Genomic DNA, 72089 nt, shown 5'->3' on the forward strand with positions numbered 1-72089 from the left:
TGTCTCTGCCTATCATCTGCATAGAACTTCATGACATCTTGCACCTTTCGTTTGTTTTATTTACATTGCTTCATAAGCATCTCCATTCTTTCTAACTCACCCTTTGCTTGTGGATTCAAGTCTTCATGAAACATGACTGAAGGAATTTGAACCTTATATCCATAAATATGCTTCAAAAGGAACCATCCCAATGCTCATATGATATTGTGGGAGCTTTCGCTGAACCGCCAAGACCCACGGACCGCTTATTGCTTCAAGCGTTCCAAGCTGAGCACTAATGGCTACCTCTCACATAGCTGACGCACCATCCATATCTACGGGTGTAGTGAGCTTACCTCCATGCCGATCGAGTTACCTCCTCTCCCGTGCACTCCGGTAGCTCCACGATCCAAGTGCAAGCTTCAAGCAAGCTCCATTCTCAAGCTCCACGCTCCAAGCTCCATTGCCGTGAGTAAGAGAAGAGAAGAGAAGAAAAGAGAAGAAGAGAGGAGAAGATGGAGAGCTTCTCCTCCCCAATCCCTCACCCTCACACACTCACTCCCTCACACTCTCACACTCCCTCTCTCAAGCACAAGCTCAAGCAAGCAAGAACAAGAAGAAGAAGAAGAAGAAAAGAGCCACTTTTGGCCACACACAAGAATGAGCTTCTCATTCACTTTTCAACTTTATATATAAAACCCTAAATCCCTCTTGGGTGGCCATCCCCTTATCCCCTTTTTTACATGGCCGACCGTGGCCTAGGCCCTTTTTTCCATTGTCCTTCTATCTTCCTAGCTTCCTTCCTACCACCCATCTACCTTTACAAATTGCATGGGTGAGAGCTCGACGCTCTTTAAATTAAACCATGATGCGCTTGCACTATTTTACAAAAGTATTGACTTGCGTTTTTTCTTGTGCGTCTTTTTCCTTTATTTAGGACTTTTCTGCACTTCTTGTGCTTCCATATTTTTCTTGGTGTGCCTTCGTCTTCTGTTTCACTTTTGCCTTAGCCTTTGTCTTCTACTTTAGATTTTCTAGATTTTCCACCTTGTTCGTCTGATGGTTAACATGACCCCCTCCTAGATGAGTGCCAGTCCCATGGCACTCACCGTTGTAGGTAGCAGGCTTTGGCATGTACTAAAGACATGGGTGGAAGGGACATCTGTGATTGCCATGGAGGAGTGTTGGTGGTGGTGTGGAGGAAGGTCATAGGGGGCACATTGATGGCCTAGGTGGCTGGTGGTAGGGTTGTTAGAGTGGCGGTAGGGCGGTTCTTTGTTGGGGATTACACTGATGGTCAGCACAAGTGGCAGTTTGCTGGGGATTCTGCACATGACGATTCTTGGCGGGCTTGCAGGATGATAAAGGATAATAATTCAGAGTTGAGTGTTGATGAAGAGCGAACGACACTTTCGTTAGAGTCTTCAATACCTGCAATTGAAAACCTCTCATATGTGGTCTCTCCCTACCAGTAGTGCTAGTCTTCTTGATCATGCACAAGACGTAGTTCAATTAGTTTGGGAGACAGGTCAAACTCTAAGCAAGCTGAGAGTATTGTCTTGCACTTGAGGACCCAAACTGTGTATATATTTCGGTACAAATATTATGTGAGTGCTCGTGCATACTTAGATATTACATAGTTAGAAGACCGCAGGCTGGTTTCTCGTAACAACGTGTGGATGAAGCAAAGTTGTCCATGTTGACAAGAAGTACACGTGAAGATGTATGAGACATCCTTTGCGTTGTAATTGCACGACATAGTAGAATTGAACACAGGGACACCGCACTTGCAGTAGCTAGTAGCTACTGGTATTGCTTAACGAGTACGGTGTGCTTTCCATGGCCGTTCGTGCGTTACTTACCATGATGGATTCTAACGGTATTAAGGCAGAGTGCAAAAAAGGAATCGTGCAAATGGGTCAGGGTGACAGGTCTAACCATAGGCAAGACAAGCTCCCTAGGTATGTCCTGTCCTTGATGTGCCCTAAACAATTGTGGGTGATGCTAGAGGGCTAGGGGACTAGGGACGGAGCAGCCAACCAAGGTCACTGGACGTACCTAATTTGAGGACCCCTAGGTGTTGTGCTATGATCGTGGGTGCTTCTTAGCTTTTCGTTTCTTGGCTTTTCTTTTCTTTTGCTTTTTCTTTTCCTCACTTTTTTTTTTTGGACTTGCCTGAGTACAACCATTGCAATACTTTGAGGCTATCCGCCTTTCAATGGATTGGAAAATGTTGAGATTTGAAAGCTCAGGAAATGGATATTACAGTGATGATTATGCCCTAGCCTCGTTGTTAGAGAAATAGTTGTTAAGATGGGGAGATACACTTGAGATTTTGCAACCCTCTTTGGAACGGGCGATGTTGGTGCAATTGAGGTGACAACTGCCATGAGTGCCAGGTGTAGAGTTTGACCCAAAAGGAGAGATTCGCCACTGATCACGCTGTGGGCCACGCGATGTAGACGATCGCAAGGGTGATTTTTGCTTCTGGCAGTTAGGCTTCCATCATGGCTCTTGTGAGGTTGGTGGTCTTGCGGTGACTTGGGCGTTGAATGCTTTCGCACGAAGACCTACGTTGTCTTTATCAAAATCTTATGATGCTGAGTGCGATGCATATTCCGATGCTTGTTAAAGACGTGGCATATATTAGTAGTAGGCAAGGAAAGTGTATACAGGTGGGGAGCTTGCCCCTTTAACCATTTAAAGACAAAAAGTTTTGGCGGGATGGCCTTTGTTAAACAGCTTATACATCATAAGGGCTACTCTATTTCTACGAGGAGGCGGGGCGACTCCGGGTGGTTGGGCGACTGAGACTGTGTCGGTGAGGGGCTCTTGTGAGGCTAGGCAGGGAAGATATCGGCTGGGACCTGAATGGTGTAGTCCCTAGCCGCAACTATTTCCGGAATGCTTTTGAACAATGCATCAAATTCCTACTTGTCTCAAGCTGCCCTCTCCTCTTTCGAGCACCTGGTGCCCAAGCATCTAGTAGGGGTCTACATGGCCAGTGTTGCCACACCTCGTGTGCTCCCTTGAGCCCTCATCCTCTTGGCTTGGGGAGTTTTTGGCTTGCATCCTGGGCGGTGTCGTTTGGGGCCTCTTTTTAGCGCATACCTCTTTAGAGTAGGCACGTAGCATTCTGGTGGAGGCCCAAGTGCCTTATGCTCCCTCCGACAGTGGAGAGCTTCCTTGCAGGCCAGCTGCACTATGTGGTCCATGACTACTACTGTAGGGGAACCTGCAAAATGTGAACCAAGGGTTAGGCCCTGAGACATGATAAAACTATTCGCATGGGAGGGATTACACAGTGGGTTATTAAGCGCATATGATGAGGAGGGGAGAGGTGAGGCATGCAGTGTTTGTGGTAGAGGGACGGCCCCCGTGATGATGTTCGTTTTGCCTCCAAACATTAGCATAACTTGGCTTATGCTAAGTTGCGTGGACTGGTTGTCATGGAATGGGGCAGGGCTCAAGGATAGACCAGAAAGGGGAAAGGTGTATAGAAAGGGACGGTGCCCCATCTACACCATCAGAGATGTTGGTCAGGGCTTCCTATGGCAGTAATGAGGGTTGCATGCCCTCCACTTGGAGGCGGGAATGGTCATACGACTTCTAAATGTGTGGCGAGAGGAGGGCCTGAGGAGTTCAGCCAGTCAAACCCAACTCTTCCCCCTGCGCTTGACTATCATTGCTTGTGTGTGTTGATATTATCTATACAGGGTCACAAAATTCATTGTTTATTTAGGTACATATTTACGAATCCATGTCACTTCACGAGGATAAAAACCAATTGTAGAACTCCGGATTGTACTGGAGTGTGGCATAGGCATCCAGTACTTGTGGCAGCTTACTCAATAATGATAGATATTTTGCAACATCGAGTAGCATGGCACCTTGTCCGAGTCTACTGGCAATATGTAACTCCTCCTTAGTGAGAACCTTATCAGCCAGAGAGTTCTCTTGGCTAGTTCCAGCTAAGTCCGTACCCCGAATGGCAGTCAACACTCGAAAGGAAGTTGGTGCCACATAGGTTGGGTCTCTTTGAGAACGTCATTTAGCCAATTGCTCCTCTGAGACTGTCATAATCTAGGCTCCTAGTTTGGCCATTGCAACATGGTTTTCAAACAAATTGACTTCGACCCTCTGATTGTTGCTTTAGTTGCTCTATTTCTAAGAGATTTGGTTGGCAAAGCACATCATTCAATGTTACAGTTAAGCGTAGTTTGTCAGCTTCCTCGTCAGAGGTGAGTCGCATGCGTTGATGCAGGAGCCTGTCATAGTGCTCGTCAATGTTCTTGCTCTTCCCAAGATAGGGAAAATGGCAAGTATTCTTCAAGCTGCTCCCTAGGGAATGCGCCCATGTCTACAAGGACGTAAACACATGTGAATACCTTGAGTTTAGCATCCAACTCATTTAATCATTCTGCGACACTTCTACGTTCAATGAGGGCTTGCTCGGTTGCTATCTCATGCAAGGTTCTAGGAGTTTCCCTAGGCTTTAGCATACTGGGGGCTCAAGCCTAGATGAGCAAGATTGGTCAACAATGCTAGGATTGTTTATGCTCTCAGGGTTTCCATGTTTCTCCTGAGGCTTTGTTATTGCATCATGGTTCTCTTTGGATGTGACTGGTATAAATTTGTCACCCTGTTGTGATAGTGTTCTATCCACTCTTGATTGGTTAATGTGAGTTCTGTTGTCGGTGGATTGAGTGTTGCAAGCAACCGTTGATGGTAACGGCTGCTTTGATTTTTCAGAACGGCGCTTTGGAAGTGCTGGAGTTGTCAAGGAAGTTGGTGTGACACCTCCTCCACATGTGAACTACTAAGGACACGTTCCGCAAGGGACATTGTCACGGCCAAGGGCTGTGACTGCCATGATCCTTGATTGAAAGTAGTAGTAGCTAGTTCAATAGATTGGCTACTATTGGTGGATTGCAGTGTCAAGTCCTTAGGCCAATTGAAAGTGGTCGTGTCTTTTGTTGCCCTTTGAGCATTCACTTGTGCAGATCGAGCCTCGGTTGATCTAGCCACGGTGGGTTGCACAGGCATATCCTTGGGTCGAGAGCTATGGGTGGTGTCATGTTCCACCTCTCGGACGTTTGGAAGCTTAGCTAGAGATAGAGATTGGGATTGAGCAACTGCACTTGACGACTGTTGTTGTGCTTCCTGTGTCCGTTTAGGGAAAGAGGGTGTAGGAGACTTGGGACTCCTAAGTGGCTTTGACACTGGCTGGAAGATTTGCTTGTGGCTGTTAGATGATTTTGCCATTTGCTTTGTTGAGCATTTAACCTTGCCATGAGCAATGTTGTGCCTATGATGCATGTTATCCTCTTGGGAAATCAAAGACTCCTTCGTCGCTAGTGGCTTTTTCTTACCCTCAATGATTACATCTAATATCTGTTCATCACGCACGCTAGGCTGAGGTACCCTTCAAATAGTCCCATTTGGTTTCTTGATTCCAATCGTGAGGGGCTCGGTCACTCCCATGTCTTTGACTCAAGACTTGGTTTTTCGTTTAGATCTCATCATACGCTTCTTTTCTCTTGATACGATCTGGTCTTCAATCGATAGAGGAGGTTTAGTAGGGGGTTTTGGCACCCAAATCCATCAGTTACCTACGTAATACCCTTGAGCACGTAGCAACGCTTTGGATATCCATCACGGCATTGTGTTGACCCTCCATCGATGCCTTCGTCTATAAGGCTTGGGCTTATTTTTGGGTCTTCTATGATATTTGTAAGTCCAAAGCCCGTCCTTGGCATTGTCTCCTGACCTTCTTGTTTCAAGCATGGCCTTACTCACTAGTTCTCGTTGTTCGACCTGTGCTTGTATCAACTCTTTCAACAAGTCCTTACTCTCGTTAGCAGGCTTGACTATTATGTCAGTATCTTCCTTGCCTTTCCCTTGAGGTTCGATGAGGTCACCCTTGCTAAAGGTTGTGATAATCCTCACACCTGGTAGTCTCAAGTGTATCTTCTGTGCTACATAATTGGCATCATACTTGGTCGCCCTCTTGAAGGGTCTTCCTAGGAGGGTTTCCTTTCCGCAATTAGCATTATTTGGAGGAACATGAAATAGGATAGGCAAGCTCTCAATTTCAATTGTCGCGAGGATTTTGCACTTTCCTATAAGTGCTTGTGGATGTCCCCCGTAAGGACTAAGAGTTGCATTAGTCGGTGTGAGCTTTGAATGGCCTAGTAGGGTCCATGCTTCGTACGTCAAGATATTAAAATTTGCTTCATCAATTAGAGCATTGATAGTGTGCTCTCTTTTCACGGTGAGTTTGACCCTAAGATAAGCAGGTGGTACTATGTTTTCATCTTCCGGGTCTTGGCTTGTAAATTTAAGCCTTTTGACAAATACCCTTGAGTCCCCAATTGCACGACCAAATGTGGGTTCTCCACTGATATCTTGGATCGCCTGTGTAGTGCTATTCAAGGTGCATCTATCGTCAGGACTGTCATATCTAGTCATCCTCTCAGTTGTAGCTTGATGTTGTTGTTTTCCACTTTAACTAGATGCAGTCCGAATGCAACACATATGTGTTTTTGTGGTGTGGCCTTTTTGCGCTTGTTGGCTAGATTGTCCCATTGAGGTTCTAGGGTCTCTGTTTGTCTTTTTTCGAGTATGGGCTTTTGGTTGCTCTTTTGCAAGTGAGAATCCATGCTTGTGTAGAGCCATTACTACACTAGGGTCTAATTTGGAGAAACTGTCACGACATGCGTTTTCTCTCCAACCTACTTGGGGGAGGTGTGGAGGGGACAAAGCCCCCTCTATGGGGATCCGGGGGGCAGTCCCCCCTGACCTACAAGGCCGTGATGGTAAATGCCATGCGCAATTCGTTGGACCATTTATAGCCAAGTTTTGAACTACTTGCTCTAGATTTCAGCCCAGTAATAGATCTATGATGTGGTTTAGGCTCTATATGGTCTCTCGGTCAGTTTCAGGGCCTACAGGTTAAAATTTGAAAAAATCCAAATTCAGCCCAACAGGTCCGAATTGCAGGAGCCGAATGCCCGCCGAGGGCCGAGGGCTGAATGAGAAAGGGCCGAATGTGACTGGTCCGAATGTCAAATTTGGCCAGTCCAAGTGTGGTTGTCTGAGGGCCAAGTGGCCGAGTGGATCGAGGGCCGCGTCAGGTGGGCTGAGTCAAGTGGGCCGAGTGGCCAAGTGGTGAATTCGGCCGGGCCGAATGTCAACTCATCCAAGTGGGGTTGGGCCGAGTCGGCAGGGCCGAGAGCCAAATTTCAAAGTTGGTCTGAATGCTTCACTTGAACGGGCAGAGCAAGAGGCATCCAAGTGTAGTGGGCTGAATGGCCGAATGGTCCGAGGGCCGATTGACCGAGTGGTCCAAGAGCCAATTCTGGGACTTGGCCCAAAATCACCGTCACTCAGACGGGCAAGTGCGATGCGATTTTTGCTGGACTTCAAAGAATTCTTCGTGCCCTGGGCTAGACAAATAACTCCTAGATGACCAGATCAAACCAAGTCCACGCAATGAAGCTCTCTCCCTCTCTCCTGCTCTCCTGAAACCCTGCAATGCAAAATGTGGCCTTTCTTGCCACTCCTGGCCCCTTATCACCCTCCCCAAGCTTGCACTCACCTTAATCTTGCTCCCTTCACCAACATTTTACCTAAATTTTCATTTTGTTGCCCTTCTTTTCCATGTTTCAGCCTATTATACAACAACAAAAAACCCTACTGTTTGCTCCAATGTTTTGCTCCTATCCTTCCTAAATGCAAGAAAAATTAAATAAGGAAATACCTACACTACTCCATCATGCTTTTCCAAGTCCAAAAACCAAAAACCTACTTGCTAAGGAGATCGAATACCTCTTCAAAATCCCTCGCTTCCTACCTATCTACCTCAAGCACCGGTTCGAGGAAAACCCTACTTCGATGCTCGATTCAAAGCGCGCAAGCGCTCAAGGCTTGAATCCATTGGTCCCGGCAACAGAACCAAAATGTGGGAGCTTTCGCTCAACCTCCAAGACCCATTGACTGCTTATTGCTTCAAGCATTCCAAGCCGAGCACTAATGGCTACCTCTCACATAGCTGACGCGCCATCCATATCTATGGGTGTAGTGAGCTTACCTCCATGCCGATCGAGTTACCTCCTCTCCCGCGCACTCCGATAGCTCCACGATCCAAGTGCAAGCTTCAAGCAAGCTCCATTCTCAAGCTCCACGCTCTAAGCTCCATTATTGCGAGAAAGACAAGAGAAGAGAAGAGAAGAGAAGAAGAGAGGAGAAGAGAGGAGAAGATGGGGAGCTTCTCCTCCGCAGTCCCTCACCCTCACACACTCACTCCCTCACACTCTCACACTCCCTCTCTCAAGCACAAGCTCAAGCAAGCATGAACAAGAAAAAGAAGAAGAAGAAGAAGAGAGCCACTTTTGGCCACACACAAGAATGAGCTTCCCATTCACTTTTCAACTTTATATACAAAACCTTAAATCCCTTTTGGGCGGTCATCCTCTTATCCCCTTTTTTACATGGCCGGTCGTAGGCCCTTTTTCCCATTGTCCTTCTATCTTCCTAGCTTCCTTCCTACCGCCCATCTACCTTTACAAATTGCACGGGTGAGAGCCCAGCACTCTTTAAATTAAACCATGATGCGCTTGCGCTCTTTTACAAAAGTATTGACTTGTGCTTTTTCTTGTGCACCTTTTTCCTTTATTTAGAACTTTTTTGCACTTCTTGTGCTTCCATATTTTTCTTGGTGTGCCTTCGTCTTCTATTTCACTTTTTCCTTGGCCTTTGTCTTCTGCTTTAGATTTTTCAGATTTTCCAACTTGTTCATCTGACGGTTAACAGTTATGTGTTATTGTAGCAAAATTCAGCAAGATGCAACCAATCATCCCAAGATGATTGCATGTCATGACAAAAATGCCTTAAGTGCACTTCCACCCATCAATTAACCCTTTCGGTTTGACCATCGGTTTGAGGGTGGTAAGCCATGCTAGGGGTAAGAGTAGTGCCCATGAAAGTAAATAAACCCTTCCAAAAATTTCCCATGAATCTAGTGTCTCTATCCAACACTATTCTCAAAGGCATACCATGTAACTTGAACACTCCTCCCATGAATTGACCAGCTACTTGCTTTGCTGAAAATTGTGTCTTGGTTGGAATAAAATGGGTTGATTTGGTAAGTCTATCCACCATAACAAAAATACTATTCCAACCATGCCTTATGGTAAGAAGGCTCGTAATGAAGTCCATTGAAATGTCAGTCCATTTTCCTTGTGGAATAGGCAAAGGTTGAAGGAGACCAGTTGGTAATAAAGAAGAATCTTTATTTTGTTGACATTCCAAGCAATGAGAAACATACTCCTTCACATCCTGCCATAAGCCTTTCCAATAGAAACACTTGTGCACTTTGTCAAAAGTCTTAAAGAGACCAAGATGGCTAGCCAAGGGTGAAGAATGCATCTCTTGAAGGACTTTCAGCTTAAAACTACTTTGAGGGATCAAATAGATCTTTCCTTTGTACCATAAAAGTCCATTATGCCATTTGAAGGTTGAATATTCTTCATTTACCCCTTGCTATAATTTCTGCATTATTGTGGTAGCATGCTCCTCCATCATGTATTCCTCTTGTATATCATTTATCCAATCTTTATATATAGTGGAGACAGTAGATACATTACATGCCCACATCCTAGAGAGTGCGTTTTCCACTACATTGTCTTTTCCAGCCATGTATGCTATCTCAAAATCATATGATTGAAGAGTTGCCAGCCACCTTCTTTGCTTAGGAGACAAGTTAGGCTATGAGAGGAAGTACTTCAACACCCTATGGTCACTTTTCACTTTAAAGTGACTTCCATAGAGGTAATGATGCCATTTTTTGACTGCATGTAGTATAGCTAGCATCCCTTGCTCATATACATGCATTTGTCTCTCTTTTTCATCAAATGTTCTGCTCTCATATGTAATGACACCATGTTCTTGGGCTAAAACAGCCCCCAATCCTCTTCCACTAGCATCTGCATAGATCACAAAGACCTTAGAAAAATCTGGAGACAAACCAATATGGATGCTAAATGAGGAGTTGCTTCAGCTCATTGAAGCTTTTGTCGGTTATTTCATCCCAAAAGAAGGCTTCTTTATTTAACCTATCCATTAATGGTGCAGCCACATGAGCATAATTTTTTATAAATCTTTGGTAAAGGGAAGATAAACCAAGAAAACCCCTCAATGAAGTGGTATTTGTTGGAGTAGGCCAATCTTTCACACATTGGACCTTTTTTGGGTCAACCTTGATGCCATTTTCTCCAACAATGTGTCCCAAGTATTCTACTTCTTTGGTCATGAATGTACATTTGGTTGCTTTAGCAAACAACTTGTGACTCCTCAATATGTCAAAAACTTCTCTAACATGCTGTAAATGCTCCTCTTTGTCTCTACTATATATCAATATGTCATCAAAGAACACCAAAACTGTCTTGAACAAAAGTGGCTGAAGTATCTTGTTCATTAAAGCTTGGAATGTGGCTAGAGCATTTGAAAGACCAAAGGGCATAAGCATAAAATGATACAATCCCCTCTTGGTCCTAAATGCAATCTTGTATTCATTCCCCTCCTTCATGCGTATTTGATGGTATCCCGATCGCAAATCGATCTTTGAAAAAACCTTGGCATCCTTCAATTCATCCAAAATATCATCAATCCTTGGTATTGGATACCTATTTTTGATAAAGGCCTTGTTCAAATCCCGATAATCTATGCACATGCAAAATGAACCATCCTTCTTCTTAACTAGAAGAACGGGAGAAGCAAAGGGAGATTGACTTGGTTGTATAAGACCCATTTCAAGTAGCTCCTTTACTTGGCACTCAGCTTCTTCTCTTTCCACCTTTGAAAGGCGATATGGAGGTTTATTGATAGGCTTGGTATTTGGAAGCAAGTCAATGGGGTGATCCACTTCATGCTTTGGAGAAAGAGAGGTAGGTGGCTAAAATAAATCATTATACTCTTCCAACAATTTACAAAGACAAGGATCCATCTCTTTTGAAGGAGTAGAGGGCTTATTAGAAGAGGGCTGATCCTCATTAATCTTTGACAAGAGAAGGGTAAACATACATGCATTTGCATTAATCTCTCTCTTAATCTTCTTGGTTCTGATCACCTCTAGCTTCTTCTTCTCAATCCCTTGAAGAGTAACTTGATGTCCATGCCATTGAAATTCCATTTGCAGCCTATTCAAATCCATGGTAAACCTGCCAATACTTTTCAGCCAATTGCAGCCAAGTATGACATCAATGGGACCCATCTCCAAGGCAATAAGATTCACTGAAGTGATACAAGATGATGAAAAAGTGATGGGAACATTGAAATAAATTTGATAACTGCTCTCATAAACTCCATTTGCCACTTGGATTCTTAGTGATGAAGGCATTTCTTATGTATACAACTTCAGCCCATCAAGAGATCGTGTATTAACGAAGCTATGTGTACTCCCAATATCAATAAGAATATGATAAATTTTTCCATTAATGTAGCCTTTAAGGCATAATGTATTGTCCCCTTTGGGACCATTCCAAGTATCACGGGAGATGGAACAAAGCTCTAATGAATCCAAATTTGTCAAAGTGTCATCCATAAAGTAACCACCCACGTCTAATGGAAAACTATCCATAGGGTCATAGAATTCTTCATGGCAATCATCATCATGGTCATGCCTCTCCTCAAGAGTGGATAAGCAATCAAGCTGAGATAGATTACCTTCATTTGCCTCAACATCCGATTCCTCTTCAAAGATCATGCTCACTTTCATATTCTTGGCTTTGCATTTTGTCTTGTGATTGGGAGGCCATTTCTCCCCACATTTGAAGCATAGACCTTTCGCATACATGTCCTTCAACTTGTCATTAGACACATGCTTTCCTTGCATAGGAGCTGAGTTTTGCCACTAATTTCAGTCCTCTTTCCATCTAATCTATTTTCAGCATTAAACCTAAAATTACTACCCTGTTTTGGTCCATAAATAATAGGGAATGTAGGGATCTTACTGTAGGTATTTGTTGGCTTCCCTCCTTGTTGAAATTCAGTCTTTGATTGCCCATAATTTGTAGCTGTTCTAGTGGACTGGTTTTGACTGAAAATATTGCCATGTTCTTTGCTGGAAACTCTTGTATTTTTTACCATACCTTTCAGCCAATTGTATGGCATCTTGTAAAGAGGATGGTTTCATAGCTCCCACTTCTGACGATAGAGAAGATTCAAGCCCAAATATATACTTATTCATCTTGGCATTGTCAAATACTCCATCCACATACATGGAGAGGTTAAAGAATTGGTTAGAATAATATCTAGCCAATAATCCCCTTTGCTTAAGAGCATACCACTTCTTCTCTAACTTCTCCTTTTCAATAGGAGACACAAAAACTTCGATCATTGCCCGCTTTAATGCATCCCATGTTAAGAATTCATTACCAATCCTTGACATGTACTGCCACCAAGTGTATGCATATCCTTCCAAATGTAGGGCTGCAAATTTTACCTTGGCATTCTCCGGTCTAGGATACAACGAAAAATACATCTCAAGCTTGTCAAACCATTCTTCTAATTTGGTAGGGGATGGATTTTCACCCTTGAAATTAGAAATGGTTATTTTCTCCTTGTATTCCGCTCATATTGATGAGATTGGCCATTATTGTGTTGCTCTCCATAAAAGTTTGGACCAAAAGAATTTTGTCCTTGAACATCATTATTCCATGTTCCATGAATATATGGTTGTTACTATCCATGAATATTTGCAAACCCATTTGGCTGATTAAATTGTCCTTGCGACAGAGAGAAAGAGTTTCCAACAACATGAGGCTATCCATAAACTTGATGTCCATACATTGGAGAGTGTATATTTGTTGTGACATTCATTGGTGGCTGTTGTCCATTCATTTGATGAGACCAAAATTGATTTAAATGAGGGCCTTGTTTAGAGTGCTGATTATATACATGATTATTATTGGCATGGTGTTGTCTATAAGAATTTGGAACTGAATTCACATGACCATGTCCATTGTATAGGTGCTGCCCATGATAATTATTACCTCCACTTGCTTGACCATGATAGGACCTTTGTTCTTTAGCTTTCTCTTCATGTGTAGATTTAGGGATATTAGAAGGCTGTCCATAAAAAGACTTGTAAAAAGGATGGCATCCATGTGTGTCATCATCAAGCCTTGAGTTAGCTTGGGCCTTATCTTCCAAATCCTATCCATGAGGGCTAATGTAGGTCTTGGGTTGATTTAGGGGCTGAAATTGAGACTGAACATGAGAGGGTTGAGATCTTGATGGATCTCCAACTTCAAAGTGCCCAACAACCTTGGAAGTTGTGGACTTTGACTGTTCTTGGACAATGGGAAGACTTGGAGCATTTGGAATAGCTGTAGGTAATATCCTCTCACTCAAGAGAGCCACAAGTTTTTCAATGCCCGATTTCATATCCTTAATGTCATTGGAGAGTTGTTGAAAACTGTTAGAATCAGTAGAGACATGAGTAGTGCCAACCCCATTCACTTGTTTGTTTACTACAGCATGTGTTCAACTTATCTCTAGCTCCTCATTACCATGGTTCTTAAGGTAAATAGCCTCTTGTGAAGCTTCATGCTCTTTATCGAGTTGATAGTCCCATAATCCTTCACTGATGATATCCATAATGGGTTCCTTTCTTTTATTTTTAGCCATAGGTGATGTCCTGTCCTAAGTGTATAGCAGATGAAAAACTCAAATATCTTGAGCTCTAATGATCCAAATGACACCAACTTCTTGGCTCTATATAAAGCTTAGGATGCCCCCTTTCAAATGAGCTATCAAAGGTTGAAAACGGTTAAGTACAGAAAATTTTGTAAGCAATTTACTGTAGCTGTCTGGGATTTCCTGCAACCTGTAAATGCTCTATTCTGGTCATTAAATGACTTGTACCATCAATTTCATGCATGTATCAACTATGTAGACCTGCAAATGAACTCCATACAATAGTCAATACTGAAAATAACCTTTGCAATTAACCAAGGATTGAACAATCCCACTGTATGTTGCAAAAGAAGGATCCAATCAATGGAATTTTTCTTGAAAACCATGTTCCAACTCTTTATTGCTAACCCAAATAACAAATGCCACCAATAGCATTCATAATGCTCCTATCCCCATTTGCCAATTGCATTACATTATGTTGCCATACATTTGCCTTTGCATCATGTAACCCATGCCAAATATATCATGCTGAAAGTTGAATTCTTGTGCCCCTTGAGTGGTACCTGCACCTGAACTTCAAATGCGTGGGATCTGAGACTTGAGGGTGTGCAAATTTCCCTCTCAAGCCGATTTGTGCTCCCCTTTAGGGTCCTTGTCAGTAGGGGAGGGTCACCTCTCTTTTGTCCTACCAACTCGCCTGGAATCCACTTTTTCCTCGTGGGTAGATACATGGCAGGTCAATGCTAGATTAAGAAAACAGCTTGAAATGCATGTATTGGAAAGGATTTGATTGTCATTTCATGATATGCATGAGAATGGAAGAAGTTGAACTAAAAATGAAGTAGGATTAGGTAAGGAATACCTGCAGTAGTGACTCACTGATTTACAATTGTATTTCACTTACCATTGGGCAACATTTTTTATTCAAGGTAATGAGACAAAAGAAAAACAGTTCAATGCCAAGTTAGAGAGGAATGGGTGAGACTTTGAAGCATTGGAAGTGGTTATTTTCAATGAATGTAAGTGATCAATCAGAAATTAATCAATAGGGTTGCTAAATGGATTATTCATGAAGTGTTTTTAAGAGAATAATTGGAAATTCTGAATCATTTTAATCCCTCATTCATCAATTGGATCCGCTCAGCAATTGGATTCATAAGGGAGAGATTAAAGATGATTTAAAATACCTCATATGCTTGTGATTGATGAATGTAGTTGATGTAGAGTCCTCACACAAAAATATAAGCTCCCACCTTCATATGGACTCCATTGTCGCCACATACTTCAATGATGGTTGATGGAGTAATCTTCTTCTATTTGATGAAGAACTTGGAAGATGGTAGAGAATAACTCCAATATAAGCTGAATACTCCAATTATTGGCAAGAGAACTAAGAATTTTATTGACATTGAATATACAAGCTATCCAAAGCTTCCATAGATCAGAATAAACCCAAAGATGCTTCAATGTTGACAATGGATTGAAGCCACGTGCATAAGCAAGCTCCAGGAGTGATTTTCCACCCATACTCCCTTCATTTGCTTTAAGAAATCAGAGATTTTTAGTTGCTATCCAAAACTATCAATAATAAGGTTCCATGGGAGAGAGGAAAGTCCACAATAGAGAGAAATCTTGCCAAAGCTTGAAGGAATGCACTTGGTCAATGCTTTAGAGCCTTAATCGTAAGTAACTTGAGCTCCATAGCTCACTTTTGGCAAGTAATAGGCATGAATATGCAGCAGACACAATTCACGCTATTGCCTACTGATGTGTTCCTGGATAGAAATGAAGCATATTGTGCCATTCCACCATTCCATTGAAAGCTTGAGAGATGGAGAACAAGGTTATGAAGTCCTTTTTTGCATGATAGAGATCACGGGCAATAGATCTTGTTCAGCCTTTGGCCATGGATTCTTGAGAGAAGCTTGAAAGGAAAGGGAAGAAACCCCTGTTCTTGAAAAGTAACTCAAGTTTGAACCAAACTAAGTCCTGTAACCTTCATTTTGTCCAACTTACCCCAATTTTTGGTCCAAAACTTGGTCATGAGTTGCCAAATTGGTTGGATCCCGCCATTATCCACTGGTTCATGCCAAGAACCTCCATCTTAGTCACAGTTTGTGAGAGATCTCCATGTCAGACCATGGTTATAGAAGAACTAACTCCTATGACTAAATTTTAAGTGCAGTTTTCACTCCCTAGTCACTGCAACTAAATCTATTGCATGAAAATGACTTCTGACAAGATCTAAACTAATGCTCTGATACCAATGTAAAGAAGGACTAATCTAACAATTGAAATGAACAGGAAAATCAAAAATACTCTAAGATACAAATGACAAGAAATGAACTAAACTGAGATTCCAACATGGCCATGCCATGGAACAACTTCCATTACCATAGCACAATGTAGCCATGGACTATCATCCAAGTACAAGAAAATGTGAAAGACAAGAAGAATGAATTTTTTGATAATGCCAAAGAATAATCCTACATTAGCACTTCTTGCCTTTTATACTAAAACCTAAGTCCTCTTTCTCTAGGCTCAAGTATTTACAAAGTTTTATACTTGGAATAGGCTTTAACTCTTATGTTGATAATTTGCTTCATTACATACACCATGCTGCACATTTGCAATGAATACATGTGCAGTGAATACATCTATGTACACCACATTGTCCTTTTTAATCTTATCCTTGCCTCTATGTACACCTAATTAACTTAATAGCTCTGTGACTTTCTCAATAGCCAATTCACATCTGGAGGGAGACTTCATTGTGTATATATAATTAATATGTAACTTCAATAACTCCTCAAATATATGCATGAGGCAATGTAAAGTGAAAAAATTGTCATTTTCAATGTTAATTAAAAATATGGCTTTTCAATTCTCATCAAGGGGTGACCTATTTAGCAGCACCTTTCTATTGCATCCTAGTACTCCTCCCTTCCATACAATATTATCCATAGCCTTAAAAGAATTATTTTTTTCATATAAAATAAATAAGGCAATGAAGTTTATGCCTTAATATCATAATTGAACATATACTTTAAAGTCTTGAGATTGCCGCCCAAGTGTCAATTAATATTGAATTATCTAAGATTCTTGCCACTTATTTGCTTAGAAATTATATTCAAATTTGGAGTACATTGGACGATTCGAGAGAGAGCATTATGGACCTCCTTGGGCACTTTGACTACTTCTAGTTACCAAATTTTCTTTTTTAACTGTACATTAAATGGTTAGATAAGAATGCTATCTTTTGTATAGGCCATGGTATAATTCATCAATGTAACATCCACCCTCTCCAACTTACATCCTTTACAATTTGACATCCATCAAGGTTGATAACAAACTCCAAGGTTGAAACAAAACCTAGTAATTATAGTTGGTACAAACTTAGTAGAAACAAGTATATGATATTGAATTTATAATGTTATATTAGAACAAGTCAATATTTTTTAATAGCGTCGCACCTTATAGAAATGAGCCATGGCACATTGCAACTTAACCAGTGCAAAAATATATATATTAAAGTTATCATAGTCATAAGAAATATTTCTAGCTTTAGTTCCCTCTAATTTCGTTTTTCTAGTGATTTTATTAAAAAATATTGTATTAAATTAGCAATGTATATATTTCGTACTCATCTTATAGCTCTAAGCCAAAATGATCGAGGCAAAATCATGTGCTTTAGCTATGAGCAATGCATTTGCTATCTTATTGTATATGACCTCATAGCCTTGTCGACTACCTTCAACTATATCACATACTATTTGAACTTTTTCCATATAAGAACCTCATTTAAAGTAGCAAGCTGGGGGGCACATGTCAAGGGTCTCTCAAAATTTCAATCAAATGCTTATGTTTTAAGAACGCCTTTAGAAGCTCCATCTACTGACCCTCACCTTAGCATTTAGCATCATTAAAAAGGTTTCTTTTTTAAAAAGAGACATTTTCAAAGAGTGTAGTAAATTTAGATTGTCTTTCAATAAAAAATAACAAGCCTACTGCTTAGACACGTCTTTTTTGTGCTCCACCATTCAAGGATTATGATAGCATTGGTAGTAATTGACATTTCCTTTCCTTATAACTTTAATGAAGCATTTGCTTCTATAATGTTCTTTTTATTTTTCATTTGCTCCAAAAATGATTTTAGTGAAGCATCCTCTTTTTCCAAGGTTAAATTTTTTTGTGTGTCCTCTATCATCTCTTGTCCCTTGTCTTTACAATACTTCAATTCTTCTTCAAGCTTCTACACTTTGATTTCTTGATCTTGTGGCTTTTTGCAACACACTTAAAGAACCTTCGATTGTAACAAAGATTGATGAGTGATAAATAACATTGATTAATATTATTGATATATATGAATATTTCTATCTAGGCATTTGCAATAACCTAATAGACCATTTTTACCATCCCCAATAAAAGTGAGCAACAAAGAAGTGAAATTAAAAGGTGGATTTAGCCTAGTAGTAAGGTCATTAGGATATAAGAAACCATCTATCCAAATATCAATATTTTCATTTCTCTCTAAATGATATTGACAAATAATTATTACACCTAAGCCATACTTGCTATAAGGGGACTTTGCAATAGCATACTCTTCATTTACACGAACATGCAAATCCACCTTCCTCTTACAATTTCTTATGTCTCTAAGTGGTTGCATTAGAAAGTACAAGATAGAAGAGAAAATAGAGTAGATTAAGTTTTTAGTATAATATTGATTTAGAAGGATAAGAGGACAAAAGAGAGTATGAAAAATGCTTAAATACATGTATAATATTATTAGACACCACTAGAGATGGAAAAGACCATGTTTTGAGAGATGAAAAAAAATGTCACTTTTTAGGGTCATAATAAGTTTGCCCTGCTAATATTGCACTTAAGAGGAGTAGTGGAACATAAACTAGATATATAACTACCTCTACAAGCTCCCATATACCACATGTGTGGGTATTAAAAAATGTAAATTGATTTCAAGGGCCTCTAATGCAAAAAAGTACATTGAAAATGGATATTTAGACTCGCAATACAATTGGATACCTTTTGCAAGAAAGAAATCTATTTTAGGGTAAAAAATAAAATTTATTTTTAAGAAAAAATATAAATGATGAGTTGTTGATGTGATACTTTTGGAAGAGTGGTGGTCCCATCTTGGATGATGAACTAATTTGGAGTGTATTTAATGCAAAAAAGTATATAGAAATGGAGTGTTTCAACTTGAAATGTGATTGGATATCTTTTGAGAGAAAAAACACATTTTTAAAAAACTTTAAAATGTCATTTTGGAGACAAAAATAAATTCAAGTTGCTTATATGGCACTTTTGAAAGAGTGATGGTGCAATCTTAAAGGATGAAAAAGGCTAGTTACTAGGGTGAACATAAAGGGAGATCGCTCTCCTTTCTAGATAGGGTCCACCATAAAAATTAAGTGGGGCCAAGGAATGCAGGGGGCTAGGGAACAGAAAGGCATGCAATGATGGCCATTAAAGAGGGACTAGTCTAAGATTATTCCTAATCAATTTCTTATGATGTCCTTTTTGAGTTCGTATTCCCTCTAATGTGCATAGAGGGCTCATAACAATTAGGAGGACATGAGCCTCTAGTAGAGCATCTCAAGACTAGTTGGGGGGCTTATACATCTTGTCCTCTCTAACCAACATCATGGGCCTCTCATAACAATTAGGAGGACATGAGCCTCTAGTAGAGCATCTCAAGACTAGTTGAGGGGCTTATACATCTTGTCCTCTCTAACCAACATCATGATCCTGCATTTACAAGCCCCTTAAGCCAAATACTATTTTTACCTTTTTATTCGGTCCATGCATCAAGAGAAATGGTGCACAATATCGAAGAACCAAAATCTTCCCATCTAAAGTCAGATTTTGATGTTTTTCTCCATAAATTATAGAATAAGTTGGGACTTTGTTGTAGGTATTTTGAAGTTTCCTTTTTTGCCTAAATTCCTCTCTTTGTTAAGCTAAAATTCTACCCCAACCTTGAGGATTGCTTTGATGCAATATTTTCCATAGTTTTGGGTTGAAATGTTGTCATCCTTCTTAATCATCCATCAAAAATCCTAACCCTTCTCAAGCAAATGGTCTAGGCTAAGTCTACTAATAAGATCTTAGTGAACATCCCTAACCAAAGTGGTCTCTACCTCGCGCAGTGATGACTGGGACATCAAGCTTATGGAAACCAAAGTGGTCTCTGACTCGCGCAGTGACTGGGGCATCAAGATGATGGAAACCTTATGGACCTATCGAACAGCCTATAAAACAACGATAGGACAAACTCCTAGCCATATTTTTCTCATATTTTTGGTTGTACCATTTAGCAAGATGGATTGCCTTATGCATGGTATTGGGCTACACATCACCAACCTCTGATGAAAGATGGAGATCAAGTCCATACACATACTTGTTTAGTTTTTCCAAATTTGAAATCCTCTCAACATACATTTATAAATTCAAAACATATTGGAGTAATCTCTCCTATTTTGGAACCAACTTTTCAAACCTGTCTAGAATAGGATATACCTTTTTTTTACTCTGTTTCAACATATTAACCCCCTGTAACTTACAAATATCTTGTGATAACCTAAGATACTTCTGGAGGAGGGCTATAAGGGCTTGTGGGGATGGATTAATAACCTACAAGTACCAAATCACTGTTATAATACCCCTACAAGGTTCCTATAATACCTATTATTGATCTAAACATGTAATATCCTACTTTTGTGCCATGTTTATGATTGTAATCCCTATGGGAAAATGACTTACTCCTAAAATCTTGACTAGATTGGCCCCAACTTCCAACCAAATGATATCCCTACACCTACAATTATTTTTGTGGGTTACAGATCACCAAGGATGTGTAAAGTTCCTCTCGAGCTAGGATTCTACACCCCTTCAAGGTCATAATAATCAACAAGGGAGATTCACCTCTATTTTGTCTTATTAACTCACATAGCATCCACTTTTCCTTGTGGGAATATGCATGGCAAGTTCATGCTAATGCTAGGAAAACATTAACGACATGCCAACTGAAAGGTGATTATTTCCAATATTTTCAACAATATGCAATAGGGCTAAACTTGAAGAGATTAAATGATTGGGTGTAAGAGGGATTTACTCTGATAATTAGTAATTCACTAATTTATCTCATACCTCTTTTGCAATCGATAACATCTCTTTCAATTTTTCAAGCAAACCAATGATTTTTAGAAGCAAAGAAAACATGATCAATGATGAGGATTTTCAAATTTGCAATCATTCAATAAGAGGCTAAGAAAAGTCCTTTTGGCTACTATATGAATCAAGCATTCAAATGTAGATGTTTCCTTTCAAACATGAAAAGTTTAAATTATTAAAGCTCCAAGCATATGGGCTATGGTTCAACAATTGGATAGGGAGGAGGAATCAAGAATTTGAAAGTTACCTCAGCCAATATTTGTCGATGACTTGAAGCTTTAATTTCATTGGAATCCTTGCACAATGAGTGATCAACACTAATGAAGACTTCGTTTCTAGCAAAATTCTCAGTATTCCAAGATGCTTAGAATCAAGAGATTAAGCTTCAGAGAGCAAAATCCCCAAATCAAGGTAGCATTTGAAGAAGAAAATTCACCCCATAATGATCCCAAGCTTTAATCTTGCTTGGTGCTTATAAATGATTGCTGTCAAAGGTTTCATGTGACAAGATTGTATGCCTTTCTTCAAAACTCTTCAAGATTCAAGCAAGGCTTGAGAGTACCCTACTGACCAAAGTGTATAGATGAAGATGAGGACTCCAAATAAGAGGGGAAATGGTCAATCCATGACTAATGACTAGTCTTGAGTATAGAGCACGGGGGGTTCACTCATAGTAAAGAAGACATGTCATCTGTGTGCAAGGACTTCTAAAAAAACCCCTATTTATAAAGCTTGTAAGACTAATATATCCCCCTATTTAAGCTTATAAGATATATACATGTATGAATTTTGATGTATCCCCTTTCTTAAATGTAAGTCTTCATAGAACATATACTAACTTTCTTTTTAAAAGTTGGAATTATCCTAAGAAATTAAAAGTATCAAAATGGTCATATCACAAAGTGATTTATGTAGTGGCACTTGGATACCATCGAAGTATGTGTCACAATGTTTTTGAGTGCCCGTGCCCCCTTACCACATCAGGAGAGAGAGTAGGGGAATTGAACCCCTTTATACTTAAAGTGACTACACCCAGTGGACACCAAGCTCTCTTTGGAAGAAGGGGAGTTGAATCTCTCTACCAAAACCAGGGAGAGTGCCAACTCCCCCCCCCTCCCACACTATGATTAATACAAATCAAGAAAAAAATTCAAACAAAAATTAAAGATTTAATTTTTTGCTCTAAGAAAAACTTGGGTTTAACCCCTTATCAAGCACCTTGAAACTCCTGATACTAACATCTAGTTAGTAGTCACAAATTACAGTACACATGAATGAGTGAACTTAGCAAAGAGTAGCAACAACACAAGCATCACATGTACGTGTTTAAAAGTGCTTCCCTTCATAGATATCCTTGAATGAAATACATGTTGAAGATACCTTCAAAATTGTAATGTTGCAATGTACTTTGCTTTATTACCATAAGATTATCAATACATATACTTTTCTTCACCACCATCAAAGGATTTCCAATGCAGGCATACGCCTTTTTTATTGCATATTGGTGGTTGAGATGGACCCAAAACTATTGGCTATTGCCAAGTGCATGCACATGAGTGATGGAGAGATTTTATGACCTTAAAACTCAAATTACACCCAAAATGGTCATAAATGTTTATGAGTCTAAAACTCAAATTACACAATAACTAGATGACGACAAAAGTTATTTGATATTTCTTGGTAGCATGTATGATGTATACATAACAGCTTTCAACCTGCAAAGAAAAACAAGATTATTAATTTAATTCTAATGCATAAGGACAACACATTAAAACTATTATAGATTTGTATTTTACTCTATGCGCTTCAAATTACCTTATGTATCTTTTACATAGTCGTTGAAGATCTTATAGTCATTGGGATCAAGTTGATATTTCTTTGATATTGGATCATAGCTCAAATTTGCCAGAGCAATTATAGATTCCAAGGACACTGATTGATTATCAACAAGATCATATGTGTAGCATCTACTTCCTTTGGTTTTTTGATACCATGCTAGATGAATCTCCACATTTGGAGGACGATCTAGAAGATCAAAAGGGCCCCTTGTCTCTTTCATACCATTTCGTAGCTTCATTCTCATACTCATTACTCTTCCGAGGTACCATATGCCTTTCTTGACCCCTTGATTAGTATTTGCAACCTTGCCTTTTCTTTTGAGCTTTGTATTATCTCTAAGTATAATATCTTCAAATAGAACCACACAATCATATCTTATTCCAAGGCAAGTATTGGTTTGAGGTTTTGACTTCATCTCAAATGAGAAATATACTCCACTTCTTACCCTTGTTAATCTATCCTTTGATAACGTTGGGTTTCCATTCAATTGGCTCACAAGTGTGCTCTTGCACAAAGTGTTCCCATCAACTTCCACAAAATGTGATATTTAGCTCACCACATTCTCCTCATTGTCAACTATAGAATCCATGACATGGCGAAGCTCACTTTGTGCAATTGTATCCTCTTCATCAACATCCAATATTCCACGATTACATCTCCAACAAAATCATCCAATGAAACTTCTTCTTCTTCTTCAAGATTGTCATGTGCATTGTTTTCAAGATGCTCTAAGATATATTTTTCTTCCCATGAGGCACCCCATGAAGCTTCACCTTCCATACCAAGCTCGCAACACATGACCTTTGCTTCTGCTAAGCCCTCCTTTAATGCATGTACAATCTGCTCATCAATACTCACAACCATGTAGTCATTTAAATTTGCCAAAGGAATGCCAGGCATATGATTCATATCAACCCATATGTTTTCTTGCTTTGAGTGAGCTGTCGAAAAACTTAGATTTGAACCTGCTTGAAACTCTGAAATTCTATTCAATGCTCCTACACTACTCAACAAGTCACAACCATCATAACACCTCTCGTTGCTAACCATTCCACCTACTTTACTAAAGAAATTCTCACAAGCATCAGATCCCGTAGAAAATAAAGGAACTGCCAAGTGACTATATCTGTCTCTCAAGATCTTTATGAGAAGAACCACAAAGTGACATGACAATTGGATGTCCATGAAAGTTTCTCTAATAATGAAGTTTTGCTTGAGCGTATATACATCATACTTGGTGATCCACATGCGCCAAATCCTAATAAAACATCATAAATCAACTTATTAATAAGACATAATGGTGCTACCATAGCAACAACATGAACATACAATATCAGTTAATTATTTAAATATGTTCAATAGATAACATGAATTTTGTACCTAAAAAAGAAGGTACCATTCCAGCAGCTTTCACATGCTCATACAAGTTGAGCGTAGGAGATAGGAAAATATCAATGTATGCTACCACAATTGAGAGATACACCTTTGTACCAAGTGTTCGCTCTTGACGATGATTGAATCCCATCTGCAAGAGCTCTAAACAATTTTGAACTTTACGTCCGGCTATCCTCTGTGCTGATCTCCACTTTTGTCTATCTTTTCTCTCTATATCTCCTTCTTGCAAACCATGATCATCAACCTTGAAACTTTGATATACCAAGGATACATGATTCAAGGTGACAAGACCATTACCAAGCACTAATCTTTTAGATGCATTATCTAGAGGATTAATCATCTTCTTTCCATTATGTATATAATCTTGGTCATGTAATCCAATGATGCTTCCATCATCTTCCATAGAAGCTGTGGATGGCCAACTTTTCCAAGAAATTGAGTATCGAACACCTGTAAGAGAGCTATAATCTTCAACCGTAAGCTTTCTTCGCTCTAAATCTCCATCAGAAGCATGACCAAGTATTGGTCCAATCACATCCTTCACATACATATTCCAATGCAAATTGACTTCTTTCCATTGCTCCTTGATGGGCATAGAGTCAAACCTATTACAAGTTAGTTGTATAAGAAGAACTAACTTTGGCAAGCATTCAACAAGAGGATTTGCAATCAATACTCTTTCATAGTGGGCGATCACATTATGCTCAAATGCATCAACAATTCTATGATAACCATTTTCACCATCTCCAACAAGTACTACGAAATTTGAAATGCATGTGTGATCTATCTTCTTTCCACAAAAACCAACAAGTTGGTCATCTCTTGCTATCCACCTCACCATCCTCTTGATCATAGTCTCATCTTCAGCAACAATGATAGGTACACTTCCCATGCAAAGCCCATTTTTCAACATATGATGCTTATATGTTTCTGCCACATGCTTGAATACATCCTCTCTCAATCCGATCCTATAACAAAGAGCTTTTCTCATAGGCCTAGATGTAGTTGAAAGATGTGGACCTTGAAGATTCATGGACAGAAAGTTATGCAATCTTGTACCTCCCCAAATCTTGACAACTTCAAAGAGATTTTTTGTTGTATCAGAATATCGCTTTCCTTGACCCACTCTTCCTATGTTTTGAGAGATGTCGATGAAAAAGTCCCACAAAGCTTTCTTCCCCTCAAATAAGCCATGCTTATGTGCATTCACAATATCAGTGCAAAACTTCTTTACATCTCCTCGTACCAAGGCTTTAGAAATGCTTTCTTGAAGATTCCTCACCTTTACACTCAAAGTAGCAACCTTTGTCCTTGTGAACCATATTTCTTTTTTGAGTCGTCGAACCATTATGTTTTTAGTCCTAGCAATTCTCAATATCTCAGAACGAGTCAAGTAATCCAATCTTCTACTACCTCTAGTGTCTCTTAATCCTCTTTCCCCTCTAGAGTGCATGTCTCGATACACACACATGCAAAAGTCTCTCTCCTTGGGAATGGATGCACATGATGAGCACTGGAGATTGGAGAAGGGAACTCCCTCCAAACTTACCCGCTTGCAATCATTGTGACGAAATGTGCCATTGATCTCAACAAGCTCTATTCCCAATAAAATCATTGCCTTTGTGCTTGGCTCACAAGTCCAATGCACACCTCCTCTACTATCATCCAATTGCATTGATCATGTGGTTTCTAAACTTATATAATCCTTGCCAAAATCCCCAACAAAGAGTAGCAAGCAAACTCTCCTCTGCACAGTACATAAATTCTATTGTTCTCTTCATAGAATAATGATTATTACAAGAAAGAAAAAAACAAATCCATAATGCCAAAAAATACCAAGACTTGCTAAAGCTGTATACCTGAAGGTCTTTGTGGCAACTTAGAACCTGATGCACTGGAAAATATCAAACATAGTGAAAACTATTAGTTAGAGTAAAAATTTCATTGTAAAAAAAAACAAACACCCTTTTCTTGAATTAAATACCTGTGGATTGGATTGGTTTAAAAAAACCAATCAGATTTCTTTGATTCTTGTCCAAGACAATTACGTTACTTGGGCGGCCTACTTTCTTAAGCTCATCACCATCTCCTTTAGTAGCGGCTTTCACATGAAGCTTTGACTTCATGTGCTCTATCATGCACAATCTCAAAGAATCTGTCTTTGGGAACAATGGTAGCCACTTATCATCCAGTGGACACATTATGAAAACCTTTGACAAGGTAGTGTAGTCTCCGATAGTTTCAGGAACAAGTTGAAATTCTAGATCATTCTCACTTCCAAAAGAAGAAACCTCAAACATTGCTTCATCTATTTTTTGTTTATTTTGTGTCTTTATCTCCTCCAATGATGGTGTGACTCCAAGCATGTCATGCCTTTGCTTCCCTTTCTTATCCAAGCCAATAGCTCGTAAATGAGATAATGACTTGATATGCGAGTGTGTGAAATTGTACAGAGTATCATGCCCTCCTTGACCATAAGAGCATTCACACTCCTCACACCAAATTTGAAACAAAGCTTTCCCTTCCTTATCCTTAGACATAAGCTCAAACCTATCATGTCAACCCATGGATTTTAGCTTTTCCTTAGTGTTCTTGATATCCCTCTCCCACCTCTTTATCTCAGATGATATGCCAAGAAGAATTTTGAGTCTATTTTTTGGAACATCTTGGAAAACGCTCACATCATCCCTTGTCGACTCCATCCCATTGCTAGATACATGAAGATCACTAGCTCTAGCTTCCATGGATGGCTCCGGCTCATTGCTAGCCCCAACTAAATTCTCTCTTTGACACTTGCATGGTGACTCACTCTCCTCTCTCAATTGAGTGGTGACCTCTTCTACATCAATTGTCCATCTCTCCTCTTGCTTTGCTCCAACAGGAAGCATTCTAGAACCTCCCAAAAAGACAAATTTATTTGAGATCAGACTATCAAGGACAATATCCTCTCATAAATCTTTATAAGTTCCTCCTTCTTTGAGAAATAAAAATCCCAAAACATGGCTTTGATCTGTACCCTCATTTAGACGAATCAATATTTCCTTTCTTGCCATACTTATCCAAGATCAGTAAACTACAAAGCAAGAGATTCCCACTTTAAATGCTGCAAAATCAATGTAGACAAACCAAGAAAGAAACTATCCACTCAGGATACAACATTGGCATAGTGCTAGGGGGTTGTTCCTACCCATAATAAGCTTGAAACATAAGCACATAAGTTGAAAATGCCTACCCAACAAAAAAAGGATCAATGACTCAATTTTCTTCTCTCTGTCTCTGTCCCCCCTCTCTCCTCTTTTTTCCTTTTTTCTTTTCCTCTCCCTCTCTCTCTCTCTTAAATTTTATATTTTCTCTCTCTATAATTCTCTTTCTCTTTGTTCCCTCCCTCTCCTCTTCTTTCTTTTCTGCTCTCTCTCTCTCTCTCTCTCTCTCTCTCTCTCTCTCTCTCTCTCCTTATTTTAATTAAACAAAATATTTACATTAAAAAGTTTAATCTGGAGAGAGAGAGAAAACCTAGGCCCTACGCATGAGAGAGAGGGGGGAAGGGGGAGAAGAAAAATGTTTAATTAAAAAAATACTATTCTCTTTCCTATTTCTCCCCCTTCTCTCTCCGTCTTCTTCTTTTTATCCTTCTTCTTCTTCTTCTTCTTCTTCTTCTTCTCTCTCTCTCTCATTTATTCTATCTCATTCTCAAAGTATGTGAAAAACTATATTCGAAAAAATTTAAATTAAAAAAAGCTTTCAAAATGTTTAATTAAAAAAAATTTAAATTAAAAAGTTTAATCTAACAGAGAAAGAGAGAGAGAGAGAGAGAAACTTTTGATTTAAAAAGAAGTTTGATCATTTAATTAAGGAGAGAGAGAGAGAGAGAGAGAGAGAGAGAGAGAGAGAGAGAGAGAGAGAGAGAGAGAGAACCTAGGCCCTACACATGAGAGAGAGGGAGGGAGGGGAAAGGAATTTAATTAAAAAGAGAATGGGATTTTAATTTAAAAAAGGGAGGTAAGGAAAGGAGGTTTTAATGAAAAAAGCGAAGAGAAAGAGAAAATAAGATATTACACGTGAGAAAGAGAGGAGGGGAGGGGATTTTGATTAAAGAAAAGAGGTTTGGAAAAGGGGGTAGGTTCAGAAAGCCCTCTGGAGGTTCGAGGCTTTCCAAACCTATAGCTAAAATAGTATAATAGAGAGAAAGAGAAAGAGAGAGAGAGAGAGAGAGAGAGAGAGAGAGAGAGAGAGAGAGAGAGAACCTAGACCCTACGCATGAGAGAGAGGGGGAGTGGGAGAAGAAAAATGTTTAATTAAAAAAAGACTATTCTCTTTCCTTTCCTATTTCTCCCCCTTCTCTCTCCATCTTCTTCTTTTTATCCTTCTTCTTCTTCTTCTCTCTCTCTCTCTTTATTCTATCTCCTTCTCAAAGTATGTGAAAAACTATATTGAAAATTTTTAAATTAAAAAAAGCTTTTAAATGTTTAATTAACAAAAGTTTAAATTAAAAAGTTTAATCTAACAGAGAGAGAGAGAGAGAGAAACTTTTGATTTAAAAAGAATTTTGATTTAATTAAAGGAGAGAGAGAGAGAGAGAGAGAGAGAACCTAGGCCCTACACATGAGAGGGGGGGGAGGGGGGAGGAATTTAATTAAAAAGAGAAGGGGGTTTTAATTTAAAAAAGGGAGGTGAGGAAAGGAAATTTTAATGAAAAAAGGGAAGAGGAAGAGAAAATGAGATATTACACGTGAGAAAGAGAGAAGGGGAGGGGGTTTTGATTAAAGAAAAGAGGTTTGGAAAAGGAGGTAGGTTCGGGAAGCCTTCTGGAGGTTCGAGGCTTTCCAAACCTATAGCTAAAATAATATAGTAGTATTCCCTCCCTCTCCTCTTCTTTCTTTTTTGCTATATATATATATATATATATATATATATATATATATCTCCTTATTTTAATTAAACAAAAAATTTACATTAAAAAGTTTAATCTGAGAGAGAGAGAGAGAGAAAACCTAGGCCCTACGCATGAGAGAGAGGGGGGGAAGGGGGAGAAGAAAAATTTTTAATTAAAAAAAGACTATTCTCTTTCCTATTTCTCCCCCTTCTCTCTCCGTCTTCTTCTTTTTATCATTCTTCTTCTTCTTCTTCTTCTCTCTCTCTCTTTTATTCTATCTCCTTCTCAAAGTATGTGAAAAACTATATTCAAAAACTTTTAAATTTAAAAAACTTTTAAAATATTTAATTAAAAATTTTAATCTAACTGAGAGAGAGAGAGAGAGACTTTTGATTTAAAAAGAAGTTTGATTTAATTAAAGGAGAGAGAGAGAGAGAGAGAGAGAGAACCTAGGCCCTACGCATGAGAGAGAGGAGGGAGGGGGAGAAGAAAAATGTTTAATTAAAAAAAGACTATTCTCTTTCCTATTTCTCCCCCTTCTCTCTCCATCTTCTTCTTTTTATCCATCTTCTTCTTCTTCTTCTTATTCTCTCTCTCTCTCTTTTATTCTATCTCCTTCTCAAAGTATGTGAAAAACTATATTCGAAAAATTTGAAATTAAAAAAAAGCTTTTAAAATATTTAATTAAAATTTTTTTAATTAAAAAGTTTAATCTAATTGTGAGAGAGAGAGAGAGAGAGAAACTTTTGATTTAAAAAGAAGTTTGATTTAATTAAAGGAGAGAGAGAGAGAGAAAGAGAGAGAGAGAACCTAGGCCCTACACATGAGAGAGAGGGGGAGGGGGGAGGAATTTAATTAAAAAGAGAAGGGGGTTTTAATTTTAAAAAGGGAGGTGAGAAAATGAGGTTTAATGAAAAAAGGGAGGAGGAAGAGAAATTGAGATATTACACATGAGAAAGAGAGGAGGGGAGGGGGTTTTGATTAAAGAAAAGAGGTTTGGAAAAGGAGGTAGGTTCGGGAAGCCCTCTGGAGGTTCGAGGCTTTCCGAACCTATAGCTAAAATAATATAGTAGAGAGAGAGAGAGAAAACCTAGGCCCTACGCATGAGAGAGAGGGAGGGAGGGGGAGAAGAAAAATGTTTAATTAAAAAAAGACTATTCTCTTTCCTATTTCTCCCCCTTCTCTCTCCGTCTTCTTCTTTTTATCCTTCTTCTTCTTCTCTCTCTCTCTCTCTTTTATTCTATCGCCTTCTCAAAGTATGTGAAAAATTATATTCAAAAAAATTTAAATTAAAAAAAGCTTTTAAAATGTTTATATAAAAAAGTTTAATCTAACTGAGAGAGAGAGAGAGAGAGAAACTTTTGATTTAAAAAGAAGTTTGATTTAATTAAAGGAGAGAGAGAAAGAGTGAGAGAGAGATATATATATAACCTAGACCCTACACATCAGAGAGAGGGGGGGGAGAGGGGAGGAATTTAACTAAAAAGAGAAGGGGGTTTTAATTTAAAAAAGGGAGGTGAGGAAAGGAGGTTTTAATGAAAAAAGGGAAGAGGAAGAGAAAAATAAAATATTACATGTGAGAAAGAGAAGAGGGAAGGGGGTTTTGATTAAAGAAAAGAGGTTTGGAAAAGGAGGTAGGTTCGGGAAGCCCTCTTGGAGGTTCGAGGCTTTCCGAACCTATAGCTAAAATAATATAGTAAAGAGAAAGAGAGAGAGAGAGAGAGAGAGAGAGAGAGAGAGAGAGAGAGAGAGAGAGAACCTAGGCCCTACGCATGAGAGAGAGGAGGGAAGGGGGAGAAGAAAAATGTTTAAGACTATTCTCTTTCCTATTTCTGCTCCTTCTCTCTTCGTCTTCTTCTTTTTATCCTTCTTCTTCTTCTTCTTCTTCTCTCTCTCTTTTAATCTATCTCCTTCTCAAAGTATGTGAAAAACTATATTCAAAAAATTTAAAATTAAAGAATCTTTTAAAATATTTAATTAAAAATTTTAATCTAACTGACAGAGAGAGAGAAAGAGAAACTTTTAATATAAAAAGAAGTTTGATTTAATTAAAGGAGAAAGAGAGAGAGAGAGAGAGAGAGAGAGAGAGAGAGAACCTAGGCCCTACACATGAGAGAGAAGGGGGAGAGGGCGGAGGAATTTAATTAAAAAGAGAAGGGGGTTTTAATTTAAAAAAGGGAGATGAGGAAAGGAGGTTCTAATGAAAAAAGGGAGGAGGAAGAGAAAATGAGATATTACACGTGAGAAAGAGAGGAGTGGAGGTGGTTTTGATTAAAGAAAAGAGGTTTGGAAAAGGGGGTAGGTTCAGGAAGTCCTCTAGAGGTTTGAGGCTTTCCGAACCCATAGCTAAAATAATATAGTAGTATTCTCTCCCTCTCCTCTTCTTTCTTTTTGCTCTTTGTATGTTTCTCTCTCTCTCTCTCTCCCTCATTTTAATTAAACAAAAAGTTTACATTAAAAAGTTTAATCTGAGAGAGAGAGAGAGAGAGAAAACCTAGGCCCTACGCATGAGAGAGAGGGGGGAAGGGGGAGAAGAAAAAATTTTAATTAAAAAAAGACTATTCTCTTTCCTATTTCTCCTCCTTCTTTCTCCATCTTCTTTTTTTTATCCTTCTTTCTTCTTCTTCTGCTCTCTCTCTCTCTCTCTCTTTTATTCTATCTCCTTCTCAAAGTATATGAAAAACTATATTCAAAAAATTTTGAATTAAAAAAAGCTTTTAAAATGTTTAATTTAAAAAAATAAATTAAAAAGTTTAATCTAACAGAGAGAGAGAGAGAGAGAGAAAGAGAGAAAACCTAGGCCCTACACATGAGAGAGAGGGAGGGAAGGGGGGAGGAATTTAATTAAAAAGAGAAAGGGGTTTTAATTTAAAAAAGGGAGGTGAGAAAAGGAGGTTTTAATGAAAAAAGGGAAGAGGAAGAGAAAATGAGATATTACACGTAAGAAAGAGAGGAGGGGAGGGGGTTTTTATTAAAGAAAAGAGGTTTGGAAAAGGGGATAGGTTCGAGAAGCCCTCTGGAGGTTTGAGGCTTTCCGAACCTATAGCTAAAATAATATAGTAGAGAGAGAGAGAAAACCTAGGCCTTACGCATGAGAGAGAGGGGGGAAGGGGGAGAAGAAAAATGTTTAATTAAAAAAAGACCATTCTCTTTCCTATTTCTCCCCCTTCTCTCTCCGTCTTCTTCTTTTTAACCTTCTTTTTCTTCTTCTTCTTCTTCTTCTCTCTCTCTCTCTCTCTTTTATTCTATCTCCTTCTCAAAGTATGTGAAAAACTATATTCGAAAAATTTTAAATTAAAAAAAGCTTTTAAAATGTTTAATTAAAAAAGTTTAATCTAACAGAGAGAGAGAGAGAGAGAGATAAACTTTTGATTTAAAAAGAAGTTTGATTTAATTAAATGAGAGAGAGAGAGAGAGAGAGAGAAAGAGAGAGAGAGAGAGAGAGAAAGAGAGAGAGAGAGAGAGAGAGAGAACCTAGGCTGTACACATAAGAGAGAGGGGGGGAGGGGGGAGGAATTTTATTAAAAAGAGAAAGGGGTTTTAATTTAAAAAAGGGAGGTGAGGAAAGGAGGTTTTAATGAAAAAAGGAAAGAGGAGGAGGGGAGGGGGTTTTGATTAAAGAAAAGATGTTTGGAAAAGGGGGTAGGTTCGGAAAGCCCTCTGGAGGTTCGAGGGTTTCCGAACCTATAGCTAAAGTAATAGAGTAGTAAGATATGAAAAAATCAATTATGCAAACTCTTCCTTTCATATATACCTAAACAATAAAAAACTCATCATAATATTAAGGATACCTTATTTTGTAAGATATGTGCTTATATATGTCACCTAACCTCCTTGAAACTTCGCAAAGCTTCTTGCATTATTGATGTGTTGGTGTAAAACAAAAGTAGACACATGTAGATCTACAAAAAATGTGATACTTTTCTTAACTTCTTATTGTGTTTATTAATACACACATCTACTTGGTTAAGAAGCATCATTGTTTAAGTCCCCTTTTTACCAACTACAGAAAGGCACATTAAGGCTATCCAATGATGTGGTGAGATTAGCTAGGGAGCTGCTTCGATCAATGGCCAACCTGGCAAGAGCCAAGAAGCTAGCTAAGATGTTGAGTAACCAGTCCACATGGCAAAATTAGGGGCAAAGGCCTAGCTCAATAAACAATAGTGGTACATTGGCATCACACAAGTTGCACACAGAGCTCTGAGCTAGCCCAATAGCTACATGTGTAGATTGATAAGCATGAAGGCCATGCCATTTTTGTTAAATTGTGTGTTGGTGGGTGTGATGGTGGTGGGGATGGGTGGATGCATGTGAGAGAGTAGGCATATGTGACATAAGAAGACATGGTGATTGGGATGTTGATCATGGTGTGGGAGATGAGATCCACTACTCGACACACCTACCATTGCTGGACAAGATGGCACAAGAGAAGAGGGAGATGACATTTGTGGGTGCAGCCCCATTAGTGGGTGGTCGTGCAAAAGGACGTGGCCCAAGTGGTCAATCAACACGTCTTCCACCTTCCTTGAAACTCTTCATTATACAAGCCCTTGTGATTAGTATTGCCTGTTTATGAATGTGGATTTGTCCCTTTGTGATTTGGGCGTGGATGCATGGTTCAATGCTTGAATTTGTCTGCCGTGCATCCAGTCATATTAGACATGCAATACAACAGTCTTGGTTTTTGGTCATTGTCACATCCGTTTGAGGCAGTGTGCAACAAGCCTAGCGATGGGGACAAAAAGGAGCTTGTGCAGAAGAAGTGGAGTGAGGAGGCCCTAGGTAGAGCTGGTTGTGGGTGTAAGAAAGACCATTCAAATTTGAGAGAGAGAGAGAGAGAGAGAGAGAGAGAGAGACGTTGCAATTTTGAACACACACTGGCTCTATCCATCGGAAAGAAAGAAAGAACCCAAGAAAGAAAGAGCTTCCTTGCCTGAATGAACGCTAAAAACCAGTAATACAACCCATACATACACACAGCTCAGGAAGATACCTCCGCCATCGCCCCACCATGCTTCACCCTCGCGTGCACACGCCCGCCGGAAAGTCCCGCTTCGCTCCTCCTCCTCCTCCTCCTCCTTCTCGCCCCCCCATCCCGCCTTCTAACCCCTCTTTCTGTGGCAACAAAGTTCGCGTGGTCGCTAGGATCCGGCCCTTCCTGCCCGCCGAGATCGCAGGACTCTTTCCTGACAAGAAACCTGTTGCCTGCATCGCTGTCTGCAAAGGCCATGGCTCGGAAGAGGACACCCTCCATATCCAAGATCCAATGTCCAGGTCCGCTGCAATTTCGTCGTTTTAGCCTGGATACTACTAGAAAACTGTAAAATGCGTTCCATGTAACTGCGCGATTTTTCATGTATGCAAATTGGTGACGAGAATTCTGCAGAAGTGGCATTCATCGTGCTTTGAAGGCACGGTGAACTTCAGTTTCGCAATCACAGCAACTGGAAGGGCTGCAATGATAAATTTCTCTTCCTGTGTCTGTAATTAGGAGATGCACTTTCTTGTAACTGCATAATTTCATGTATGCAACATGTGATGCGATTTCTGTCCAGTTGTCACTCATCGTGTTTTGAAAGCATAGCGAGCCTGAATTTCACAATCACGGTGACTGCATGGGCTGCAATGATACATTTCTCCTGTCTGTGTCTGTAATATGGAGATCTATGCAGCCTTCCAGCTGTTAGATGTCCTTATATCTCTGTATGCATCACAGTTTCAGAGTTGTACGTTTCAAATGAATGTGTTCTTCTCTTCCTGTCAAGAAGAATCATGCTTCACACATACCACACTTTTAAAGACAGACGGATGACAAGTTTCCACTTCCTCCATGCTGGCAGCCGCGAAGGTTCTTTCAAGGTTGATTCTTGCTACGGTGAAGGAGAAGAAATCAGTGCCATTTTTGCCAAAGAGGTGGAGCCGCTTTTGCCTGCTTTATTTCAGGGCTATAATGCAACTGTGTTTGCATATGGAGCAACAGGCAGTGGCAAGACATACACAATGCAGGTCAGATTTCATCTACTGGTAGACATAATGTGAGACAATACCACTTTATGTGCTGGGCTTGATTGGACCCTCTCACTAGCTGTAATGCATGTTAACTGTAAAGCTATGCATATCACTGGTTGAGTGTAATAAATTCTCCATGTGAAGTGTTTTGGTGCAATTGGATGCAGGGCCTTGAGGATCACCCTGGTTTGATGCCTCTGGCTTTGACAAGCATCCTTGCGATGTCTGAACATTACAATTCTCGGGTGGAGGTCTCATACTATGAGGTTTACATGGATCGATGCTATGATTTGTTAGAGCCAGGAGCTGCAGAAATATCTGTTCTAGAAGGGAGTGATGGAAGAGTACAACTGCGTGGGCTTTCTCAGGCAAGGTTCAGTAACTTTGTGGTGACATTTTGCATTGCTCGCATTGTCTCTTTTTCAGTAAAATAGCTTGCATTGTCTCTTATCAGGTGCATGTCAAAAGTTTAGCAGAATTCAGGGAAGTTTTCCTGAATGGATGCTTGCGTCGAAAAGTTGGGCAGACTGGATTGAATGATGCTTCTAGCAGGAGCCATGGTGTCTTGATGGTAACTGTGACAAAGGATGATAATATCTCAGGCTTTCAAACTATTGGAAAATTGAATCTTATTGACCTGGCAGGTAACCTTATGCAAGGACTACATCCTTACCTATTTTTGACGACTCCTCAGTGTTTAATGTAAACTGTCATATCACTACAGGAAATGAAGATAATCGCAAAACTGGCAATGAGGGTGTCCGTCTTGCAGAAAGTGCACGCATTAACCAGTCTCTTTTTGCACTATCTAATGTCATCAATGCATTGAACTCCAATGAATCAAGGGTGCCATATAGAGATAGCAAGCTCACACGCATACTACAAGACTCTTTGGGTGGCACAAGTGGGGCTATCATGATAGCATGCTTGGTAAGTCAGCAGCTGTCTTCATGTCTACCAAGATATTGAATGTCATTTTGTTCATCTGTGGGCCAACATTGAGCCTGTCTAATGCAGAATCCAAGGTCATACCAAGAGGCTGCTCATACCTTGAGTCTTGCAGCTCGCTCTCGTCAGATAATGAATCTAAATGTGGAGAAGAAGAGTGGGCCAGACATAAAAGTGGATATGGAAGCAAAACTTCAGGCATGGCTTGCAGCTAAGGGTAGAACATCTTCAGTTAAACCTAGTCCTTGGAAAGTTAAACCTCTTTTCTACACTCCTTCTCGACAGCATATCAACCACATTAGACGGTTGGAAAGAAATGCATCTAAAGAGTCTTCTACGTCATTGAAGCCCAGGTAATTTAGATCTCATATTCCAAAATGACATTTTCTGTTGTGCCTCGCCTTACTCTTCCCTTTGCACTTCTGCCAGGAGAATTCATGTACCCAGTCAACCTGACAGTTTTGCTCAGGAGGTAAACTCAAAGATCCTGGTTGTTCACTTCTGTAGTTCTTCCCACGCTCAAGCGCTCCAAACGTGTAAACTAACAAGGAATATCCCACCCTGCCTAACAGAAGCATTCTGTCTGTCATGTTTCATTACTTCATGTGACTTAAATTTAAATTATGCTCGTGTGAAGATGCTTCCACCAGAAGCAAAAAGAGATTGTCAGCTTTATAGGGTTTTGAGCACACACGTGACATGAAACATAAATTATTAAAGTGTGGCATCATATGGCAAATTGATGTCCATCAGCACCTTGCCCTTGTTCATTACTATTAAACATAGATGCTTTGCATCTGACTATCCTGTTATTACCATTTCTATTTTATTGAGCATTCACATGTATCATCTATGCATATTTTGACTGTATTTATTCTTCTGTGAAATGCTAAAATCAATTATTGTGACTTATGGGCAATAAGCAGGCAAAGGGAAGGGAGCAAACAGTACTGAGATCCTCATTACCATCTACAAATTCAAGGGACACAGGGCAGACATTAACTGAAAGGAATGACGCCCTAAGAGATGATCAGAGCAGCATGGAACAATGTAGCAGTACAGACATCAACTCACTTGAAATAAGTGGCATATACTCGGAAGAAGAGTCTTCTCATATTGGTGAGATGGTGCAAATTCCAGCTCATTTTGCAGTTTCCATTACACCCCCACCACAAGGCTTTTGCACCCTTGTTAATCTCTCTTTGTAACAAATAGAAAATTTGTGCTTTTGCATGCAGGCACGGTGATTGAGAGAGAAAAGGAGAATTTTCCCCTTGACCTGCCCCCATTTACACCACATCCAAATATTATGAAGAAATCTTCTTCACCACCATTGAGTGAGAGGTTGAATAATTTACGGTCAGCCATGAAAGATATTCTCCAGCCTAGGAGTGTTAATATGCCAAATGAGGAGTCTCTCAAGCCCACATCAAATGAGTATTGGTCTCCCAAATTCAAACAGCTCAACCTGTCTCCTTTTGCATCACCTGACAAGTCAGTATCAGTTGCGGCATTCAAACTTGAACAAAGTACTGGGACACCACTGGAAAAGTTCAATAAGAATGGCTCTGGCATCAAGGTCATATCATTTACTTGAATCCTGGTCTTCCCAATTGGTCCTAAGCTTGTTTTGTGCTTTCATCTTCTGTCTTTTATTCTTACAGAACACTATGGTAAAGGAGTACCTTAGTTTTCTCAATACTGCTAGCAGGTGAGACATTGCAATTTAATGAACTTGGTCAAGTATACACTTAAAATGATCTTGCATATCTAGACCAAATATTAAGGACTAATGCCTAACTGTGCTGTGTACAGGGAGGAGCTTCTGGAGTTAAAAGTGAGACTGTCCTAAACGTGAATTTTGTTTATTAAGTTGAAAGAAAACTCGACAGTATTGTTACAATTGTGCTCCTCAAATTGCAGGGCATTGGAGATAGACGAGCTGCCTACATTCTTGAGTTGCGGAACATGTCTCCCGAACCCTTCAAAGAGGTCTCCCTGCAGTTTTAGATGTTTAGATTTTGATTGAGTTTTTGGTAAATGTAAGATCATCTGATGGATGTTGTTTGCAACAGCTGGAAGACCTTGAAAGGATAGGTATTAGTAAGAAACAGGTGAGTACACAGATGACAGATCTACCTCCAAGAAGACAAGCTCACTGCTAACATTCTTGCTGCTAACGCTCTCTTTGCTGCACTTTGCAGGCATTATCTCTCTTCACAGATACAGCTCGTCAGATCTTTTTTACAGACTGAGGATGCGAGGCTTCTGCTGCTCCTTATGCGCACACACCTACCCTAAGCACATTACGTCTAATGATATTCAACCTCTGAGAGTTGAATCGACAGTTGCATACAGCCGTGCTATTGCTATCACATGATGTCTTCATACATGATGAAGGCAGTACATAACCGTTTGGTAGTGACTTGGTGTTCCTTTATCTTAATTGAATTCAAGGTTTAGCCACGCAGAATGAAAATGCCATTTGGCTTTGTAAACTATAACTAGTGTTTCCCAATGTGATGTCAAGAAAACAATAATTACAAATTTCATCTATGAAGCAGCTGAACCAAATTTCACCACACTTTCCTATTTTCTTGATTAGAATACAAGGGCATACATCAAGCTTGGAGTCTCTCGGTGATGATGACACATTGCTAGATAAATTAATTGCTACAAATCAAACTGTGCGCAGTACAATCCTTCGACATCCATCACTCGCAATTTCTAGCAGAAGAAAAAACACACTGACTGCCCTTTTTGTTGCTACTGCAACCCAATCAAGAAATGGCTGATCTGCATATGAGAAATATGTTTTGTGGGGCAACTGCCATGACGCTAATAAGCAATAACGTGCAGGGCTGTGCAGAGGAGGTTGCCCGAGGTTGTGGAGCTGCAGAATATGCCCATGCCGAGAAGCATCTTGCTCTTTGAACAGAAGTCAGTGATCAATGCATGTCAAAATTGGGCCCTGGGTTGAATCATCACCCCTGCTGCTGCGAAGCCATTGGAGAGAGAGAGTCCTTTCCATGAGGCTATCTTATTTCCATGAGGAGGAGCTTCGAGCCGTGAGCTTACTACAATAAATCGATCCAATCTGCGTGCGCCTGACGCCACGTTACAAGCAAACAGTGGCTAGAAGCATTGATACTGCTCTGCCGTGCGCTCAATAGGATGTCTGAAAGGCTGCGTGAGTATCCTTTCTAGCCACTACGGAAAGCAGTGTTCTTCGCTCGCAGCTTCACTCGCGCATGTAGGATTTTTGCACAACCTCTCGTGCTCTCAAAGTCATAGATTTTTCGTCTCATAACACAACGTGACTGAAAGGGGCTACATCAACATGTCAAATAGGATGCCAGCAATTGGCGTGGCTAGTTTCACTTGCATGCACCACATCAAGGCACGTTACACATCTCAACATGGACTCAGGCATTAGGTGGTTATCCTATACATAACACAACTTGATTGAAAGGGGCTATAACATGTCAAGTAGGATGCAAACAACTAGGGTGGCTAGTTCCACTTGCATGCACTACATCAAAGCATGTTAAACATCTCGATATGGACTCGTGCAATAGAAGGCATGGTAAACATCTTGACATAAACTCATGCATTAGGTTTCTGTCCTACATACACATAACACAACTTGATTGAAAGGGGCCATAATAGCATGCCAACAAGTGGTGTGGCTAGTTCCACTTGCATGCTCCACATCAATGCATGTTAAACATCTTGACATGGACTTCTGCATTAGGTTGCTATCACATGCATTTGACCATTTAGGGTAGGAGTAGACTACACGAGCTTGTAACAACCTTTATTCACACATTACCAAATTAACTACACTTCCACCACATGCACATGGATATAGCAATCATGAAGTGGCCTCATCAGAAAAGCAAAGTAGCCATGCTACATTAGAACTTCGCTTTCTGTACTACTTCCCCACATTGTATTTCACTTTATCTTTCTCTCTCCACACTTTATTCTCTCTCTTTATTTATATAAATTTAATATTCTATGTGTCTCTAAATTCTCTTGCTCACTCTCACTCTCTCTTTCTCCCCTTTCACCCCTCCAAATCCTCTCTTTGCCTCTCAAAAATTTTCCTCTTTCTATCTCTCTCTCTCTCTCAAAAGTGCTTAATAAGAAATGATTTAATTAAAATACACTTAAATTTAATTATATTTAATTGAAAGTGTTCAATTGAAAATTTTTACGTTGAAAATGTTTCATTTAAAAAGAATTAATTAAAAAGAAAAAGAGAGGGGAATTGGCATTTTTAAAAGTTTAATTAAGAAATGGTTGATTTAAAAATAATTACAAAGAGAAAGAAAGAGAAAGGGGGAAGGGCATGAAATTTTAATATAAAAAGGTTTAATCGGAGAGAGAGAGAGAGAGAGAGAGAGAGAGAGAGAGAGAGAGAGAGAGAGAGAGAGAGAGAGAGAGAGAGGGGATGCATGTCAGAGCCACACATGAGAGAGAGAGAGAGGGGGAGGGGGCAAGGCATGTAAACTTTATCTAGGTTTGGAATATTATCTAGGTTCGAGAGGGCCTCTAAAGGTTCAGGGCCTAAGCCATAATCAAAATACTATTGTAGTGTAGATGAACTTTCAACAATATCATCACAAAACATGTACTATTGCATGCATTAGAACATACTTTTAAAAAATTGGTGCCATTATCAAAACATTTGAAGCTTTTGAATTTTGCATATTAAACTATGAGTTGGCTATTGTAGCCATATGAACTATTCTTGGTAATGTAGCATAGGATTAAGTTCACTCCTTGAATCTAGACGAAGAGTGTTCCTCCTTGGGTAGACGGTTATAATGTGTGCATGTATGTGTGTAAAGCCTTAATATTGTGTGCATGTCAAGGAATACTCCTACTAGTTAGAAATCATCCTAACAAGAAAGAAAGTGATATTAATGTCCTTTGAGACACCTCAAAGGCACATAGGATAGAATGACAAACTCAAGATTCATATACTTTCCACTTAAGAGTGCCACTGGCACGAATGAACACAAAGTACTAGGGCTACAAGAGTTACTACATGAGCTAATGACTCTAAAGTAGCCTAATACTTAGGCTTTTTGAACTCTTCTATAATGGCTTTGCCACCTCAATAAACTATCTATTTGCCCTACCTTCATCTTGTTGTTCTCACTTGGTCGTGCTTTGAGTTGTGCTGGAGCAAGAGTCTGTAGGTAAAGAATTGTTCGAAAAGATGTAGTCTAAGATAGGAAGTGTTGTGCAAGGTTAGAAAAATATCAAGGCTAGTGAGTCCATTGTAGCATTTGGATTTAGTGGATTGTAAGAGACACCTGAATAGTGATGACTCAAAAGTAGTCCTTGATGATCCATATTATGAAGTCACAAACCACAAGAATTGATCAAACAAGTCACCCCCAAGACAAGGACCTAAATGTTAACAACTTGAAAGCAAAGACTATATCAAGTGCTCAAAGAGACCCCAATTCCAATTCAGGACAAGTCTATGCAAAACCCGCTTGAGAATTAACAAAGAAGACTTCACAATGTATTAATAGGAGGAGCAACATTGCTTGTAATTTCAATTAAAAGGCAATAAATTTTGATCCCTTACCATTGTAAGATGAAGAAAAAGAAGAAGCCAAAGCTAATCTCAAAAGGAAATATGGCACAACTAGCTTATCCAAAAGTACATGTTTAAAGTTTTCAAGAAAAAAGAAACATGATCCAAATTATCATGTTGCACATGCAACTATGTGGGAAGCTAGTGGATTTACTCAATTGTATGATCATGAAGTCAAAAAGATACGTTTTGTAGCCACTCTTTAAAGCAGAGCAATAAGCTAGTTTAGTTCTTATGGGTTAGATTTTTTTGACACTTAATAGGAGAATTGAATAATGCCTTCTTGAGTTGTTTTTCTCATGATAAGGCCCTTGACCAGTTCCTTTGTAAGTTTGAAAAAATTGATTACACAAAAGTTCAAAAATTTAATGAAGGAATGAACGAAGGTATTAGAGAATTAGATGATGAGAGTGAAAGCGAGTACACACAATGTTGGTAGAATGCTCATGACTACAACATCCCTTATTGACCACTACCCAAATAATAAAAGAATGATACATATGTCTATGTGTATCCCACTAATGGGTGAGTCCTATAAATGAATAGTCACTTGGTCTTTACTAGAAAACCTCTCACTTAAAGGGAAATGTGCCTTTAAGAGAGAACAAGACATGAGAGCAATCTCATCCAATGCCCATCACATATGCAATAATGTGCAAATCGCTTGGAGATTAAACTCTCTATAAAAAAGCGACAAGGTTCTCATCCATGTACATTGACAACTATATTCACTTGTCCTCAAGCATCTCACTGATAAAATGAGTCTTTTACATCCACATGCTTTGTTTGCATGGAAGATCCTTGTTACTTGGATAGCACCAAATTGTCACTATGCAAAATAGGAACCTCTCTAATAAAATCTCCCACTAATTGTCATCACTATTCCATACTAACTACATAGCAATTGCTTTGTCTTCATGTGGAAGCCTTGATTTCTTGCTAACTAGATAGCTCTCTAAATATCATTATGCCAAATAGAAACCTCTCCTATAAGATCAAAATCTCCCACTAGACAAGTACAATATAGCTTCCTTTCATGCTTTTGAGCTACAACATAACTTCCTTGGTAGATAAGGTCATGGATTGTTGTAGATATGAGACCCAAAGAAACTACACCTCAAGAAATAGTGAACAAATCTTCTACTATAGACCTCTTGGTGTCTACATTCATTACAAAGTCTATATCTAAGTTTACACATCATGTAGGTCACAAAGACATGATTGTCAAATCTAGATGGAGGCAAGCATATCATTTATGCTGTTTGGAATGCTCACCACTTTTTCTCATGGCCTCTCACACCATGAAAGATTCCCCATCATGCTAAGTTTGCTGGCCTAGATTAACTAAGAATCTAACTAAGCTCGAGGATGACACTCGAATTAGACAAACGAGGATGAGACTCACTAATATGTAGTCTAGAGATATGTAGATGAGCTTTGAAGCTCCCACTAACTTTGATAGTTGTGCTCCTTTCACACTCTACAGTTAGCTCGTCCAAGCTTTGAAGACACACACACACACACACACACACACACACTCTCTCTCTCTCTCTCTCTCTCTCTCTCTCTCTCTCTCTCTCTCTCTCTCTCTCTCTCTCTCTCTCTCTCTCTCTCTCTCTCTCTCTCTCTCTCTCTCTCTCTCTCTCTCTCTCTCTCTCTCTCTCTCTCTCTCTCTCTCTCTCTCTCTCTCTCTCTCTCTCTCTTTGTGTGTGTAAAAATTCTATTTCTACTTTACACACATAGGTAATGATGGGTAAAATGAAGCATCTCTACTTGTTTTCTTATTAGGTGCGTCTAGATTTTATTTTACCAACTCACATGTGCATAGTGTCTTTATGTGAATGTAAATTTGAATTACAACTTGCAAGGGAGTAAACCCAAAGCTCTAAAATAATATTACAATGATTGATCATGAGTCATAAATATTAAATTTAATCTCCCAAATTATCCTGGAGCACTTGACACCTTCATGCTATTTTTGGATTTGTACAACCTGAAGTGCTTTTTCACTTTCAACTTCAATTTTTATCACTTGGATGCGATCAATGGCTCCATGTCGTATTTTGACATTTTCTTCAATTTTTATCACTTGGATGCGATCAATGGCTCCATGTCGTATTTTGACCTTTTCTTCTTCCCACCAATATCTTTTCTTGAAAAGGTAATAATACCTCCCCAATTATTAAGTACCAATCCCTTGGCACTCACTCTCAAAGAGTAGCTTATTGCAGTGGGCTTCTAGACATGGAATGCTTGGGATAATTACGAGGTGGTCCTTTGGAGGAGTGATAGCTATCATTGTTGGTGAGGACAAAGAATAGTAGTATGTGGTAGGTGGTGGTTAAAGTTGTTGTTGGTGAGAGGATAAGTCTTGAAGTTATTGGCAATGACTAGTCTTGTAGTGTGAATGGCATAGATGATACTAGTACATTTGATGGATGGTTCCTTGTTGTTGAATAGAACTTAAATGGGCACGGAGAATCGATTGGAGGTTGTAGAAGATGGGAGATTTGTTGTTGGAGTAGAGGTAATGGTTGAATTTTCTTCGTGAACTTCTATACTTGCAAAGTAAAACATTGCATGCATTCTTCTTTAGGAGAGTGCTAGCCTTGTTTTTTGTGTGCACAATACATACTAGTTGGATTAGGAGATGGGTCAAACTCCAAGCAAGCCTAGAGTGTTGTCCCATAATTGAGGATCCAAACCTTATATAGGTTGTAGTGCAATTATTAGGTGAGTGCACGCACTTACATAGGCTATTACTTTGTTAGAAAATAGTTCCATGGGATTCTTCTTGTCAATGAGATCAATGAAGCAAGGAATCTAGGATTGATAAGGATGGAAAATTTTACTATTTCTAAGAGAAAGGAATACAAGAAGAAGATCATAAAGAGACTAAAAGGATAGGAGAGACAAACTTTGAGTTAATCTAAATAGAACTTGAAGAGCAAGGTTCTCCAAAGGATCAACAACTAGTATTAATTGAAGTAATTGGTCTCTTCCTATTGAAGTGCATTTTCTATCTTCTTGCATTCACAACTAATCTGTTGGCATTGGAGTAGGGAATGGAAAAGAGAAAAGTGTGTTACATAGGGAGACATATTTAGTTAGGCTCACTTTTCTTACCTATCAAATGTATCTAGCTTGAGAACCCCTAGGTGCTATGCAGTATCCATGGTTGGGTGCTTTTTTTTTTTTTTTTGGGAATAATTATAGTGTCATACAAGTAGGCTAGTATAATGTACCCAGTTTTCATGCAATAAAATACCCTACATTTTTCTACACTAGCTTTGATTGTGTCTCAATAATGAAGATTAAAGTCACTTTTTGTATGCCAATTCATAAGTGGAAGGTACTTGAAAGCTCTTCCAAAACAAGTTTATAGAAACTCTCTTTATAGTATAGAATAGCAACAAGGAATAGGTTGATGGATAGTCACTTTTGGCAATTAAGCATGCTCGAGTGACGACACTATTGAGACACATGACCTCCTAGAAATTTTTTCCTATAAGCAAATGGTTGCACCTCACATGTAGCCAATGCTGCCAATGAAGCCTTCATAGCCTTATTGCCAAGTATACCAAGGCTAAGATGCCAAGGTCTATGGCTTGGTTGTTGCCTTGGTCATGAGTAGCAATAGGGACACTTCCCATCTCATCGTGTCTGTCTTTGCATACACCTACCCACAATGTGGCCATTTTGATTGGGTGAGTAGCAATAGGGACACTTCCTGTCTCATCATGTCCATCTTTGCGCACGCCTACCCATTGGGTGAGTCCAACATCTTTTTTTTAAATAGAATAAGGCATCTCCATGATTATCAATTTGGTATACTGAAAATAGACCCCTCTTGACTATTGAGAAATAGACAAATGATGTATGCTCCAAGAAGAGATGTCATAAATCCCATATACACAATGAGGAGAGTGGTTCAACCCAACTTCTATAAAGCATTGTACTTGACTATCACTTTCACAATGGAATGAATACAATATCATGATGCTTGGTACTTTCACTTAGTATCTTTGTCATTGTTAGTGTCCTACACAAGATTGTGTTTATGAGTCCAAGCTAATCTATCTTGGAACCTAATTCACTTGTGTAACAATTGCTCTACATTGTTTATGTCAACATGAATCTAGCCTTCATCTTCCATCCTCCATAACTCCTGCCACTCTCTAGATCCGCACTTTCCACATGTTATCGGAGCATGTCTTAGCTCCTCTCCATCTCTTCTCAGCTCAATTTGAGTGCTGGACCCCATCTCCAACCTCATTTGCATCTCTACCTTCAATGAAGCTTCCATGGCAGCCATAATCAGTAGCACCATGTCAGCTTGAAGCTTTCATGTCTCTCTCCACAGGCCAAATCTCTCTGAATTTCCTTATGGAAAAGTGGTTGTTTGCTTCCAGAGCTCCTCCTTAGCACCTCAATCATTGACATTGGGCAACTATAGCTCCAACATTGCATAAACTATTGCTTGTTGTCCTAATTGTGCCTGCAAACTATCATACCTACTGACCTTGGAGGAGGTAGTGTGAGAAAAATAAGGCATCTTAGCCCTTGCTCTCTTCAAGAGAGTTGTTTCCTAGCTTGAGGTACTTCTCCTCATCATGTCAAAGGTCAACATTGTGCCCTACAAGACCCGGCATTACAAGAATGCTTGAAACTGGTGCAAAATTCGCAGGCACAGATTCAATCTGATCCAACATCTACCACGACATGCAATTATCCAGATCTTTGTGGGGCATTTGAAGGCCCCCAAGTGGACAATCTCAGGCTGAAAGGGCTCCCCAAAATTCTCTCTCTATCTGTCATAATCTGTGAAACCCTAACTATCATCTTTGTGGGTAGCCATAGCCAAAGCTTCAAAGTTTGACATTTTTCACAATTTCTTCTCATTGAAGCTATCAATAGTGATTTTAATCATTGAGCAACTCTCTGAAGTTCATTACAATTCTGGAAGTGCCCGAGGAAGCTCAGAAGTCATCCACAAAGTTCGTGAGAGAAAGCAGATCAAGCACCGACTAGTATTCCCATTAATACTCACCTAGTGTCAATTTGACACTGATCTTCTTGTGTCTCTTGACACATTGAAATACAACTCTTTTGCTGGTTAATTGAGGCTTATCAACATGACAGAGCTTGATCAAATAGCTAAATTCAATGGTGAAGGCTTTCATGCCTAGAATGAGAAGACCATGTACCATCTTATGCGAAAGGACTTGTGGGACCTGTTTGAAGATGATATAGAGAGCAAGAGATGAAGAAGGCCAGCTCAAGACAAAGGAGTGGAAAAAGATGAACAACAAGGCTCTAGGCATCATTGCCTAGGGACTAAGTGATGATGTGCTACATCATATCTCTGGCATTAGAGATGCTAGAACTGCTTGGGAGGAACTTGACAGGATGTTTGGTACCCAGGCAAAGAATTCAAAGGTAAAATTACTCATGTAGTTTTATAAACTGGATATAAAAGATAGTGCTTCCATGACCATACACATTAACAAGTTCAAGTGCCTAAAAACCCAGCTTGCAACTCTTAAGAAGAATATTGATGAAGATGAAGCAATAGCCGTACTGCTTGCAAGTGTAAATAAGGATCCATATGAGAATCTTATGTCCACCCTAAGTAATGTTCCAAGTCTCTCACTTAAAGATATTAAGCACTCTCTTCTTGATGAAGAGAACAAATAGAAGAATAAGAATGTAAAAGATGGTATCCCATCATCTAGGGAAAATCTCTTATACACCAAAGGAGCTGCTGGACCCAAAGGAAGAGGTCGAGGATTCAACACTAACAACAAAAATTGGATGCCATGTCATTATTGTGGTAAGACTGACCATATAGCCAGTGAATGTTTTCACAAGAAAAGAGCACAACAAATGCAGAATGATCGCCATCAGAACCAATTCATGAATGAAGAAGAAGAAGAAGATGCTTCCGCTTAGTGGATTTTCTTTGTAAAAACTCCTACCGAAAATGTAAAGTTTCAAGCTTTAGCTTGACTAGGCTACCTATGAGCTAGTCTCCTGGGCCATGTCATCATGAAGGGGGGGGGGGGGGGGGGGGGGGGGCAAAAGCCAGCAAGTGTAGAAACTCATCATTTGAGGGGGGGTGTTGGAAAATAGAAAAATGATGTATGCTCCAAGAAAAGATGTCTTGAATCCCATATGCACAGTGAGGAGAGTGGAACAACCCAACTTCTATAAAGCATTGTACTTGACTATCACTTTCACAATGGAATGAATACAATATCATGATGCTTGGTACTTTCACTTAGTATCTTTGTCATTGTTACTATCCTACACAAGATTGTGTTTATGAGTCTAAGCTAATCTACCTTGGAACCTAATTCGCTTGTGTAATAGTTGCTCTACATTGTTTATGTCAACATGAATCTAGCCTTCATCTTCCATCCTCCATAACTCCTGCCATGATCTAGATCCACACTTTCCACACTGACATCATCAATTATGTAACTTGCAAATGCTAAACAAAAACCCCCTCTTTTCCCCCCAAGAAACTACATAAGAAGGTGCAAGGGGCACTCCAAGGATCCCCCCTCAAGTCAATTTCTGTTACACTCTTGCTACCCTTTTCCATACTCCTTCTCTTCATCCCCTCAACCCTCTCTCTATTACTCCTGCACTGCGGAACCATAGCCCAAATAAAAAACTATTGCTTCCCTTTTCAAGCATGTTGCAACAATGAGTGTGGAACCTCATGATTCAACCCACCCACTCACAAATAGTGTGACATCCATGGCACCCCAACCCTTGGTGGAGAGTATGACTATATAGCCAGGCTACCTTGTGACTCAAACTTTGTTGACCTTCCTTGACCCTCAAAATGGAGAGAGTGTGTGTGTGAGTGAGTGAGTGAGTGAAGGCAAAAAATGAATTGTATTGCATGTGAAATCGTAGAACGTACATAGCTTAATGTAGAGACCTTCACACCCTTGGGCACCATAATAAGGTGATTTTACATTGTGGAACGTAGTGGGCTCTTTTAGCCCTTAATGTAGAGAATAGGATGAGAAAAGACATCATTTCATCCAATGACAATCAAGTTTCTAAGGAAGGTAAAATGCTCCGCTGAGAGACTTTTGATGACCAGATCTACAAGAGTTTGGTTAATTGATCTTGACATGCTCAATGGACTTATCCTCAATAATGTCTCGAATAAAGTGATAACGCACCTCAATGTGCTTTATCTTCGCATGGAAGATCAGATTCTTGGCCAACTGAATAGTACTCATAGAATTCGAATGCAGTATAGGGACCACATCAGCAATACCAAGGTTTACAACCTAACTAGAGAGCCACCTTGCAAGCCTCAATGGTGGTTGCAACATACTCTACCTTTGTAATGGAGAGGGTCATGCATTTCTGCACCTTGGACATCCAAGAAACAGTACCTCTAGTAAAGGTGAAGTCATATCCAGAGATAGACTTCCTATTGTCCTGCATATCTTGCATAATCAAAGTTAGTGTACACCATGACTCTTGTATCTTGGCCACCATAACATATGCACATATCTGTTGTGTCCTTCAAGTACCTCATGATATCCTTCATGGCATTCCAATGCCGCCTGTTAGAGGCATATCCATATAGCATACCACGACTCCCACTACAAATGCTATGTCAAGATGAGTGGCCATCATGTCATATATCAAACTACACATTATGGATACATTAGGGATCTTGGCCATCTCGGCCCTCTACTCCTCTAACTACGGACAATCAGCTTGACTAACCTTCACATGAGAAGGTAGAGGACAGCCAATAGGCTTACCATCCTACATATGAAATCGCTCAAGGACTTTTTGGATATATTCCTTCTATGATAGATAAAAGAGCCCCTTAGCAATTGCACATGATGCACATCATAAGCGAGGCATGTCCCATGTAAGAAGTTAAACTCTAACTGGATAGCCCTATCCCATGAGTGACTATCATCTATTTGCATGGCGTCACCATAAGAGAGAGCCTCACATGCATCTATCACCATAACATATTCCGTGGAGGGTTTAAATCACTCACGCTAACATCTAGCTCTAACGAGCTAGAGGCTCTTCCTGAAAGATTACCCTAGGGACCTCAACTACCTGCTCAGGCTACTTATGCATCTTTTCCTTGTGGAAAATGACATCATGGCTATGCATAACCTTGAAAGCCTGTAGATCCCATAAGTGATAGTCCATCTCACCTGTATCCCCATAACCAAGAAAGATACATTTCACAAACTTAGGATCTAGCTTATTGCTCTTATCCTTGGGAACATGGTAGAATGCCTCACAACCAAAGATGCACAAATGAGCATAGGATGGAGGTTTCCCAATCCATACCTCCTCTACAACCTGGCAATCAATAGTAATGCAAGGGGAGCTATTAATCAAGTGTACGGCAATAGTAACTGTCTTAGCCCAAAAGTGTTGTGGTAAGCCTACCTAGCTAAGAATAGTATGGACTCTCTCCTGAATTGTTATGTTCATGTGTTTGGAAATACCATTCTAGGAGGGATGTAAGGGGTGGTCAACTGATGCTTAATACCTCGCTCATTGTAAAACTACTCCAAAGCTTTCGAGACACACTCACCCCCATTATTGAACCTTAGGCATTTCCGTCTATACCCACACTAGTTCTCAACAAGAGCAAGCCAATGCTAAAAGGTAGACAGGACATTTGATTTTTGCTTAATAGGATAAGCCCGAATGACCTTATGTGAGTAATCATTGATGAAGGTAACAAAGTACTTTGCACACCTAGCAACTAACAAGCATGGGACCACATGCATCCAAATGAACAAGAGCCAAAGGCTTATCCATGTGCTTCATACTAGACTTCTTGTGCATACTACATGTCTACTTGACTTATAAAAAATGATTATAAGACTCAAAACACTTATAGTCTAGGGGTAGAAGATATTGCAAGCTGGTAAGCATTTTCACCCCAAAGACATGTCCAAGGCGACCATGCGCAAGAGATACATGTGGAACTGTCACGACCAAATGGTGGGATGTGCTTCAATACTGGACATCGCATTAAAGAATCTGATGCCACTACCACATTGTCCAAGGCCGACGATCAAAGCTTTCATAGATCATTGTAGCAAGATCACTAGGTGTATACCTATGCAGTCCAGCCTTCATGGACCTTCCTCGACCCTCAAAATAGAGAGAGAGAGAGAGAGAGAGAGAGAGAGAGAGAGAGAGAGAGAGAGAGAGAGAGAGATGAATGTGAGAGAGAGCAATGGAAAAAAATAAACTATATTGCACGTGAAATCACAGGACATACATAGCTTAATATAGAGACCTTCACACACTGTGGCACCACAATAAGGTGATTTTACTTTGTGGAATTTAATGTGCCCTTTTTAGCCCTTAACAATGACCCCTTCACTCTTATTAGTACACCAGGTGCACCACAGTAAATCTCTAGACTCTTAAACTACTTAGGCCATCTCCTTCTCATCATAAGTTATACATTTAATATTGCACTCCTCTTTCATTTTCCATCTTGTTCTTGCATCACTTTCTTGAAGTTGTTTGTTGCTTGCTAATGTTCATAAATCAGGGAGTTATTGCCTAAATTGTGAAGGGTTCTAACTATATAAGTAGATTATACTATTCGATTGAATAGATTAGAAAAGAGTAGCCAATCTTTGTATTCACATAAAAACAATTGTGTCAAGGAGAATTTGTAGTTTATACAATGATTTTTAAAAGGATTGTTTGCATTAGCTTAGCCATTGTTGTTATGGCTATGATTTTGTACATACAACTGTTATATACAACTATTGATGGTATTTTTTGTAGAGATGGTACATGGTTTTGCAAGGATGGCTATCCCCAAGCATCCCATGGGGTTCCCTCACTAGGAGCTAGTTTCTAGCATGGGTACTAGGACCAAGCCCACTACTAAGAGGTCTCTCCATAAGAGTATTTGCTTAGTTGAGGGTTATAATGACTAGTAGGGCTCTGGTTAGTAACTACAATAATGCCAACAAAGGAAGTGGCATCCTACAATCCTAGTGGACTCCGAAAGACCCCATACTAGTTGTGGGGTGGTTTGGTGACTATCAATATAGGATGGCAGGATTGTACTACCCCATCAAGAATCAGTAAGGTTTTGCAATCATGAACCAAATGTTTTGTACTTCTTAGTTGAAATAAAGATTACTTATGTTGGAAAATATTATGTAGTAATGTTTTTGTGTTACTCCTTCAATTACATGAAGGAACATGTGCTAACATGTAGAGTGAAGCAATAGGACATTCTCCCAATGAGAATGTCCTACTCATGTGGTTTCCCACAACTTAAATAGGATAGATCCAAATACAATGACTTCCTAGTGTTCAGACATGACATTATCTCTCACTCTTTGAACCAAGTGTTGTGCATGCCTTGCTTCGAGAGTCGATTGTATACATAAGTATACTCTCTTGCTTGACACTAGAATGTTGTCTAGATTTTAGTTATGGATTGATGCTCTACGAATAATCTTGCTCTAATACCATGTTGGAAACTTAGAGATTTATCAAAACAATGCTAACTTAGTTGTGGTGGAAAGAAATGAAACATTGTCATGATAAGATCACATCCATACACATATAGGATCCCTATATTTTACACCCACATACCCTAATAGTTGCACCAACTTAGGGGGGAGTCTTAAGTTATCTTCTATCATATACTTATGATTAATTTCCCCCTCTTACATTAATCTTACTCTAGTTGGTTTTAATGCCTTGGGGGGGGCTTTAAGAGGAAGCAAAAATTACTTTTTTATACCAATGCATATAAGTACATCTTCTCAACCCATAAAAAGGTCTCATTAAGCTCTCTTAGGGAAAGAAGTTATTACTTTCTTATGACTAGATTGCAATGCATAACCTAATCCTTTTTAGCTAAGTCTTTGTTACACTCAAGATACCTAAGAGTTCAATCATTTTATACTCTACACCTTAAGATTTCTTAGGTCCATGGCCTTTTAGAGAGAAGAGAGGACCATAGTTGTGAAATTACCTCGATATATGGTCTCTTGTGGTCATAAGTGTTAGATGGAGTAGCCTATGGAGTGGAAATTGGATTCAAGACATACTTTGTTGGAGCCATTGTCATGTTTCATGTCTCCTTCTCCCCAATTCTTAGAAGCCTAAATGACTTCAATACTCCTATCGTGTGAGTAAGCAATGCCATGAAGATTGAGGGTGCTGGTGAATATGGGAATTTGCTTCACTCTTACTCTCTATCTTTTGTCATATTCCTCTCTCTCTCTCTCTCTCTCTCTCTCTCTCTCTCTCTCTCTCTCTCTCCATTTCTCTTTCTCTCTATCTCTATCTCTATATCTTCTACTCACCCTTAGTCTCCATGGCCCTCACCACTCTTCTATCTCACATATTGCATTGTGTGTTAGGGGATGTATTTATAAGTAGTATGGGGGGATGGGGGAGATGGCCGCTCTTGAGCCTAAGAGGGGCCAAGAAGAAGATGAAGGGATGGCAATGACATGAGATGGCTACAAGGAAGGAACAAGAACATGAAGACAATGGAGGGGAGGAGGCCATGGTTGTTGCAAAGAGGCTCATTAGGCAAGAAGATGTGGAGCAGGGGGTGAGGCTAGTGGGTCCCTTCCCCACATGGAGTCAATGAGGGAGTGTGAGAAAACATGGATCTTGTACATGGCTATGGAGACTAAAACACAAAGAACAACCTCATGGAGACATAGACTAGAGCAATGACAAGCACACAAGTGAATGAAGTTCCAAGATTATGGCAAGCACTCAAGTGAATGAAGTTCCAAGTTTAAGTGCTTGGACTCATAACCACAGTCTTGTGTGTATAGATACTGACATTGACTCTTGACTGAAGAACAAAAGTACAATTGCATTGCATTGAAATGTGAACCAAGTACATGCTTTTATAGCTTTCCAACTTCTCCACTCTCCTCATTGTGCTTATGGGATACAAGTCTCCTCATCCTACAACATACATCATTTGACCTATTTTCCAACACCCCCCCTCAAATGATGAATTCCTACACTTGCTAGCTTTTGCCCCCCCTACATGATGACATGGCACGGGAGACTAGCTCATGGGCAACCTAGTCAAGTCAAGCTTGAAATTTTACATTTTTGGTAAGGGATTTTTCAATTCAAATCCTCTAAGGGAAAGAATGGGAAAAACGTGATCCACTATGGAAAAGATACAATGAAAATTTATTTAGAATAGTCTGTCAGAGGTTTTGATGGTGGCGAAAGCATCTTTTTCTTCTTCTTCTTCTTCTTCTTCTTCTTCTTCTTCATTCATAAACTGACCTTGATGGTGATCATCTTGCACCCGTTGTGCTCTCTTCTTGTGGAAACATTCACTAGCTACATGGCCAGTCTTGCCACAGTAATGACAAATAATTCGATCCTCTCCTGTTGGTGGTGAATCCTCGACTACGTCCTTTTACTGTATAAGTACCCTTGGTGTATAAGAGGTTATCCCTTGAGCTGATTTCTTTTACATCCTTGCTTTAAAATTTGCTTTCTCCATCAAGTAGTGAGTGCTCAATGTCTTTGAGTGAGAGAGTAGGAACATTACTTAGTGTTGAAACAAGGTTCTCATATGGTTCATGATTAACACTAGCAAGTAGAACTGCTATTGCCTCATCCTCATCAATGTTCTTTTTAAGAGTTGCTAGCTAAGTTTTAAGGCTCTTGAACTTATTCATGTGTACAGTCATAGATGAACTATCTTTTACATCCAACTTATAAAACTGCATAAGTAATTTTACCTTTGAGTTATTTGCTTGTGTACCAAAGATCCTGTCAAGTTCTTCCCATGCCTTCTTTGCATCCCTGATGCTAGAGATGTGGAGTAATACATCATCTGGTAGACCCCATGCAATAATACCTAGAGCTTTGTTTTTCATCTTCTTCCATGCCTTTGTTTTAGGCTGGTCTTCTGCAACATCTTCCTCTTTAGCATCTTCTTTCTTGTCATCTGCATCATCTTCCTCAAAGAGATCCCAGAGGTCTTTCCTCATGAAATGGTACATGGTTTTCTCCTTCTAGGCGTGAAAGCCTTCACCATTAAACTTTTCTATCTACTCTAGTTAACCATCTTAGAAGGAGGTCTTACCACGAGGAAACTCGAGCAGTGTCTATCCTTTTACAATGAGATTGAGACTTACAAGGAATTGGATCAATAAAATTTCAAATCATTACAAACTAAGAATAGGCTTTGAAGCAGCTGAAATGAAATCATAAGATGAGTTACTCTTGAGAAAGCTAGAAACCCTAAGTGCCAAGAAGCACTAGTTGAGTATCAATAGATACTATGACCTGAAGAACTTGATATTGGGCTTGATGTTGTTGGGTAATTTTTTAGATTCCTTGGGCACTTCCAGATTTGCAATAGACTTCAGAGGTAATGTCAGAGTGATCAAAATCACTATTGATGATGGCAGTGAGAAAAGAACAAGGTTGCCAAGCTTTCAAGTTTCTGGCTATGGCTTCCTCTGTTAGGGCTTCAAACAGCCCTGGCTTTTTTGTCACCGCACAAGAGATAGACGTAGCCATTTGGGCCATGACTTGGGTGGAAGATAGCCTGTAGTATAGGCTTTGAATGCCCCATATACGCAGGATAAATCGTAGCCTCCACATGTAGCGCAGACTATACGATTGTCATCAGGTGCAAATCTGACAAAGATGATGAATTTGCACAATGTTGCTTCGAGGAAGGGCCAATCTCAGGGTTTATTGTGCCATGATGAAGTGCCTTGAACTAAGGATGATGTCTCTAGAAGAAAAGTTGCAGGATATGGTCTCTATTGAGAGATCCAGCTCCTCCACTAGAGTAGGGTGTTGTTGGCTATGGTAGACCAAACAGGGAACTAGTGATCTGAGTGGAAGGTGGAGTCACATAGTGGTCTTGCGTTCACCAGAGGTTGTGAGAGATTGAGAGAGCAATGAGGAAGGTTAGACCATGCCCACTATGGCTCTGATACCATGTGAGAAAACATGGAACTTGGACATGGCTATGGAGGCTAAAACACAAAGAACAACCTCATGGAGACATAGACTAGAGCAATGACAAGCACACATGTGAATGAAGTTCCAAGATTAAGTGCTTGGACTCATAACCACAGTCTTGTGTGTATAGATACTGACATTGACTCTTGACTGAAGAAAAAAAGTATAATTGCATTGCATTGAAAAGTGAACCAAGTACATGCTTTTATAGCTTTCCAGCTTCTCCACTCTCCTCACTGTGCTTATGGAATACAAGTCTCCTCATCCTCCAACATACATCATTTGACATGTTTTCCAACAGGGAGGTGGTGGAGGGCCTCCCATAAGGTGGTTGATTGGCCTAGGGGCCCTCTACCCCACTACTATTATCATTTTTTAAATTCAATTTTTAAAATAATGATAATATCTTATAACTAACTTACAAGCATGTAACCTCTCTACCTACCAATCACCACTTAAATATGTTACTAACTACTAACTAAGTTACTAGCTAATAACTTAAGTGTCATTCATGCATGGGGAGAGGAAAATTTTCCATGTGGATTTGTACGTATAGAGAGAGGTACTTTGTGTGCATTCATATGTGGGATAATGAGTGAGCTCTCATGTGTAGGGGAATAAAATGTAACATGTATGTTATACATGCTTAGTGACTATGAACTCATACTCCGCTTAAGAAGATGGAAGAGTTTTAACTACTTCAATTGTCTTACTATCTACAAGACTTACATCTATTCAATTGTAGAAACAAGCAATGAAAGTGAAAGTATTTCCAAGTTGTTTGAGGTACATGATAATAGCCTCACTTGTATTGATAGCCATGTTGGTAGCTAGTTCTAGGATCTATGGTAGCAAGTATGTTATACATGCTTAGTGACAATGAACTCATACTCTCCTAAGAACATGGAAGATTTTTAACTACTTGAATTGTCTTACTATCTACTACAAGACTTACATCTATCCAAACAAGCAATAAAAGTGAAATTAAAGTTATTTGAGGTACATGATAATAGCCTCACTTGTATTGAAAGTCATGTTGGTAGCTAGTTCTAGGATCTATGGTCTTGTATATGATGAGTGTGTACTTGGAGGTGGTTCTAATTTTGTAACACATACTTGATGGTTATAGATACTCAATACGTGTGGAGATGTTGATAGTGGATTCTTCAATGACCCCACCTTTTTGTTGGTGGTTGTTTTCTTCTCCAATATTAGTTGGTGGTTATCATTAGGAGTCTTGTTGGTCATGGAGTAGCCACTAACAGTTGTTGTTTTGGTGATCTTTGACTTCCACAAGGAGTGCTTGTTGAAGAGTTAGAAGAGAAAGGGGAACTAGTAGTAGTTATTGATTCCTTGTAGGTCTTCCTTTTGTTCTTTGAGTTTGTACTTGGCATCATAGCAATGGCAATTGGAGATAATGGTGCCCTTTTCTTCGCAGTCAAGGCTTTGATAACAACTAGAGGTTATTATGGAATTGCTTTCTTTGTGGTTGGTGCTTGTTTTTGGAGTACTTGCTTTTGTTTAGGACTTGAGACAATACGAGGCTACAACAAGGCATTTGTTGTTTTGGCATTGCTGATTCCTTTTTTCTATAAACAATTGCAAATTAATTTATTTATATATCACTGGCTTACAAGTTTTCATCACCCAAGTCTATGTGTCTTGTTGGAGTGGTTACTAATAGCATGGAACTCTTTGAGTCATTGTTTTGCTCTAGGTGTTCACTCTATGCTCGCTATCCACTCCAATCTTGGACCACCATTGCAAGAGGAGAAGAAGAAGATGGGGATAGATAGTGGAGTCAATGATTGCTTCATCCTTGTCCCTCGTACTCTCAACCTCACTCACACACACACACACACGCACGCACGCACGCACGCACGCGCTATGTAGCTCATCACTATGCATACATGGCTAAGGTTGTGCATGATATAGAGCCCATTAGTTTTGAGGATATAGTAGATAATGAGCATTGGGATAATGCTATGGATGGAGAAATGGTTGCCCTTGAGACAAATGACACATGGAATTTGGTGCTTCTTCGAGAAAGTAAGAAACCTATTGGCTACAAATGAGTTTGCAAGGTGAAGCATAAGTTTAATAGATTAATCAAGCACTATAAGACAAAATTGGTTGCCAAAAGGATATGCTCAATCTCATGGTATTAATTATGAGGAGATTTTTGCTCCACTAGCTAGAATGGCTACTATGAGGGCTATCATAGCAATGTCTATATCAAAGGGTTGGATCATGTCTACTTGAGTCTAAGTCTACAATACTTGGACTTGACCCCCACTGTATTGGGTCTAAGGCAACCATGCTTGGACTTCATCTATCATACTTGGACCTAATCCATCATACTTGGACTAGAGACTACTCGCACTAGAAATTGAAGTGGAAAACTTAAGACTACCTTAAGTCCACCCCACTGGACTACAAGTATGTGCACCTTAGACTTGAGATTTAAGTTTACGAATGCATCTAATCTTAGCCTAAGTGGACGCAACTTGACTACCTAATCTTGCCTAGCTAAGAGTGTCTTACTAATCTTGCCTAGCTTAACCTTTCCTACCTACTCTAGTCTTGGGCTAAATAAGCTTGCCTACCCCACTCACCTAGGCTAAGCTTTTTGACTTTACCTTGCCTCACCTAGTATCAAGCATACCATACAAGCCCCAACCTAGTAAGCAACCTTCCACGATCATCCTTGCAATTCTATGCCCAAGATCATTGCAATGCCCCCAACCCACAAAACATAAAGTGCTACCTTGAACACACAATTGATTGTTTATCAACTTGTAAGTGCTTTGATCATGGCTCAAAAAGGAAGAGAAAATAAGTAATTGGTGATGTACTACTAGCACCACTAGCTTATGAATAGTTTTGCGTCATGATTGCTTTTCCCGCCAACTTACACTAAACCCATACCCCATAAAGAAAATGATTGCTTTTGTCTAATATTATGCAACTAATCCAACATGTAATTACTCTTTCCTTTTAGCTTATGATACCAAGAAAAGCACTAGATGATTTCCATATAAGGAAGGCCTATGCATACTAGCCATGCACTGATGAATAGCTACCATTAGGCTTAGTGTTAACCCTCAAACGAACAAGCTGGAAAATTCGGAAAATCTAAAGCGGAGGAAAAGGCCAAGGCAAAAGTGGAACGGAACACGAAGGCGCACCAAGAAAAATATGGAAACACAAGAGGTGCAGAAAAGTCCTAAATCAAGGAAAAAGGTGCACAAGAAAAGTGCAAGTCAATACTAAGAGCGTCGAGTTCTCACCCGTGCAATTTGTAAAGGTAGATGAGTGGTAGGAAGGATCTAGGAAGATAGGAGGACAATGGGCCATGTAAAAAAAGGGGATAAGGGGATGATCGCCCAAAAGGGATTTAGGGTTTTGTATATAAAGTTGAAAAGTGAATGAGAAGCTCATTCTTGTGTGTGGCCAAAAGTGGCTCTCTTTTTCTTCTTATTCTTCTTGTTATTACTTGCTTGAGCTTGTTCTTGAGAGAGAGTGTGTGAGAGTGTGAGGCAGTGAGTGTGTGAGGATGAGGGACCATGGAGGAGAAACTCTCCATCTTCTCCTCTCCTCTCCTCTCCTCTCCTCTTCTCTTCTCTTCTCTTCTCTTCTCTTCTCTTCTCTTCTCTTCTCTTCTCTTGATCGCGGCAATGGAGCTTGGAGCGTGGAGCTTGAGGATGGAACTCGCTTGAAGCTTGCACTTGGATTGTGGAGCTACCGGAGTGCTCAGGAGAGGAGGTAACTCAATCGGGCATGAAGGTAAGCTCACTACACCTGTAAAGATGGATAGTGCATTGGCTACGTGAGAGGTAGCCATTAGTGCTCGGCTTGGAACGCTTGAAGCAATAAGTGATCCGTGGGTCTTGGCGGTTGATCGCGTCTACATTTTGGTTCCGTTGCCGTGACCAACGAATTCAAGCCTTGAGCGCTTGCGCACTTCAAATCGAGCATTGAAGTAGGGTTTTTCCCGAGCCTGTGCTTGAGGTAGATAGGTAGGAAGCGAGGGAGTTTGAAGAGGTATTTGATCTCCTAAGTGAGTAGGTTTTTGGTTTTTTGGATCTGGAAAAGTAGGTTGGAGTAGTGTAGGTATTTCCTTTATGACTTTTGCTTGTTCATGGAGCATTATTAAAAAATGATTATTTTTTAATACAATAAATTTTATGATTTCTAGGTGGATCTCATGAAAGTATAGATTTATAAAACATAAGTACAATTTGTGAAACATGAGTACAGTCGATATATCCACAAGTATAGTCCAAGAGCATTGTTCTCAGAAGCACTACCACTCCTTGATCATCTACTATATCCAATGATGAAAATTTCTATATGTAACAAAAATCTAGATGTAATGGGCAAACATGACTCTATATCTTTTGGTTTTTATCACTTTTAAGTATACTCAATCTGTACAATAAATTATTGTGTCAAAAATATTTTATTTTTTAAAAACATACTAAATGATTTGGGAAATTTGTGGGAATTTTTTTAGAATTTTTGGAGTATTTTTCTTATTTTTTAAAAAAAATTGTGGTTTTGACGTTTTTAAAAATGTTAAAAACCATTAATTCATGTATGTTAAAGTCTCACTTCACCCTTATCATAAGTAAATAGAGTTGCCTTAAGCTATGGAATACATGCATCCAAGGTGAGAGTTTTCCTATATCTTTTGCCTTTAGCAATATGTTTTTAGCCATTATCATTCTCTTGAATCAAGCATCCATGCTTATTAAACCTCAAATGCAAGTTTAGCTTTGCGATTTTTCCCACTCATAATTACTTATTTGTGATGTTTCCATATCTATATAACATAATGCCCAAAGCAATCATATTTATGCTCAAATCAAAGAGCATTAGGAGAAATCCATGTACATCCTAATTCATGATGGAAATGAAAAAACTTATAAATCAAATGAAATGCTAATGAGTACCATTACATCATTAAGTATGTTTCTAATAGTAGTGCCAAGTACATCCAACACAATGTTGAATATAAGAGCTAATTGATCAAAAATATAAAAACGATGAAATAATGTGATATGGTATTATTGTCGCTTGACTGCGCCCTCATATCATGTTGTTTCATCGTTTATCTTTTTTTTAATGATTATATAGGACAATCTACCTCTTTTGAGAAGTTGTTATGAAATAGAAGAAAAATATATCCATCAATCTTAGATAAGTAATATCCAAGACCATTGTCCTTGGAAACATTACCACTCCTTGATCATTTACTATCTCTAATTGGAAAAAATTTGCTACATTACAAAATTACAAATGTAATGGTAGCCATGACTTTGTAGTTTCAATTAATCTAATATTACCTCTTAGTTTTCATCACCTTCAAGTGTACTTAATGTATATGATAAATTATTGTACCCTTTGATATCATTGAGTTATATATGACCACTTATTCTCTTCCAAAGTTGGAAATTCCAAATCTCTCAAAGAAAAAGGATTTACTTCTTCTTGTAAATGTTGTCTTGTCAATAGGGAGCTTCTAATTGATATATGAATAAAATCCTTGGATTTTACTTGCACAAGAAGTCCTACCAAGTTCTCAAACTCTACAAATTGTAAGATAAAAAATACAAATGAGGGTCATACATAGATCAACTAGAATAGAGATCAAGGAATTAAAGCTTAATTTATATTCCATATTTAGGAGAGAAGTTATCATCATGAATTCTCTTTCTAGAACACATGGCCACACCAAAATGTATAGTTTCAATTTTGACTAAAACAAGGAAACAACCCACTACAAAGAAACCTCTTATCTTTGATGAAATAATAAAAGAAGTCATTGATCCAAATAAGGCCTAGAGAGAGCCTAGAAAGGCGAAGTTGAAGAGAAAAAGAAAGATAAAAAGTAGCATTATTTTGACATTTTACTAACTACTATAGTAGAACATCTACTATATCATTTTGTATATTTGTCTCGATAGGTTACCCTCTGTAAATTGTCACTTGGTACTTCTATACATATATATTGACATTTTGTAGCTCATATGATGGAATAAAATCCTTTTGGAAATGTGATTCAAATACCTTTTTGTTTGTGAAATCATATTGAAAAGTGTAGAAATTTCTGGCTATGTTAGGTCTACAATGGTAAGAATATCAAAGATAATACTATTAGTTGCTTCAATCTAGCTATTACTTTCAAGGTGGAAATTTGCATCTTAGAACTTATATTTTTAAAACATGCTACCCAAAAATTATTACAAAATCGACCATCATAATAAGACACTATTACCTTAGGAAATGGGATGACTCATATAGTGGAGGGCGGTTGCTCTACTGCATCGAACACACACAATGCACAAGAGGAAGCTTAAGAAGATAATAAAGAAGATGGAGGCTAAAATGTTTTTTTGCTAGTTTTTCTTCCTTTTTCCTCACATAATGTAATGTACACAAAGTATAGATAAGATACAATATAAAGAAAAGTGACCTACTAAGTCAAACACTGCATAATTGACTATATTAATTGATTGGTGCTATAAGCATGCCAGGTAGTAGATGTAACAAACCAAATATAATAAGTGATGAGTTAGTGGCCTTGTAAGAATCATAATGACCACCAATGTGCTAAGTGTAGATGTGTAGACCCATCTGACCAAGTGGTCCATTATCAATATCCGCGCTATTGAGCTTGCCACCTCAATACTCCCCCTCAAGCTCAACTACATCTACACAACTCCAAGTAAGCTTCATAACTTTTGAAGCTTCTCTGCACCCAATGCCTTTGTGAAAATGTCAACTATCTAATCCTACGTGTTGATATATACCATGTTGATCTCTCCTATAAGTACATTCTCTCTCAAAAAATGGTAATGCACCTTAAAGTGTTTTGTCCTAGCATGAAACACTAGGTTCTTAGCCAATTGTATATTACTCACGTTGTCACAATGAATGATAACTAAACCATCACCCTGCTCATCCAAATCACTGAATAGCTTTTACAACCATACCACCTCACATGTTCCTATAGTAGTATCTCTATGCTCAATCTTTGTACTCAATAAATCAACCATTGTTTGCTTTTTGTTGCTCCAAGTAACTACTGCACTACCAAGGGAGAATATGAATCTGTTGGTAGATCTTCTATTAGACTTACTACCAACCCAATCTACATTTGTGTACCCAAACACCTATACATTCTTACCTATCTCATTAAAAGGTCCATAATGCAAGGTGGACTTCACATATCTCAATATGTGTGACTACATCCAAATGAGGCTTCCTAGATACTTGCATAAATGGGCTCACAAGTCCAACATCATAGGTTGGCCTTGTGATTGTCATATAGATCAAACTCTCTACTATCTTCCTGAACATAGTAGGTCTTCTATCTCATCCCCAACATCAGTACTCAACTTTACATATTGCTCTAATTGGCACTAAAAGAACCTTAGATGCTGTCATATCATACTTGGACAACATATCCAAGACATATTACCTTTGGGATAGCCATATACTATCAGCACATCTAATCACCTCAATACCAAGAAAGTACCTTAGCTCACCCAAATCCTTCATCTCAAACTTTTGCTTAAAAATCCCTTGATATTGGCAATCCCATTGTCACTATCACCTATAATAATCAAGTCATCCACATGGATGAGTATGATAATCAAACTTGCATCACCCTTCCTCACATAAAGTGAGTGATTTGTATCTGAAACATAAAAGCCAATGTTGACAAGATACTCTCTAATCTTGTCAGACCACCATGCTATAGATGCATGTTTCAATCCATAGAGCACCTTCATTAACCTACATATATATCTAGAATGATCTACATCCTCATAGCTTGCTGACTATTCCATATACACCTCTTCTTACAAATCAGCATGCAAGAAGGCATTCTTCACATCCATTTTCTATAAGCTCCAACCTTTAGCTATTGCTAAAGATATCACACATCTAGCAATTGCCATCCTAGCAAGTGGACAGAATGTGTCTTCATAATATATGTCATATGTCTGTGTATAGCCTTTTGCACAACCAACCTAGCCTTATATGCTAATATAACGATCTACATTATACTTTATTTTATAGACCCACTTACAACCAATAACTTTCTTGTCCTTAGGCGATGGTAGTAGATTCCACCAATATTCCTAAAAGATGCAACAACACATAACTTTATATAAAAATCTATTCATATAAGTGTAATTATTAAAAAAAGTGGTGTTGGTTTTCTAAAATATATGCCAAATGATAAAAAAATAAAAATCTATACATAAGTAAGAATCACAGTATCAAAAGTTTAAAATTCAATAATAGCAATATGATGCAAATATACACTTTTAATTTTATCAAAACCAAGCAAATGATGAGATGCAATATTTGATGTAGATCTATGACTCAATGTATCTACAAGCCACATTAACATGATCAGGTTGGTAATGAATCATTGGATAAAAGTTGTGAATGGAAAAAGTTCATTTGATATGACAATTAAAGATTAGCGATTGGTTTAGTAAATGCTTGATGGCTTGTTAATCTATTTTGACAAGGGACTTAGATCCCATAAGATAATACTTTTACATGTCTAATATATGCATTATATCTCGTGATTCTTTATTATAGATATTGTAGATGTGTTCAGAGGGTTTGAGTTTTGACTTTCATAGGCAATAGGGTGATCACTCTATGTCAAAACTGCAACTATGCTTAAACCATTTGCATCAATAACGATAAGAAAGAAAGGCTAAGAAAAATCCGACGTACTGAAAGATAGCTATATGGGTCAAAAGTTATTTCAAGGTTTCAAAATATTTCTATTAACTAGGACTTCGTCAGAAAATAATGTTTTTGTGCAACAACATGATTAAAGACAAAGTGATCAATGAAAAATTTCAAACAAACTTTTGGTAGAAACCCACTTATACAATAAAAGATCTAACTTCATGCGCACTCTTAAGGTTCAACCAATCTTTGATTTGAATTTTCTTAGGGTCTACGATTAATCTTCAACAAAAACTACATGTCCCAAGTACTCAATTTGACTTTGAAATAATAAACTCTTATCAAAAGTCACATAGAAGTGATTTTTATGCAGTCAATCAAACACAATTCTTCTCTTTATGTGAGTTTAGTAATGAAGCACATAGAATAGCAATCTCTGAACATACACAAGATGAGGTATTTGTTAGCCATCTAAAATCCAATCTATGAAACTTGAAATTGGCGATAAGAAATGGAAGAGAAGGGGAAATTGAACGGATTTCAAGATTAGGATATGATTTGAGTTCTTATATTAAGATATTAATGTCTACATGAAGAAGGGTTGTGGGGGAAAATCTAGCCCATTAACCTTATTTTTAGCAAGTATTTGATAAAAACTTCTTACACATGAATGATGGGTTGTTTGGTGCCTTATCCAAACCAAATATGAAAAAATGTTTTGAGAGAGAGAAAGAGAGAGATCTTTATAAGATACAAAAATAGAGAGAGAGAGAGAGAGAGAGAGAGAGAGAGAGGCTTGGATAAGAAGGATTTGGAAAAAAGGCGTGTACACGTGAAGAGAGTGGCAATGAGCTAGATAGCCTCCATCTAGGTAAGTTAGGTATACATGGAGAGAGAGAGAGAGAGAGAGAGAGAGAGAGAGAGAGAGAGAGAGAGAGAGAGAGAGAGAGAGAGAGAGAGAGAGAGAGAGAGAGAGAGAGAGGCAAATGGGGAGAGTTGGTATGGGGGAGTAAGAGGAGGAGTTCAGGGAGTAAAAGGCTGGGGGACACACACACACACACAATTGGTATGGGAGAGAGAAGAAGGAGTTTGAAGAAGAGAGGATTTGAGAGAGAGAAAAAGAGATAGGAAATAAAGGGCAAAATGAGGATAAGGAGAAGAAATAGGGAGGGGAGAACAAAAATGAGATGGTGATGGCACCCAAGAACAAATGGACTATATGGAAAAAATAAGGGGTGCCAAAAAAAGCTTTCTGAAGGTCTCTCTTTGCATGCACTCTTTCACAAGTTATATACACTAGTTCAAATTGTAAACTTTGTTTCTATAAAATTACATAATTGACTATACTATTTTAACTTTTTCTTGATTAAATGTTTATAATTTATATTTTAATTTCTACAAATTTATGTAATTGATTATACTACTTTACTTTTTTCTTATTTAATTTTTTACATTTTATCTTTACTAATGTTGTTATACAAAATCTCCATGGTGGGAATCTTACTTTACATAATCAAACAACAAAAGATAAGCATTGGACTATATGGATGTGTATGAAAACACAAAGTTTGTGCATATATAAGTGTCCTTTTTCTTTTTGGTGCTACAAAACTTATAAAAGAGAAATCTAGAAGTGGTGTGGGGAAGAAATCAAGCATGAAACATGGACAAACATAAGGGTGTGGTGAGATTCTCATTCTCTACCTCCCCTTTATGATGGGGCAAGGTGCATTTCCACATTTGATAAGATTTTTTAAGGATAATGGGCATTATTAGCATGGTCGTATAGGTGAAGCAACATGTGCTACTTCCCACATTAGAGAGGTTAGAGAGGCAAAGTAACAAGTGTTGTTTTCATGCATTAGAGAGGTTAGTGAACTATGTACAACATTCATAAAATTTAGAGGTTTTACTATTTAGAAAATTGAAAAAGTTAGTGAAAATCCTCTAAAATCTTCAATGAAAAACTTTGGACTTTCTTGATGTATTGGTGTTTCATTTGAATACGGCATTGGAATTGCAATTCCTCATCTACTACTTGGAAGTCACTATCTTCATCTAGTTTTTTACAATGTTTCTTTAGCATAGTCTCAAGTACAATCTCTCATTTTCTCTTCCCCCTCCCTTTTTTATTTAAAAACCTCTCCCCCCCATTCTCTCTCTCTCTCTCTCTCTTTCTGTGTGTGTGTGTGTGTGTGTGTGTGTGTGTGTGTGTGATTAAACTTTTTAATTCAAACTTTACTTTTAATTAAACATTTTTAAAAGTTTTTTTAATTTAAAGTTTTGTTGACATAGTTTTTCACACACTTGAGAGGGAGATAGAAGAAGAAGAAGAAGAAGAAGAAGGATTTTTTTTTAAAGAAGAAGAAAGAGAAAAATATGGAGAGAGGGGGAAAATAGGAAAGAGAATAGTATTTTTTAATTAAACTTTTTTTATATATTTTTTTACTTAGAGAGAGACAAGGAGGAAATATATAATTTGAAAGAGTGAGAAAAATAGGGGGAGAGAAAGGAGAAGAGAGAACGAAGAAAAATAGAGAGAAGAAAAAATATATAGAGAGAAAAGAGAACAAGAGAAAAAAACTTGAAAGAGAAAGAGAGAGGAAAAGTGTAACAAGCGAGATACACACCGACTAGGGTTTAGACACCTAGTCACACTAATCGGGGTATATAAGGTGTAAGAGTCCTAGATTAGGGCAACCAATTATTATCAAGAACATACTCTTCACCTTCATCTCCAACTTCCATGGCTTCCTCCCTCCTTCTCTCCTCTTTTCTATCTTTCTCTCCCCTCTTCTAGTCTTCTTCTTTTTGCTCTCTTTCTCTCTCTTCAACTCTTCTCCTCTCTCCTCTCAGCTTCATTCATTACAAGTTGTATCAGAGCTTCAAGCTTTGGTTCTTTTCTCCTTTCCCCTTTCTTCCTTTTCAAATCCCAAAAACCCTAATTACTCAGCTTCTTACAGACACATGTATAGCAAGAAGAACTGCAGTTAACTTCAGCTTTTTGGAGCAAGCAGGAGCTATGGCTAGAGATTCAAACATATATGGAGGTAAAACGGTTAAAATAGCAAGTCATCACTTCTTTTCATGCAAATTTTAGGGGTCCCAGACCAAGTTTAGAGTTCCAGGAGTTTGAAGAGGGCAAAAACCTCAGTTACTTTTTGCTCCAACCCTCCTTCTCTCTCTTCTCTAGCAAGCTGCCATGCCTGCTAGCCCAAAAATACCCCAAGATCTGGCATGAGATTTCTCCCCAACATCAACTAGCCCTGGAACATTATCCCTAACCCCACAAGCTACTGATCAAGTAGTGGATTGGGGGAGTTGCTGCCCAGCAAGCCTATAGGGCAACCCCCGCAATTTGCGGTGCATTTTGCGTTGGCTGCCCTGCCTCCCCCAGCCCTCTTGCCCTTCTCCTCCCGCTACCTTGCCACCCCTGGGCACTGATTCAGCATACTTCTCTCTCCCCCCTGGCACTCTTAACCCCGAGGTGACAGTTTGGGATAGTATGGGCAATCATGGATTCTTCAACTACTGACCTTGAGACCTCAACCCCCACAAGCCCTTCAGCCCGTGAATAATTTCTCTTACCTAGATGATGAAGACATGGAGTTCAGCATGCATGGGAGCTTTGCCGGCAGCCATGAAAGCTTTAATTGAAGCTTTCCCTCTCTAAAGCTCAAGCTCAAGGATAAGCATAGGAGCCATCCTCATCAGTAGGAGTATTCGAATGTTGAAGTCTTCTTCCATAGATGCTCCAACCGGACTTGATTGATGGAGCAATTGGGCATCATGATGAGTTATGCTTCAAGGGTCTCCCGAAGCATTAAAAAGGTATGTCAATCTGATCTTAATCTCTCAATTTAGCCACTTGCTAAGCTTAATCCCTTGTTGGAGAGATTCAAGATTGCATAGGTTTAGTAGCTCAATCCTCCTTGTGTGCATGCATCATATCTCTTCCTGAAATTCATTGTATTGACTGACATTAACCCCCATTTTGTCTTGTGATTTTGGATAAGCCCCAAAATGAATGATAGCCATTGTAAATTGGGTAAGTAGTAGCCAGTGAGTCACTGGGCTGGCAAGGTGACCGCTACCCCAACCTTTGTTCATTCCTTGCATCTCATGAAAAGGCCCATGTATGACACTTGAAGTGCATGCAGTCACAAGAGATGTATGGCAGTGAATTTACTTATGCATTGATGGCACAGAAGATGGGTATGCAATGATGCTTGGAATAATGCTCAGTATGCTCATGATGTTATTTACATTGCTACTCAAGCCTCTCTAACTATGCTCCATCCATATAAGGCTTTTGCAATAAGAGCCGAGCAATGTTTTTGGTCACAGTCCTACAGGATAGTCAAGAAGATCCCATTGTAAAAAAAATTATTCTAAATCTGGGAGTGAACCCTACAACTCACCTTAAAGAGGGCTTTGTCCCTTCCAGTTTAAATCAAAAACCTCCCCAATCGGAGCTACTGTTTGGAAGTTATGCCCATTTTTGTGCTCTAGGGTCACTGTGGACAAGGTGCAGACCGCTCCAGGATAGACACACTAATTCCACTACAGAAAATTCTAGGGTCACTATGGACAGGGTGCAGACCGCTCCAAGACAGGCACAATAATTCCACTACATAAAATTCTAATAGTTTTCTATCACAAAGTTTAATAGCTCATCTCGAAGAGGACTTTGTCCCCTCCGACTTGAGACCAAAATCTCATCAATCAGAGTTCCCTATAACAAGTTATGCCCTTTTTATTGACAACAGGGTTTGTGGACTGCATCCAAATGGCTGGCCAGAAAGGCAAAAGTAAGGCCCAAGAGGACCTCCAGAGGGAGATTAGAGACTCCTGGACCTCCATGAATGAGGAACCAAGCTCGGCACAAGATTACCATGGTGACATACAGGAGGAAATGCCCGAAACGGACCCATACACCCTGCTCAATCACACCCTCTATCAGCATGAGCTTCGCCATATGGAACAACATAATGATATGGTCACCAACCACCGCCAAATGATGTCCAACTTTGATGAAGCAATCAAGCACATGGCTCTCTCAAATTCAAAGACTCAATAGACCTTGGAGTAGCTCACTACTCTTGTTTCTCAATTAGTGACTGCTTTATCCCAAGAGAAGGCCAATGACTCTAGGCATGAGTCTAGACGTCCTCCACATCAATAACCATTGCATGGTCCATAAGGTATACTTGGTGCTAAGGGAATTTCCCCTTATACCTACAAGATTGGTGAACCCTCTCATGCACATGATGAGCCCCTATTGAATTCCTCCGTCCACCATGTAGCCAACATCTCCTTGAGGCCTTCTCCCACCCTTGGTCGACGAATCTCCCCTGCTCTCCCTAGGAGCCCCCATGCACCATATATGAATTAGCCCCATCAATGACAATATGGTACAAATGGCCAGCATGGCAATCATCGACATCCTGGTTATAATGGACAACATGGGCTTAATGCACCACATGGGATGTATGGACATCAAGGCATGTATGGCCACCAAGGGATGTATGGGCAGCAAGGGTTTCATGGGCAGCATGGCCCCAATGATCTGCACGACAAGGTCATCCTAATGAAGTACAATGGGCAATCCCCCTCATCATCTGACTTGGAGGAATGGGCGTCCAAGTTGGAGTCCTACTTCAATATCTATCCTCGCACTGATGATCAGAAAATACTTTTTGCTTCTCTCCACTTCGAAGGATTTTCCCACACATGGTGGCACTATATCAATTGAGAGAATCGGCAGTTCATGGACTGGGAAGATTTTAAAATGCATATGGTCCATGTTTTTGTGTCTCTTGTGGAAAAAGAGCGGTTGGCAAGACAATGGTACACTCTTGACCAACGTAACCTCACCATATGTGAATACACAAATCAGTTCATGAACTTGACCATGTATGTGGAGAGCATTAGCGGTGATGCTAAATTGCACAAGTATATCTATGGATTGGCTATCGGCAAATGTCATAACCCAAAAACCTACCACATTATTCGATGCAATTGAACTAGCTGAGAGATATGCAAGAAAGTACCATAAGAATGAACATTTTCAGCAAGGTGTTAGATAGCCCTGCATTCCTTCACGATCATGTGAGAGTGAAGAGGTTTCCAAGCAAGTCAAGGAGTTGTTAGAGATGGGTTTCATTGAACTGAGTTCTTTCCCCTATGCATCCCCTATCCTGTTAGTCAAGAAGAAAGATGGCTCCTTTCACATGTGCATTGACTACAGAGACTTGAACAAAATCATGGTGAAGAACCGCTACCCCATCCCACGGATTTGTGACTTGCTGGATGAGTTGAAAGGGGCATGATTTTTCACTAAGATTGACTTACACTTTGTCTACCATCAAATTCATATGAGGGAGGGAGATGAGGTCAAAACGGCCTTCAGGGATTGATCGTGGACTTTATCATTTTCTAGTGATGCCTTTTGGGTTGACTAACGCCCCCGCCACATTTCAAAGCCTCATGAACAAAATCCTACAACCCTTTTTGTTCAAGTTTGTGCTTGTTTTCTTTTATGGCATCCTCATTTATAGCAAGTTGTCCAAGGATCACTTGACACATGTCAGAAGGGTGTTTGACATATTGAGAGAGCATCAACTCTTTGCTAAGGAGAGCAAGTACACCTTCATGCACACATCTGTGGAGTACTTGGCACACATTGTGAGCAAAAATGGCATATAGGTTGGCCCGAAGAAGGTGCAATGTGTTAGAGACTGGCCCAACCTTCCACCACCACTTCCTTGTGTGGCTTCCTTGGTATCTCTTCATTTTATAGATTCTTCATTAAGCACTATGCCACCATTGCAACACCTTTGACTGATCGCTTAAAAAAGAAGTCATTCTTTTGGGACGCCACTGCTGATCATAGCTTCAAACAGTTAAAGGATGTGCTTTCTTCAGCCCCCATCCTTGTCTGCCCTGACTTCTCTAAGTTGTTTACCATTCATTGCGATGCCAGTGGGGCAGGGGTATTGGTGCAGTATTGTTGCAAAAGCATGCTGTGATTTCAAATGAGAGCAACAAGATGGAGGAGAAGGAGATGCAAATGAATGTATATAACTAGGAGATGTTGGCCATCCTCCATGCCATCAAGAAATGGCACCACTATTTGTATGGCAGTCGCTTCAAAGTAAAAAGTGACCATTGTGTCCTCCAATACTTCTTGACTTAGTAGCAAAGGCAATGGGTGGCAACCTTACAAAACTATGACTGTGAGATTTCACACATTCGCGACAAGGATAATATTGTGGTTGATTCACTCTCTCAAATGTGGGCATCCAGAGTATCCTCTATCTCTGAATTGCACAGTGATTGGGCTGAAGAGCTTCAAGAGTCTTACTTGTTAGATGATCACTTCAGTCACATATTCTAGAAATTATAGCATAAGGTCATGGCTAAAAACTCCCAATATCAGCTCAAGCATGGCCTTATTTGGTCCCATGGCAAGATTGACATCCCCCACACTTCCCCCTTCACACAGAAGATCATGGAAGAGATGCATTCTTGCCTCACTACTAGTCACTTGGGTGTTTTCAAAACATATGACAAGATTGCCAAGAGCTTTCATTAGAAAGGCTTATGGAGGGATGTCAAGGACTTTGTGACCAAATGTGTTCCATGCCAATAGAACAAGGACAATACACTCGGGCCCGCTGGCCTCTTGCAGTCTCTCCCTATCCTTGAAGGAAAATGGACTCACATCACAATGGACTTTATCACTAGTCTTTCCACGACCAAGAAAGGGTGGAACAATAT

At 39.3% G+C, this 72089-nt stretch overlaps 2 protein-coding genes and 1 pseudogene across 2 annotated transcripts; 1 reads left to right on the forward strand and 2 right to left on the reverse strand.

Moving 5' to 3' along the window:
• Positions 1 to 22690: 22690 nt before the first annotated feature.
• Positions 22691 to 23961, reverse strand: LOC148027762 (uncharacterized; annotated as a pseudogene).
• A 97-nt stretch (positions 23962 to 24058) lies between these two features.
• LOC148027763 (uncharacterized) lies at positions 24059 to 25561 on the reverse strand. The gene has a single exon (XM_087689874.1). It carries the CDS (start codon positions 25559 to 25561, stop codon positions 24059 to 24061), a length of 1503 nt encoding a protein of 500 aa, XP_087546000.1.
• An 8263-nt stretch (positions 25562 to 33824) lies between these two features.
• Positions 33825 to 38523, forward strand: LOC148027764 (kinesin-like protein KIN-10C). Its single transcript, XM_087689466.1, has 14 exons — positions 33825 to 34258; positions 34825 to 34990; positions 35161 to 35361; positions 35448 to 35637; positions 35718 to 35923; positions 36011 to 36294; positions 36371 to 36413; positions 36868 to 37060; positions 37180 to 37520; positions 37606 to 37652; positions 37757 to 37778; positions 37865 to 37933; positions 38017 to 38055; positions 38146 to 38523. The coding sequence occupies exons 1-14, from the start codon at positions 33996 to 33998 to the stop codon at positions 38194 to 38196; spliced, it is 2115 nt and encodes a 704-aa protein (XP_087545592.1). The 5' UTR covers positions 33825 to 33995; the 3' UTR covers positions 38197 to 38523.
• The last annotated feature ends 33566 nt before the right edge of the window (positions 38524 to 72089 follow it).

The sequence above is a fragment of the Lygodium microphyllum genome, chromosome 12 (genome assembly GCF_053477565.2).
Source record: "Lygodium microphyllum isolate KBCC chromosome 12, Lygodium_microphyllum_v1.1.10, whole genome shotgun sequence".
Classification (NCBI taxonomy): Eukaryota; Viridiplantae; Streptophyta; class Polypodiopsida; order Schizaeales; family Lygodiaceae; genus Lygodium; species Lygodium microphyllum.

Coding starts and splice junctions, on each gene's coding strand:
- LOC148027763 (XM_087689874.1), bottom strand. CDS start 25,561: ATGCACTCTAGAGGGGAAAGAGGATTAAGAGACACTAGAGGTAGTAGA.
- LOC148027764 (XM_087689466.1), top strand. CDS start 33,996: ATGCTTCACCCTCGCGTGCACACGCCCGCCGGAAAGTCCCGCTTCGCT. Junction 37,653..37,756: donor TTTCTCAATACTGCTAGCAG/GTGAGACATTGC, acceptor TGCTGTGTACAG/GGAGGAGCTTCTGGAGTTAA. Junction 38,056..38,145: donor TAGGTATTAGTAAGAAACAG/GTGAGTACACAG, acceptor TGCACTTTGCAG/GCATTATCTCTCTTCACAGA.